Here is a 72089-nt window from a genome sequence, read left to right on the forward strand (position 1 = left end):
TGTAGGATTTGGAGGCTCAAATCACCTTTTTAATTTTGACTCGGGATTTCTTATCCTAAGTCTTTACATCCTGCAGGTCTATATGTACAAGTTATAGCTTGCGTTTTTGTCTCAAAAATATACCCAGTTTTATCACCCTGGGTATAATATTCCTTTCGTTTCCAAGGAATTAATAAAAACTAATCCTGTTTCAAGGACAGAGAAAATGTAGACCGGATGTTTCATTTTTGCTAACTGACGTACAATAATTCAACACAGAGTGATTTTATTTTTGACTCCGGAAATCCGAGTGACGGAATGAATTCGGATTCAAATAAAATCCGTAATCACTCCGAATTCACTCCTAATTGTTTACACTGTACATAGTAAAATTTTATACTATCTTGGTAAAAATGTACAAAGGTCTATATGATTAAAGACGCAGCTCAAGACGTGATGATTAACAGGTACGACTATCGTAACGAAATAGTATGTCAGTAAGTGATCCACTGATGATGGGTTTATCCATTCGCTATCCTACTTTAAATCTTGTATATGGTAGGCAAGATCGCGTGTTACTTACATTAGCTCGGTTATTCATTTACCTGCTCACTTGCTCACTTACTCAGTCACCTTACTCACTTAATATATATGTACATATACTATCTCGGTTATTTATTTAGAGAGAGGGTAGATGAAGCTAAGAGCAACAAGCGCCGAGAGATCAGCTGTGAGCGGCGTGGCGGCGCCGTCGACCGCGGTGACTGTGACCTGCTGTCAGTTGCCCGAGCCCTGTGCCACGGTTAGGACCGTCACATTATCAGTCTAACGAGTGAGACGAAAGGCATCAAGGAGTCTAGGCAATTTAATATTTATTATTACAATTATTATTTAATCTTCATAAATAAATATACGCAAAAATAAAAATCCTCAGTCTAGTCGTGAACTAGAGATTTAAAAAAAATTTTTTTTCTTTTTTGAAAAATATTTATCATTAAATAATAATTTAATAAAATTTTCAAATAGTAAAAAAAAAGATAAATAATTTATTTTGAATGTTTTGTGGTGGTTATTTTATTTGGTGACGATATTAAGTGAAAAAAAAAATATATATATCTAATTAAATAAATAAATAAGAGGGCAGGTCATTGCTCATATCACAGCGTGCTTAAGGATGTCCTGGTAGCGCAGGAGAATCGCATCACTCCCTGGCGAGTCGCGAGAAAGAGATGGCGTGGAGATTATCCTACGAGCACAGCACTCGAACGAGCACGATACTTCTCGTCCTGCTGGTGAGTTTCTGTTATCCTTTATCTTATATATTACATATACATTTCATAAGGTTATTTCACTGTGTTCACCTATGTGTGACGTTATATATATACTCACTCCACTTCTACTCAACTCCAATTATTATCATTATTATTATTACGCCACTTTAATCAATTGTTTCATCAATTATTTCTCTGGCAGTTGTCATTTTTTATTATCACAACCATAAATGTTTAGTGATAAAAAATTTTTGTATTTTTTTTTTTAATAACGTGATTTCGCGGTGATTTATTTTTTTTTCTTAACATACATATTTATTATAAAATTGATTTAATTCACAATTATTTGAATTCTTAACATTCCAACGGTATTGTTTTGTAAGAGTAGTTTAACTCATGAGCCGGTGGATATTTATAGGGCACGAGTAATGTTCCCGTTTCACTTATTGCTATCTCTTTATGCCATACAACTATTACATTACGCTTTCTCACAAAATTACCTAGCACACGTGTTGAGTCAATGCTAAACTTAACACATACGGTAATTTAAACTTCAAGTACACATTGTTCTATATATATAAATGTAAAGTATGTATGGACCATGAATTGAAAACATAATCCTGTCGCTTGATAATTCCTTATGATCATTTCACTCGTGAGATTGTATAATTTGATCGCGATCACAGATCAGAAAATAATACATTTAAGACCCACATGATATAAAGAAAGAATAAAACGCACCTACGCGAACGCGTATGTCGCAGGAGTCAAGGATATTGCAGTACAATTATACCTATTGCAGGACAATATAACTTGCCGCAATTTTAATAATTTCTTTTTTCTTTTTGGAATGATATTTCATTTTTTTTTATATACTTCTGTTTATGATTAGTTTTTTTACCTCTAGTTTTTTAAAAATAAAATTAAATCTCATGACCCATATGAAAAAATGGACTAAAAAAGATTTATTTGAGCGAAAGATATTGTATATATCGATATGGCCACATAAATATTTGATTGTGAGAACGATATGATACACTGAAAAAAATCGGGAGTGAATTCGGAGTGATCTGGATTTTATTTCAATCCGTTTTCACTCCGATTCAGAGTTTTAATATTAAAATAAGATCCTTTTAGGAGTGAATTTCACTCCGAATCGTATTTTCAACATTAAGTTAAACTTCCCTTCGGAGTGATTTTTACTCCGAGGGGATTAAATAAATAAGCAGTCATCCGCTCCGCATTTACTCCGTTAATTTTTTACAGTTTATACTTGAGGAATTTAATTGCGTGAAATAAGTGATTTATTTGTGGTAAAGAAATGATCCAATTACTGCAAATAAAAGTTAATTGGATCATGAGCTTCAAATATATGTTAAGTATCGTCAAATTTTCCGTTATTTGTCACAAATTTAAATTTTTAACAACAAATAAATAATATATTTCAGTAAAATTATTAAATTATTTGAATCAACTGTCATATTTAGTTGTACCAAATATATTTATTTATCATTAAGAAATATTAAAAAAAAAGCCACAAGTAAATTAATTTCTTTAGGACAGATATATCCGGGAATATATACCAGTATAATATACTAAAGATATAAGCCACATATACTATTTTGCCGGGATAAATATTATATTTTTTCGTGCGGAGAATAAAACTTGTTTGCACAAATGGTCAATATTTTTTAATTATTTTAATCTATAATCGATAATTTTTTCTTATGATTTTAGTTAATTACTCGAGTATTAAAAAGCGTTAAAAAAAAAGTTTTTGTGGTATGTAACCTTGCTAAATGACCTTAGATATTATCAGAGAAAGTGATTGATTGACTCTAAACTGTTGACGTGCGTAAATAGTTATATAGCAACGCTGGTAAAAAATAAAGATTAGTCTGTCAACATAAGTGTAACAATTTTGAGGTCATTTGTATTGGAAAGGTTAGTAATTGTTATTAAAAATATATAAATATATATATATAGACATATATTTTATTTTTCGGGAAATGAAATAACGGAAAATTTTTTTTATTAAAATTGAATGGAAATTTTCAAGAGTTGATTTAAAAAAAAAATGATAAACTGGTTTTTTTATCGATTGTCAGTTGACAATGAAGATCAACTTTTACTTTGATTGCAACAATTATATGATTATTTAACTTGTGCATTCCGTGAATCTATTATCCTTTTATGATTTATATTTATCTTATGCTTTTTTTTTAAGCCTTACTTTTTTTTATATAATTGTATTTGAATAAATTGTTATATAAATTATTTCTTATTGACTGACCAGTTGATTGATTGATATCGGGATTCTGATGCGATTATTGTGTATTACGTTCTGCATAAACCAGTAGAAATAATTAAATGTCGTGACAATGAAGTTGTTAACGATCGCGATCTGTATATTTAATTATTGATATGAGAATTAAAAAATAAATAAATATGCTCGCGGACCTTGTAAATGAGATACCCGGTCTTAATTAAAGGTGCGTCGTGCGTTGATTCTCGAGTTATGATATCTATATATTTATATGTATGTATAAAATTTATGCGGAGGCAACGATATTTGATACAAATTAATTTTGCAGAGGTTGAAAAAAAAATAAATTTTTATTTATTTTATTATTACTTTTGTTCGAAAATTCAGAAGTGAAAATGAATAGATATAATGCTTATGATATAGTATAGGATGGGATAGCTTCCGTCATTCATGTGAGTGAGCATGTATGTTGTGTGGCGATGCTCGAATGGAAGATTTAAAGCGGCGCCAGAAAGTTGCTGGACAACGATACTAAATGTGCTGGACTCAATTAAATAATATTGATGTGATCGCTATGATATGATAATATTAATTCCACGTTGTTGGTTTCCCGCAGCGTGAACACGAGTCGACTTTTTTAAAAAAATAAGATTTATCGGATATTTTAGCTTCTGGAATATAAAAAATTTTTTCTTTTCGCTTCTTTATTGTCTTATCGATTCCATTTTATCAGGCTAATAATTTGTAATAGCCACACTTTTAAATGATTATTTTTCTAATTTTCTTTTTCATTTATAAATCATGAATTGTTTAAAAAATCTTGCACCTGAGGACCGGAACGTTTTTCCTAATTATCCCCTAAGTCAACTTTAAGCAGTAAAATTACATAAATTTTTTTTATTTTCGTTGCGTGAAAAACGTTCCAATATTTAGTTACATAAAAAATCTTTAAATTCATAAGTTTTAATAAAAATATGTTTTTAATAATCGAAAAAATATTTCACATAAGAAATATATACAAGTACACGCTGAAAAAAAATGCTAACTATCACCATCTTGTAATAGGGAATGATTACCATCTGTATGTGATAATCATTGTGATGCTTTTCTGTTAACTATTCGTTTCTCATATAGTAATAATTACTATTGCCGATAGTAATAGTTACCATCTCCATAGTAATATTTCTTATGTCTAAAAAATTTTTTAATTTTGCCTTCTAAGATAGTAATGATTATCATCACGGACAAGAATGGTTACGGTCTAGATGAGAATGCTTACCATCTCCGATAGTAATAGTTAACATAAAAGCATGATAATGATTATCACATACAGATGGTAATCATTCCCTATTACAAGATGGTGATAGTTAGCATTTTTTTTCAGCGTGTATATTTTTAGTATTCGCGTCACTAATTCCAAAAGGACATATTTTTATACACCTTTTTGACTTTAGGACACTCCCTAAAACCAAAAGGGTGTGTAATTATTTTTTTTTTTTTTGCTAATCATATTGTAGACTTATTCTAAAGCTGAAAATTGAAAAAGAAATTTTGAATTTTGAATTCAAACTATATATGCCCTTTTGGCTTCCAAAAATTTTTTTTCAATTTTCAGCTATAAAATAAGCTTACAAAACGATTGGCAACAAAAAAAAATTATACGCCCTTTTGATTTTAAACTTATTGACTTAAGCCAAAATGGAGTATAAAAATATAAGTCCTTTTATAATTAGTAACGTGATAGGTTTGTAATTAAATAATCATAAATATATATAAATAACAGATATGTATCCTTATGTACGCACAGACGCGTATGTTCTTCACTTGCAGTAAACTCACTTTACTTTTATTTTATATACATTTATATATAGAAAAATATTCCACTGCTTACTGTTCACAAGCACAGTGGTCGTAATCAGACGGAGGTATCTAACTTTAAGTCGTTTTCTTCTTTTAACATCCCCGCTCACACTTTGCGATACGACTCTACACTTTACAGAAAATATTTTCTCATAGTTCATTCACCATTTGTTCATTTTATTTTATTTTATTTTATTTTATTCTATTCTATTCAATTTGTTTTAAATATATAATACATATGTATGTTTAGTCTTAACTCTTTTCCCTACAAATTACTTCCGTCTTCACTTAATGTCTTTTGCTGCAGACTTTTACGTTCAATTATCAGTATTTAACTATTTCCCGTATGTACATTTGTATCTTCAAATTAATTACCTCGACAATATTATCTTACCTGCTGTAGGGTTAGTTGTGTGTGGAATCAAGAATTTAATGTTTTTTATTTTATTCATCTATAAAAATTTTTTAATTTTTATCATATTCAAAAAAATTAATTATTCCTACAAATAACTACTACGCTGTAAAGGAATTTCAGAGTAAACACAGGTTAAATCCGGAGTTAATTCGGAGTGAATGCGGATCGGATGATTGCGTATTTGGTTAGACCTCTTGGAGTGAACTTCACTCCGAAGGAGAGTTTATTTCAATATTAGAACTCCGGTTTGGAGTGAGATTTACTCCTAAAGGGAGTTTATTTTAAATCAAAACTCCGAATCGGAGTGAATGTGGATTTAAATAAGACCTAGATCACTCCGAAATTACGTCTCTGCACTGTGAAAAATTCCCAACAAAATTTAGAAGTGTCCCATATAGTAAACGTATGCGCAGACTACACGATTGTGGCCTATGCGCATGCGTTTACTATGGGACACTTGTAAATTTTGTATCAGATTTCTTATAGTCCGGTGTTACTATGCACCCATAGTAAAATTTATTGGGAATTTGTCACAGTGTGAAAAACAAACTCCCTATTTACTCCGTATGCTGAGTAGTTTTTTCTAAAACTCCGAAATTCTGAGTGACGGAGTGATTCCGGATTTAAATAAAACTTGTGATCACTCCAAATTAACTCCCGATTTTTTCAGTATAAGACGCAAGCGATGATGTAAGCTGAAACTTATGAAACATCACAATAATAAAAAAAAAGTAATTGAATTTTTATTTACATTAAATTAGAGGATGTTAGCAATTTATGTAGGTCTTATTTTAAATGGGGTACGATACTTCCGTTGGTTGTGACCGTATTAAGTAAAGATATTTGTGTACATATACATATATATTTTTTATATGTGCTAAAAGTAGACATAACGGTGATGCGGAGATAAAATGGGAACGAATTTAAAACCGAAACTCACGTAAGGATAATAAATGTATCACAATTAAAATTTAAATTCGATGAAAAAAAAAAAAAACGTCGGAGCTCAATAAACTATTAATTAAAAATTTTTTTTTTTACTATGTTGATATCAGAGCTTGAGTATCGGAGTTCAGAAGTATCTTTTAATGATATTGAATCAACATACAATGCAAATATAGTGCAGATCTGTTGCGATCAAGCTGATCATACAGTGGTGCACGTGTGCAATAGTATAAATTATCTGTGGTTGCAATCCGGAATTTAAGAATCAGTAAATTTGTAACCTGTAATTATTTAACTTTTCTTTACGGCTGATTGATCATCGATTGTGAATTATGTTATGATGTTATGAATATTCATGCTCGGTAGTGTTTAATATTGATTCAACATTATCATAGGATGCGCAACTTTTTTTATGCAATTTAAGATAATTTTACATTTTTAGTATATGAAATGTATTTTATATGCTTGAATTATTAGGGATTTACTTTGATAGAATAATTATGTTGCGATCAATTTTAAATTATGCATCATGTTTTACTTCAATCATTATTTTGTTTATGGAATAAATTAACATTTATAGGAGACTAGAATAAAACGGGAATTTAAATAATTAAAGAAAATTTGTTTTTGAAGAATTAATTTGATGAACAATTATTATTCGATTTTCCGACAGTACTTTTATATACTATATAAAAAAAAAGTATTCAAATAACAAACGCATTATTTTTATTCACGTGCCAATTTAATACTGGCCTACATTAAAAATTTAAATATCTTGACGGGTTTATTGAACGATATGATGAATATTAAGTATATTTTATATGCAGTCACTTTATAAGATGACATTAATTCTACCTAACACGGATTTCCTGTTGTCTCAACAAGAGATTTCCTCTTTTATTAAATGATCATTTATCTTTTTGTTTCAATTTAAACCACAGATCAGTTACACTTTCTAATATTTTTTAAAACAAATAAAATATTTAAAATTTTTTCTCCGAGGATAAAAAAAAATTCAATTAAGTAATTTGTTGAGAATTGATATGTAATCTGAAATAGTTTAAATAACAATAAATTGTAAAAGATTGCATGTAATGATGGCTTGTAAAAAATCACTGATGATAGGCGTGACTGTCAATTAACATGTCAAAGTTGCAAATCGATGGAATATTATCAATTCACAAGATCGACGATACTTATTACACGAAAGCAAACGTCGAGATCGCGATATTCTCTGTAGCGTATTCCCTCTGCAGAGATCAAGACGCGGATTAACGTGCCCGTAGTCATGGGATTTTAACTCGAAGGTCTGCTCTTTCTCTTGCAAGTTGAAACCCTCGTTTTTCTTTGTTTTATTTTTTATTTATCTCAATACTTTCTCGTCTCGACAGCATTGTGGTTTGTGTGATATCCTCTGACGCTTTGTTCACATCTCTCGGCCACACAACATTGACGTTATTTACTCCAGTTTTTAAAATTCCACAGCAATTTATACACTTCAATATCTTCGCCAATGTTATAAAACAAATTTATTCAAAAAAATTTTCTATCATTTTCACTTACACGGAAAAAAATTACTGTTGCTGCAACAGGAAAGTTTTGTAGCAGCCACAGGACTCACCTTGTTACAGCTACGAAGCCAATCCTGTAGCTGTAACAGAAATGTACTGGAGTGTTTGCAGGACTAGTCCTGTATAGCAGCTACAGTATGATTAAAAGTAAACATTATTATTTTGTCTTTCATCTTCTTGACTTACCAATACATTTGAATAATACTCCTGACACAAACAAATTAGAAATGTGGTGACCAACAGTAGCAAACGATAATTGGTATCGAACCTACTCAAAATAGTAAAAAAATATTTTTTATCGACGTTGATTCTGATCTCCAGTAATTCACATTCTTACACTTATTACGAATTCACGACTATTCCTGTGGCTGCAACAGAAATAAAACTGTAACTGCAACACGACTGATCTTATAAATACTACGCGCAGAGAATTTTACGGTATTTTTTGCATAAAAAATTAATAGAAAAATTACTATGTCATAGTGACATGAGGACAGTATGGAATTATTGAACAAATGATCGATAACGTAGTAATTTTTAAAATACATCGAACAGAATTTACAAGGTGCATTGTAATTTTGACAAAGCAACAGATTAAGAAATTAAAATTTCTTGGTCAAAATTACAATGCACCTTGTAAATTCTGTTCAGTGTATTTTAAAAATTTCTACGTTATCGGTAATTCGTTCAATAATTCCATACTGTCCTCATGTTATTATGACATAGTAATTCTCTGTGTGTACAGGGAAAGTCCTGTAGCTATAATAGAACTAAGTCCTGTAGCTACTACAGGCCCATGTCCTGTTGCAGAAATTTCTTTTTTTTCCGTGCATAAAAAAATTTAAATAATGAATTATTATTTAAATCCATTATAAATTTCCTTCAAATACAGACATTAAATTTTTTACTTGAAAAAAAAAATTTTTTTTCACCATTTTTATATTGAAAATAATTGTATATATTTAAATACCAATTTATCTTTGGTTAAATATTGAAAAAACGTCGGTTGGAAAAAATTCCTTACTCTGAATAAATAAAAAAATTTTTTTTTTACAAAGAACGCATACAAAAGTCAGTAATTGGTGGCTGTCTGCATGAAATCAAGTTCAAATTCTTCTCACTCAATTGGTCTCGCTTGGTATTATATGCAACATGTAGCATGTAGTAGATGGAACAGTACTTCAGCAGGTTACCACCAACCAACCAACCAGACAGACAGATAATTTATATTTAAGTTCCTGTACTGTACAGCTGTGTCTGCGATGAGAAATCCAAACGGAATCCCGTTTTTGATGCTTCCGATTCCACCCGTTCTACATTCTTACCAATTTCCCCGGGAGGTTTACGCATAAAAAAAATTAATAAAAGCAAAAGCGAAACCATAAAAAGGTGTACGCTGTTTCATTTCCTTCTGATCATCGGGTTTTCCAAGGTCTACGTGTTTTTCTTCAGCATCAACGATTGGACTACGTGATAACCTTCAGAGTTGAATTGTTGTAGTCATGTCCACGAGGATGGCTTTTGTTAAAAAAGGGGTGTAGACAAAAAGATAAGATATATGACGAAGGCTGTAACATTATAAAGCTATAAATTTATTAACAATCAAGTTTGAATTTATTTTTTTTGGCTATAAAAATTCACTTTTTAATGCCTCGAACATTGTCGTTGCGTTGAGGGCTTTTGTTGTTATAAGCTAATACTCTCTTGCTCATAAATTTTTCGTACTTTAATGTCCACATTTTTTAATCATGTCAATATATATTTTTATAATTAATTAGTTTTAAACTTTTATGCTTTTGAAAGCCTGAATTATTTTATCGTCTAAATAAAAATTAATTTTATTTATGAAGAAACATTAATAGTTATAGCATGCATCAATAAAAAATATTTTATCTATACACGAAGAAAATTTTATTACATTTTCTACGATACTAAATTTTTAATTTCAAGTATTTTAAATGGTAGGAAAATTTTTCAGTGGTAAAATAATTAGTTTTACCATTGAGAATGATACACGGAAAAGAAATATTAGTAAATAATACTCAGATTCTCATCAATAGCGCACCTAGACCAAATATTAGTAAATATTATGGAGTACAACGTAAGAAATTATTAACAGATGCATTTTTTTGACAAGTGTCTTGTAGTTTTTTAAGGTTTAAGTAGTAATTTTAAATAGTCAAGCAGTATATTTCAATGATTAACTATTAATTGATTTAACTGTTATACTGATTGAAACGACATTAGTTATTGAACATAACATAAATAATTAGAAGTTGAACTACAATTATTGACAATCATTTTTTTCCGTGTAACAGTAACAAGTGATGGTAGTGACGATTACTATCGAAGATGCTAATTGTAACTATCAAAGATTGTAATTGTTATAATCGAAGATGGTAACTGTTACCATTCAAGGTTGTAACAATTCTGATACAAAAAATAGGATAAATTTATATAAATTTAAATCCTTTATTTATATCCATATTTTAGCTGTGTCCATTTTGTCCTTTAAATAATTAAAATAAGTAACTATACAATCGTTCAAGTCCGAGAATAGAATCGAAATTTCCAAATATTGGAGCTGTTATTGATAACTTTAAATGATTGGGTATGATCATCAAAATAGCAACCATCCAAGAATTGAGTGATAAGGAAAACTTTATCATCATCAATAATCAGTATTTTTTTTACAACATAAAATAATGGAGCATCGCTTGATCTGTAACGCCGATATATAAAGTCTTTATTAGTTTAAATAGTAATTATTATTTGAGCTGATGGTAACTATTAACATGAGGTTATTAAGAATTACGATGTTAATAATTGTTATAATTAGTTAAGATAATAAAAATTATAATTTCTGTCATAAATAATTGTAGATTTTACCATATAGTTGGTAGATACTACAATTCAGATTGTTTATTTAATAATTTAAATGATATTCACTACTATCGGGTTCCATGACAACTGATCCCAGACAACTAATCCCCGACAAGTAATCACATGATAATTGATCCCACAGACAACTGATCCCACTGACAAATTCATAAAATAATTAATTATTAATTAATTACTATGACATGAGTAATAAAAATTCACTGTTATAAATATGAAAAGTTAAATTATGTACATTAGTTGTTGATAAAAATCAATTGACGATCAATTTTTGATGGGATCAGATGTCGGTGGGATCAATTTGTAGGGATCACTTGTCCTGGTATAAAACTGTTGGGATCAGTTGATGGTACACTCTACTATCGAATTCAGTTTAAAAATTTTACTATAATTAGATGATAACTTTTATTATAAAATTATCTCCGTGTACTAATAGAAAATTAATAATGAATTGTTGAAAAACTCGCGACCACCTTGTGAGACTTTACATCGTCATAGTCTTGTTACTGTCACTGTCACTGTTACTTAATTTTTTGTCTACATTTATTGCCACTTAAACTACCCAGTGTGTATTTATTCCACCCCCGCAGACTCGCGGCAGCTTGACGTCCTACGTCAACTAATATATATATATATTTTGTGTTATAATATATGCATTGCTGTAGAACATAGAGACCACTTGTTGCATGTCACGTGTCTATCGATTTATGAAGTGTATGTCCGGTTATGTATGACTTATTATAGTATAGTATATTTGAATAGATAGTCATATGGCACGTAAATAATGATCGGATAATCGTGCGATTAAATTTCTGTCATCCATTTGCTACACAGAAAAAAAGAATTTCTTGGCGCAAGAAATATTTTGTATTATGAATTGAAAACAAAAATTTTTCTTGGCTCAAGAATTTTTTTCTCGCCTAAAAAATTTTTTTCTTGTTCCAAGAAACTTTTTTCTTACCCCAAGAAAAGTTTTGTTTTCACTTTATAATACAAAAAATTTCTTGGGTCAAGTAAAAATTTTCTTAGAACAAGAAAAAATTTTTCGCGCCAAGAAATCCTTTTTTTCTGTGTACTATACACAATAATCTTTATTCCTTTATTCTTCGTTGACTATTATTAATATTAAAATGTCATGTATTATATACTTTCAGTGAGTACTTTTGTTGTACATTAATCATTTAGTTTATATGTTATGCACAAGATGGACATTCTTTGAGTTTTATTTATGTATATATTTTTTTTTTATTATTAATATTAATATCATATTGCAGTGTGTGGTAATTTTATCGATAAAGATGGGTTTTAATACTCGTTGTGTAAGCTGTCCATATTTAATACCGGATATGGTTAATATTAATCGAAGGTAGTCTACTTGTCAATTCATCATAATTAATTTAATTTACGCTTCTAAGGGTTAAATAAATCTGTATTATTCTCATACTTTTTAATCGTTAGTAAATCTATTTTCTCGAAGATCGAAATAAAAAAATCATCATTTATAAAATTGCTGATAAATATGATTAACTATAAACCTTTTTACGCTTCTGAAAAAAATATTTATGCATTTATAACTTTAAAATCTATTTATAAAAAAATTTTCGAATATCTGGTAAAAAAATAAAACTTTAGTAGCAGCTTATTTTTACTGGTTTTGGGTGGAATGCCATCATTGGAATGTGAATCCTAAAAAAATTAAAAAAAAAAATGGAAAACACTAACCTAATATAGTTTTACCACGGGCAATAACCCCAGCAGATTAACGACCCTTTTTTTTCTTCATATCATTAAATTGCCCATGATATTACACTTGTATTATATCTTAAAAAATAAAAAAAATTGCATGCATAAAAAAAAGTTAAACCGGAAATATTTGATTTCACCATAAAATATAAAACCTGACTTGTGTCAATGATAATGAGATCAAAAAATTTTATTTAAAACGATCTAACTTTTCTTATGCATAAAAAAAAAAATTTTGATTTTGATCATTATTATATCGCGTCTTATCTTACCGCATGTATATATAACTTGCGTCATATATTATTTGGGGCATTGACGCGGCGTTAGGTGTGAGACCTCGACAAGGACGAAGACGAGAAACTGAGAGAAGTGAAACCAAAGATTTGAGTCCAACGACTCGGGAATAAATACATCTACATAATTTTATTTTTATTATTATTATTATTATTATTATTATTATTATTATTATCATTTTTATTAAAACTTTTATATTCTCATCCCTTGAACAAGTAGAAGTAGATTCTTACATCAAGGTTATTTTTGAATTTTTTGCCACCTTTCTCTCGGTCAATACAACGCATAGTCTTTTTTTTATGTGATTATTTTATTTCTTGCACACTCTTCCTTGCGACAGTATCATCTCTACCTGTGATACGATACGGCTACTTTTATTATTGGTTTTATAGCCTTTCTTTTTATGACCAGGACTAGAAGACCCTGCTGTGAAAGAAGAACATAGCATTGGAATTCACTTACTTTTTTTTATTATTTCGTATGGATTATTTTCTCTTCTCAGTGGCTTTATTTTTATCGCAAACTTATCTTATATATTTATTTATTCTCGTTTGTATTTCACTTGATTGTAAGGCAATAATTCATGTGGCAACACTTGCTTTAACGCAATTGCTTCACGGAGCGAATTTTTTGATAAAATTAACCCTACAATTTAAAGTAAACCTGAGCCAAAAACAAAATGAATACGAAAAGAATAAAAACTGATTCCTTTTATTTGATTTTTTACTCTTCTTTATGTTAAAATTATTCGAAATTGGGTTTTGTTTTCAACCCATAATTGAACACTGTCTTGAAACGTAAAAGTAATTAGTCATTTAGGTTCAGTTTTCATCACAATTAACAAGTAATATTTATTTATTGGATTTATTTATTAGATAATTCTCCCGATATTCAACACTAACAGAAAAATTCGTGTTAATTATTATCTTTTGCATTCATATTTGCACATCCGGCTAGTTTAATACTTTTTTATGTTTAACAACTTTATACTAAAGTGGCACGTGGCCTTCCCGGGGCGATAGCCAAGAAGGAAAAACTTTATACTAAACAGAGCAAATGACATTTTTAAATATTATTATTTGTTTGTTTAAATGCTCATACCCATGTCAAAAAATTTCAAGTAAGAAAAATGAAAAAATTTTTTTCGGTCGATAAAAGGCCCAGGTAATGAACACAAGTTCGAAAACTATCTAGGCCGGAATTTGGCCGATAACTAGGTCTAAAAATGACCGAAAATTCTAAAATTTTCAGTTACATCATTTTATTAAAAATAAAAAAATTCTATGGTCAAAAATAGGCCGGCTTGATTTATCGGAAAATTTTCAACCTCTTTTTTAGGAATAATAAAATTTCAATGTATTTTCGGCCAAACTTAGGCCTCTTTGAATAAAATAGTCGGATTTCGGCCGAATTTAGTGTTTTCGGCCCTTTTTTGGCCAAATATTTTTACCCGGGTATGCCCCTACCCCTAGAGAGGGTTTTACATTTTTATAAAATATTCCAGATTCCAGACAATTTTAATATATTTTCAATATTTCCAACATTTTTATTCTTTTCTGAAATATTGCTGCTTGTTGACAGATTTCAAATATTTAATTTCCAAACTCAGCTTAAATTACACTGCATAAAAATCACTATTATTTTTTAGATAATTAATAATATTGGATAATCACGAAAATTTTAATTATTATAAACTCATTTCTCCAATAAATAAATAAATATTATTATTAAATTATAAATTATCACTAAGCAATAAAAAAACAATTTGTCTCTAGAGTACGAAAATAATATGATTTTAATTACACACGTAACATAAAATACTAATGATTGGTTTGTTTGGTATTTGTAAAAGTTAATTTCACAACAAAGCTAACAATAGAGTGTATATAGCCGCGTAAATAACACAATACATTTAAAAAAAAAAGTTAATAATAATAATAATAATGATAAGAATAAAAGTAAAAAAAAAAGCTTGTGTGCAATAAAAAGGATGCCGACCACAGAGTGAGAGAGATCTATTAATAAGTATTGGTGAATACTTTTGCTGAGAGCTAAAAAGGAAAAAGGAAGAGTGTAATTGAATTCTATGTACTGTATGTATAACAAATACATATATATCAAAGTGAAGGAGTATAGTGAAGGGTTAGTTGGATAGGTGGCATTGAACGACCTTCGGAAATCGGGTCTTGTCTCTCCCTTCTACGGATTTATTTACGTACAAACGTCGTCTTTGTGGTCATCGTCGTTGTCCTCTCGTATTGCTACTGATGGTCCTTATCGGAATAGTAATTCAATCTTCTTGCTTTATGCATCCTGTACATCCTGTTGTCTCTTTATACTCTTCATACATTGTACATTAAATGATTTAAAAATCTGATTGACATGTTTCGACCATTAAATTCAAATTAATCTTCCTACTTAATAATTTTTTTTATCTTCGATAAATCAAGTGTTAGTTCATGGAACAAATGTGTACGTTGACAAGTTGTTAATTAATTTATTTATTTGGTCACGGTTGTCATGTTTAGTTGCTTTTATTGCTTATTAATGGTTTGATATATAAATATAAACTCAATTAATCAATTAATTAATAAAGAAGGTTGTTAATGTGATTTAGCGACATCTTAGAGTTTATGTTTTATTTAAATCTAGACAAATAAAGAGTTAATGGGCTCGTGAATATTATTTAGGCGCCAGGAGCTCTTAGTTAATATATGTATAAGTTTTAAATTCGGATAGAGATAAATACTATATAAGATTTCTTATTTGTTTACGCATTTTTGTGTCGGTGAACAAGATAAAAAACTAGTTGTGGCTAGTTAAATACATGGTTTGATGCTTTTTAATTTTTATTACTAAATTATCATTTATTTATTTTTCGCTGTTAATTTTCAAGTATTTTATTTGATTGCATTTAAATATTTGGCATTGCTCATAAATTTTAAATTTATTGACATTATGAATGTGTGTTAATTAACTTATAATTTGTATAATCGCCTTTTGACACTTTTCGTTAAATATTTTAATTGATTATGGTGATTAATTTGTTATTCATTTTGAATGATTATTTTAATTTAAATTTAAGGATTTAGATTAATAAAATAAGCGACTTTTTAATCAAAATTTTTTTTTATCATTATGATTATGATATATTAAAATAGTTGTATGTTAATTAATTAAATTTAAATAAAGTCTTTCAACGAAGTTTGCAAAAGTTTCCTGGTATATTTTTTAAATCATTTGGCTAAATAGTTCCAGCAAAAATACGAATATCAAAAAAAAAAAAAATTTCGTTTACTAACGAAAAAATTCTACACGACAGCTTGTAACCGCATTGAAAGCGAATGTATTGGAAATAAAAAAAAAAAAAACGTCAAACAAAGGATCATCCTTTTTCGAGGCCATCCAAAGATTCTCATTCATAATTAAGTAAAAAAAAAAAAAAAAATGTTTCCAATTTTTTAATGCAGTCTGAGAACCAATTAACGATGTACAAAGCTGTATTTTATTTGTTACCCTAGTCCACAAAAAAAATTTTCTCTAAAGTCGGTCATTTTTTTTATTTCGAGGTATCCCTTCAATGAATTTCGACTAAATTAAAACAGTTAAAATTATTTTTATATAAAAAAAAAAAAATTATTATTATTTTTGTGTTGTATAAATTTTGCAACAATATTTATTTTTTTTTAATCGTGAATAATAATTAAGTAAATAGAGAAGATGAATCTAAAACAGCTGGTGAAAGATTTTACAAAAATTAATAAATTGCAGTAAAATATGTTCCATAAAACGTATGAAATATGAGCATTAATAAAGCGACTAAATTCAATGTCTCTAAAAACAAAAAAAATTTTAAAAAAAATTTTTTATCACTTAAAAGTCACACCGTTGGTCAATAAAACGACATGAAACATCGCGAAAGAATTTTGCCGAAAGTCATTTCTAATTTTACTTCAGTCCGTGATAATACGATTATTTTAATTCCTTAGTTCATTTACATTCGAAAGAAAAAAAATTCTGACGATAATTTAATTGGTAAAAAAAATGTTGGTAATCTCAAATAAAAAGGACTTGGTAAGTGCACATTAAATAAAAGAAATTACCGGTCGTGACAATTAGCCTATCAGCGAAATCGTTAATACACTGAAATTTCTGTCTCACAACAATAATTCAGAATAAAGTGGGAATTAATGTTAAACATATTCACCATTACGTTTGTTTGTGGTTATATATGCCTATCAAACAAGTTATCGTACAAGAATTATCAATCACTTCACTTTTTTTATGCATATTTTATTTACTCACTACTGCACTGATTAAAAAATAAAAAAAAATTTAATCATGTACTTTTGTAGATTTTTTGCTACCAAGTTCTATTTTATTTCCTTTTTAATGGCCGTGACAAAACGCTTATTAAATCACTCCATTCTAACTTTTAATTTTTTAAATAGAAGTATTGGCTTTTTTGTATTATAGTATCTCTGGATTAAAGTAAATGCGGACTAAAATAATATCCACATATCACTTGGAAATCACTCCGCTAAAAAGACAACCCGCATGTGGAGTGATTTTTTTGTAAACTCCGGACCTTCGATAACGGAGCGGATTTGGATTTAAATAAAATTAATATTCACTCCCGATTTTTAACAATGTAGGATAATTTTTTTTTACTATTACTGTGAATGGTTAAAAAAATTCTAGTAAAATTAATAAATTTTATTATATATGCGTAACAATTCTCCATGAAATTGTATTGAATTCTACTGGGATGATGGTTATTTCCTATTTGGGATTCTTTTCTAGTGGAAATGTACAGTCAGCAAATTTTTTTTATAGAAAAAATTCATAATCAATAATATTAAGTTTAAAAAATTTTGATTTTTGACAATGCTTAAATTTATAAATTTTTATATTCTGGATTGTCGTCATACATATATATGTTCAAGTATTTTAGTGCGCATACAAGACAGAGACCTACTGATGAAAACCTGGTGAGTTGTACAGGAATGTGACGATAGATGGAGTATATAATTTTATTTAGTTCCGTTCTGAAGACTTGGGTTAGAGTTTTTATAAGCCATATTGTGAGCGATTTTAAATACTCTGGTTTCCCTTCAACAATCGCATAAATCTTTCGCCTTTTACTAAAGATTTCCGTGGAGGGGAACAATTGATGAGTCTTGTACAAATTTTTTGTGTGCCCGGCGGAAGCTGGGCCAATAATAAACCCAAAAATAATTTTTGAGATATCTCATTATTCCCGAAATTCTTTGGGAAATTGTAAATTCATTACAAAGAAATAAAAGAAACAATTAATAGTAATTACAATAAAAAATATTTTTTTTTTATAATTGATTTTTTAGTTTTAGGTTTTGAACTTTCGTATGAATGTGAATCTAGCTGACAATTGTCATTTTCCTTAATTTTTGAATAAATAAAACGTGTATATAAATAAATAAATTATTTTTCTGTTTTCTTTTGTTTTGGATTCATCATCGTTATTGTTTGATGTTCATTTCGTGCTTCTGTTTGTTATGTGTTCGTCATCTATCTGCTCTTCATCGCCCTTTTCGTTATTTTCCTGTTTGTCATCTAATGTAGACACGTCTGGTCAAGTATTTATATCATCTTCAGTTGCTATTTCTAGGCCGTTAACTGGCATCTACAATTGTTGAAGATGTATGTTAACGTTATTAAACGGTGGCTGTTCGTTAGCCGATCCGCACGGCAACGGCTGGTCTGAGGGCGACGGGATCTGTACAGTTCTTTTCTTTTCATACCATTCAAAGAATTCCTCAACACCTTCCCCTATAGGGACTGAGAAAGTTGACCTGTATGCCATCTGCCGAGAAAAACTACAAGCGAACTGATGATAAACAGTATTAGTTTAGCGTTATCACTGTCTTTAATTATTTATTTTTTTTTAAATAAAATAAATTTTCGAGATGTCTTCATCGAGAGTATCGTGTTGTATTCGCGGCTGTTCAAATATGCCGTATAAAAATGATACACTGGTGAAATTTTATCGTTTCCCCGAAAGTTCACTTAAAATATTTCAATCAGATTCAATCAGAAAATAAAAAATTTTTTTTTTCCGATTGAATCCGATTGAAAGTCAATCGGAGACCCCGAAAGCTCCCGAACATTTCTGATTGAAAATTTGTTTCCAATTGAAACTGATAGAATTCTGATTGAGTTTCAATCAGATTCAATCGGAGTTTTCAATCAGGGCATACATGAGTAAAATAGATAGATAGTATATGTATAGAAAACAGAGCGAGATGTATACGAATGTAAATAATGTGGAAAAAAAGACAGAAAGACCTATGGTCGATATATTTAAAGCAAAAATTCCAGAAAATCTATCGATTTTTTCTGATATCTTTTAAATGAGAAAGAGTTGGTTGCTAATATTCAATAGGGTTTATCCCAAGGATGAATAGCAACTTCTACAACAAGAATTAAGTTGATTCATTCCTCGTGATGGCTTAAATTCAGGCGACCCACAGACATACATTCTAAAGGACGTTACTAAAATAAACTTTTGAACTGAATTTTTCTTTAATTATAAACAATTACATTTAATAAAAAAATTGACTATCGCATTAATCAGACTTTAAAGTTTACAAAAATCATTAATAAATACATAATCAATTAATCCTTTGAGTTATTGAAAAATGACTTTGTGCAAGCATTTTGCGAAACGGTGGCTATTTGACAGTAGATATAACCTAATATGCTTCGCATTTGAGACGTGCAAAACTTCCTATTCTTTCCAGTTGAAATTTACATTTATTCAAAATATAGTAAATAAGGAAGTATAGGAAAACTTGACTATATACTTTGTTTATAAAAGTATATGGAGAGTAAATAATATTATAAATTTTGAAAACCGATTTCCAAAATTATACATGGCAAATAAAATTGTATTGATCTATAGATAAATATAAATATTAAATAATTAATCATCAACTATAATTAGTAACAAAAAGGTCAAGCGTATACACTATAGTGTACAAATAGTTTAAGACGACATATATTTAGCATTTAATGCGGATTTACTTGGATTGTATCTTTTTTCATTTGACGACATTTTTATGACTTACTTTTGAATTTTACTCAACTTATAAACTTTAAATATCTTTATTTATTGGTGTATTATCGGATAAAGTGAGTGCTAAATAAAATACAGTTTAATAGCCGCATCTGTAGTGTGGTCGGCATTTAATTTTTCAAAAATTATAAATAATTACTGACCTCGCCGACTAGAGAACTAACCGCAAGTTCTCTTATTATTTATTATATACATTATATAGACATAAATTGACGATCTCGACCTTCCACGCTAATTCAATTGCCGCGGCAATCAATTTATTTAAAACACGATATCCCTTATATATATTAATTGTATTGTATACAGAGATAAATAGTTAAGTTTTCTGGTTTAAATATGAGCACAACATATATATATTTATTTCACTTTCTTTAATGTATCCCGGATCTAATTAATAATTGCATTAATCAACGGAAGGAATTTTTATATTAATATTCATGCTCATTGATTTTTTATAATTTTATATATCCGATTAATTTAAAAGTATTTTTGTTTACATAATAATTTACCCATAAATTTTAATAATGATTAGTAAAATGATTGCTATTGTATGTTTAAATAATTTGTTACATTGTTAGAAATATCGTTTTGAACTTTTGTTAAATGTTGAAATAAAGTTGGTCGTGATAAAATAGTATAAAGAGCCATCTTCTTAAGTGGATATATAAGCATTACTTGTGGCTACAATGTCTCGGGATCTTGACCCGTCGCCGTGGGCACTAAATCACTATTCACTATTTCTTTATACCATCTCTTGTCTCAATGCAACACTTAAGAGCCTTGGAATCATTTGTATATACAAATATGTATTTTCCATCTTAATAATATTTATATCAAACGAAATCTAATTAATTTTTTTCTAAATTTGTCTATCAAAATTTCAAATTCCCATGAATAAAATTATAAATATTTTGGTTGACGAATTGATGATTTAAAAAAAAGGAGTTGGTTGAATTTGAGTTATGAAAAATATTTTAATTTAATCGGAATGACAAGAATTTATTATACATACATATACATTTTTTTTAAGTGAAGTGAATGAAGATATTAGGAATGTAGACAAGTGCAATGAGATCAAGCAATAAGCAGGCAAGCTGAAGAGTCTTTCTCTCAAGTGTGCGTGTTTTGACGTGGTACATTACATAGAATAGTACCTTGATCGAACCTGACTCCGATACTACACCTTTCACATTGCTAAGAGAGTAAATGCCAGGCACTCGACGTAGTCATACGTACCATACCCATACATACGTTTAGTTATATATTATATACACTAACAATCTACCTCTACACTAAACTAGCGACTAGACCTGCAATCTCATCGTCTTTATCTTATATTATAAAATAAGACTTAGACCAGATGGATAATAATTGAGCCAGTGCCGAGGGTCATCGAAAACCGGCAGGTTATATACGTCTGTTATTATTGAGTAATACTTCAGTAAAAGATTATTAACAATTGACGCATATATTTATGTAGACAATATGTGTTAGTAAGAAGACTTTAAAAGGGCGTTTTTGCGAAATCCCTTCAATTGTGTTGATTATTTTATTTATATATAATATTTTATTTTTATTTCAGTTATTAAACAATATTTCGTAATTTAAAAGAATAAACGTTACAAAAATATTACCTCAGATTATTTAAACAAACATGAGAATAAAGTTGTCAAATTAAGAAATTTATCCACTTGATCAAGCATGAGAACCTTGATGACTTGATTTTATTTAATTACCAATCATTCAAGAGAATAATTATTTGATTTTTTATAAGTCAATAATTATATTAATTATGGTACAATAGACACGACCTCAGTTTAATTTAATTGATTATAAATATGATTATAATGTTTTTTTTAATTTAATAAAATTAATTAAATTTTTATCAATTTGTATATTTATACTTCCGGTTTGAAGAAAAAAATCTAGATAAAAATTTTTATTATGATTTATATAAGATTAATTTGCATTTTACAACTTACTGCATGGTATCAAGGTCGACTTTAAATTTTTATTATCAAAGAACAGCTTTGAGTGCTGCTATAAATTAATTTTACATTTTTAAGTTTATTGTTTATACACTGTAAAAAATCGGGAGTGATTACGGATTTTATTTAAATCCGAATCCACTCCGATACTTGGACTTCCAGAGGTTTGGAAAAAATCACTCCGCATCCGGAGTAAATACGGAGTTCCTTTCTCCAGCGGAGTGATTTGAATTTTTTTTAAACCCGGATTCACTCCGATTTAGTGTTTTAATATTTTATTTATTTATTTATTTATTTTATTTTCAATCGTAAGGTTTGACCTCTTTCGATCATATACAAATTAATACATGTAGTGAAAATGCTTAAATTTATAATTTATGACTCAAAACTTACAACTTACAACTCAGACTCAACTCAAATCAGGCCAACAGACTTTTAACAGTTTCATATTTATAATTCATACTTATGAATACACAACATTAATACTATAATACTATAAACATAAGGAATTCTAAAGCATTAAAAAAATTATTATCTGAGGTTCATTCAATTCTTCCAAATGAATTAAATATTTAAAGCACCTTTGACGATAATATAAAAATGAACTCCCCTTTGGAGTAAATTTGACTCCAAAGGGATTAAATAAATACGCAGTCATTTGCTCCGTATTCACTCCGGATTAAATCTGCTATCACTCCGCAAATTTTTTACAGTGTACACTCTTAAAAATCAGGAGCGAATCCGGAGTGATTACGGATTTTATTTGAATGCGAATTCACTCCGACACTCGGAATTCCGGACTTTGAGAAAAAATGGAATAAATGGGGACTTTGTTTTTTCAGGAAAGTGATTTTGGAGTGAACTGGATTTTATTTAAATCCGCATTTACCTCCGATTCAGAGTTTGTTTAGAAGTGAATTTTACTCCGAACCGGAGTTTCAATGTTGAAGCAAACTCTCATACACAGTAAAAAATATTGTGTAAAATCAACGCAGTTTGTGTGTTAAAAACGGTTGACACAAAATTTGTGTTGAAATTTCGACACAAACTTTGCGTTCCCATTTTTAACACAAAGATTATGTTGAAATATCGCCACAAGAGGGCGCAAAGAATCCACAGTAACACACAAAATCTGTTAATAAAGAGTGTATAACACATTTTTATGTTACAAAATAAAGTGACACAAACTTTGTGTTAGTTTAACACACTACAATTTTTAACGCAAACCGTTTTCGACACAAATGCACAATATTTTTTACTGTGTACGGAGTGAATTTTTACTCCAAGGAGATTAAATAAATACACAGACATCCACTTCGTATTCACTCCAGATTTAATCTGCCTTCGCTGCGCAAATTTTTTACAGTATATACCGGGTTAATAAAACATTCAAATTGATCCGCGAGTATTTTTAAAATTATTTTTATAAAAAAAATTCCTTAATGTCGTGACAAAAAAAATCTTAAAGTTTATTTTGCTAGCGAGATGCTATGGAATTAAATGACCGTGTAATTGGAATATAATTGAGTAATGGCGGTATCAACGATATGTTAATGAGAAATTCGTGCGTCGTGCGGGATAATCGTGAAGAATAATTTAACATGATTTATATATTATTATTATATATGTCCGGGTGAATTTTTGATGATTGTTTTAATATGTCCGTGACCATGCATATTATGTATTAATATTTTTTTTTAATTATTTTTCTTTTAAATATATAACTAGATCTAAATCAGTAAAAAAAAGTATCGAGATATTAAAATAAAAAATATATATATGACCTTGATCAAAATTAAGCTGAAATTTTTTTTTTATTTCTTTGGGTTGAAATTTTTATTGTTCTGGTAAATCATTTTTTTTTCTTACGAAATTATTGGTACTCAGGCTTTTATGTTTTATCTTTTCTTATATTTATTTTTATACTTTTTTTTCAAGTTATTAGTTTGAATGACCTTGCGGATTATTGCAATTAATATAATTGCGCTACTGGTATAAAAAATAATAACAGTAAGTAACAAAGTAGTGGCAAAGATAAAACGCCGCTCATTCAATTCAACTGTTGTTCAAAGTTTAAATTAGGTGTAGCCGACCATCAATATATATTTCATCACTTTATACAATCGATCATATATAAAACAATATGATTAATATAATATAGATAATTATTTGTATATATATATTTTTTTTTTAAATTTATTATTAAGTGAAATTAATTACTTCCTCCTTTAAATTTTCAAGAATTAAGAGACGTTTAGTTAATAATTTACAATAATTACAAATTATTAATTAACAATGATTGATAATATTTTCTCAAATCTGACATGTATTTTGAAATGATCAATATTTTTTTGAGAATCAGATTTTTAAAAGCTAAAAGTACTTTTTTGAATAAAGGAACGATCAATTTCCTGAGTTCGTTACAACAATAAAAATTTGACCCACTTCACACTTGAAATCATCTGTCACTCAAAAATAGTCTAAATACCTGTGGAATTTCATTACGTAATTTGAAAATATTCTTGAGACAAATTGGCAATAATTACTGCACTTATAAATATTTATTTTTAAATCTATCGCAGATAAATTATTAGCCGAAAAAAATAAGTTTTATTTATTATCATAAATAAAGTAGCGGGAAAAAGGTAATATGAAAAGTATAATTACAGTATTTTTGACAGATATAAAAAGCATGTAAAATATTATGTATATACATATATATATTGTTCAAGTATTTTATTTAATTTAAAAAAATATGCATATACCTTGGGGCAAATTAACTAAATAATACGCCTGCTACGACCTAATTTCCTTTTATTTTCTCTAGTGTAATATATAAATGTATATATATATATAAATATATATACGTCTATAGGAGTCTTGGTCTCTTTTTCTTCGTGTAATTGCACAAGGCCGCGTGAACTCGGACATCGTATCGATCAATATAACAAATATAGATAGATATGTATATATATATTTGTTATACTGCACTAATGTAAGCTACACAATACACTAGAGTCTACTAAAGTAGACTAGATTACACTAATGTAATGCAATGTATATTAGTTTAATGTAACACATTTATATATAGGATAAATAATTCCTTCGATACGATTGTTATCACTGACGGTGATCTCAGCAGCTACGCACATCGACTTGAATTTCTACAGATTGATATATATGTATAGTTATATATACTTTATATATTAGGTGATCAATTTAATTATAGACAGAGTTGATTGCAACGAAATCAGAAACTACAAGTTCCGGAATGACTTTTAGAAATATTACTTTTGAAGTATATTTCACTATTAATTTATATAATATATTTATGAACTACGTAAGTATGATTTCATTCTGAGAATAAAAAAAATTTGATAGCGTAATTTCAAGTAGAGTGGAAAAAATTACGTAGGGCTTTATCAATTTATTTGTTTTGCATCAATTTGGAAATATAGCGAATAAAAATTTTTAAAGCATGAGTTTATTCGATAAAAAAAGGCAAGTAAATAATTAGTTGAGTGCTTCAAAGTGGGTCATGATGAAAAAATTCAATTGTATGACAAAATAACGCTGCCGAAAACCACAACTGGTCACAAATCGTAAATAGGTGGTTAAGGTATATTTTGTGTTTCTTTTTATGGTCGCGGCTTAAAAGATCATAAGGGCGCGTTATATTTTTTCGAGAAAGAACTCTGTGTATGTCTGGACCGCAGCGGGTGTTCACTTCTCGGCGCCTGCAATCGCTGAATTTAGTCACAAAAAACCAATGCCAAACCATTAAAATAACAAACCTTTTAATCTTTTTTTTTGTCATTTCTCATTTTATGCTTATAATATACATCTTTTAATACATATTAAAGTTTCTGTACAGATTTGGTACTCATATTGTCAACGTTTTAAATTTATACATTGTAGCAATACTAAATTTAATCATTCGATTAAAATGTCGTTCAAAGTTTTGTAATTTTGTTTCTTTCGTTCGTGTTTTATATTGCCGCAATATTTTTTTATTTAAATAATAAATAACAATGATGGTAACATCATTAATGAGAATTGATTCAACTTGGATTTTCCAAGCCTTCCACAATTCGGGTTTTATTAAAAAATCACTATACCAAACTAGGCATGTGACGTTTCGATTAGGATCACCTAAATCTTGATCCTATCATGCTTAGGAAATTTATACATAATTTTATGACGAGTGTAATTGGGTAGAATTCATCTATCCAGTAAAAAATAATTTAAATATAACGAGATCTGATTAGATGAACGTAGATCTGAATTGTCCCAAATATTTGACACCTATAATAGATGTCAACAGCTACTCAGATTCATGTACATCTCTATAGATCTAAAATTCCCTTGAAATTTTTTTTTAGAAGCTCCTGAAAATTCTGTTGCAGCCGAAATTTTGAATTTTTACCCTTGTAAATTTGAAATAGTGAAAATAGTGACTATTAACTGTTTACTAGTGGAAAGTATGTCACTAATTAAAATAGTGGTATACTTTTCACTGGCAATAAGTGAATATTCACTGTCAAATAATGATTGCTACATGATGTTCACTAATTTATTTCAGAGAGTATAGTTTGATAATTTGCTTTTTTTAGCTTTGGTCTACGTAGATCCACATAAATCTGAATAATGATAAAAGTGGATTACTATGAATCTATAGTAGAAACAAGGACTAAGAACTTAAACAAATGTTCAGTTAAAAATTAAAAATAAGTAATTTAGCTTTAAATATATGCCCAATAGAGTAAAGTTGATACACGAATATTCTAATTGAGACCACGTTTTCAATTATCGTTTATGTAACTATGGTGCAAAAAAACTAAATGAATTATGTATACCCCAGCTATATACTCGTTCATTCATTGAATTTGAATTGTCTCGTTTCTCAAATTTAATCTGGTAGACTTGTAACAATTCTTACATTAAATTTATAAAATTAGTCATCGGAGGTCTACACGGAAAAATTATTCTCGTTTGAAATGTTATGATGTCATAGCAAAGCCGGACCATGTTGACCATCTGACGGAATTTGAAATAAACACATGCTAAAATTACTATGCCTAAAGTAAAATTGACGACAATTATATCACAAATTACAGTAACCATTGTAAATTTTGCTATGATAGTTATTGTGTAGGGCCTTATCGATAGATCAAAACACGGCCTCAAAACTTTTTTTTTTCCTCCTTATTGGCTATCGTCCCAGTTGGGCCATGTGCCAGCCTCAAAACTTCTAATATAGATGTCACAAAGTCAAGTGTGCTACTTAGGTATACGGAAAAATTATTCTCGTTTAAAATATTACACGGAAAGATTGGAACCCGACTGGTTGCTGTGCTGCACCCGACTCAGTACGGTGCAGAACAGTAACCAGTCGGGTTCCAATCTTTCCGTGTATGGTGTCATATAGTAAAGTCGGACCATGTTCTTTCTAAACATGAATTAGGGAAAATAAGTTAATATTCACTAATTCCAAGTGCAAACCGAACCACTAATTTCAAGAGGTGGTTCGGTTGGCTCTCAGAATTAGTGAATATTCCCTTATTTCACTTATTTATGTTTAGAGAATTGGCCACCTGACGGAAATTGAAATGAACATATGCAAAAACTACTATGACTATAGTAAAACTTACGATGGTTACAGTAATCTGTGGCCATAGTAATTTTTGCATGCAATGTGTTTATGTCAATTTCGTCAGGTGGCCAACATAATCCGTGTATGATATGTTTTTTTTTAATAAAATAATAATAATAGTAAAATTATTAAGTAATAAAAATCTAATGTATCGAAAGTAACATCTAATAAATCCATTATATAAGAGTAATTAAACATTAAACATTTTAATTAATCTAGTAGATGAAATGAGTTAGCAGACATATAGAATGTCCTTGACACATGAAAGCTTAAACACTCACCAATGGAGATTGAAATGACGTGTATTAGCCACTGGTTTTGCTAAGGCTCTATTTATGGTACTAATTAACTTCGTTATCCAATAGCAAATAATAATATTTGAACAAAAAATACACTGACAATTAGAAAAAAAAAAATGAATAATAAATAATAATAACTACATTTCTATCTAACATTAATATTTACAATATTTATAAATGCATAATTTTAGTTGCGTGTAGCTTATTATTCTTCGTTACTCAATAAATATACCTATAAATATATATATAAACATTTTTATTATAATCATCATGTGTACTTAACTATACATAAATTTTTTTTCTAAAACTAGATCATTATTTATTTGTACCGTGGTAATAAAAGCCTTTATATTAGATTTTAAATTGAATATATTTATATAGGGACCCCGAGAAAAGTCGGGGCATACGTTCGATGAACTTTACATATTAATTACAATGTACTTACTCGACGTAAACTCGTACTACTACTTTTTAAAGATCTCTCTCATTCTATATTCCCATACTACTCTTTACTATCTTACTGTGAAATTAATTATTACTGTTGTCATTATTATTATTATTTATTATTATTATTTTTATCATCATTATAAGTACAAGTACTTATACTTTATAAGTTTTTCAACTTTTACTAATCATCTAATTAATATTATCTTATTTGTTAATATTCATTATTACATAAAAATCATTCAAATCATTAATTGTCATATTTTTATGCATTAACTATAATTTCTAAGTATTATAGTGGGAAAATTTTTTATTATTTTTTTCTTGATGGAATTTATGTAATGATATTAATAATAATTTTTTTTTTCTACTCAAGAAAAAAAAAATGCATAAAACATTTAGAATAGAAGTGTACGTGAACAAATACACAGTTAGAAATTTTGTGCTAAATTAAACACAAATCGTGTGTTGCAAACGATCTACACAAATTTTTGTGTTAATTCAACACATTGCGTTGGTATTGATCTTTAACACAAATTTTATGTTAAATAATTGAACACATAAAATCTGTTATTTTGACAGAAAATTTTTGTAAATTTAAGACTTTTCGTGTTAAAATTAACTAATAAATATAAGCACACAATCTAACCAACTCAAGTATACTGATCTACCCTTAGTACAACTTGTGTCAATTTAGCAAACAATTAGTTCGATTTTCGGTGATTTTTCTAAAAAATGGAGCTATGAATTATCCTTCTGTAAAATAAGAATAAAAAAATTATTGAACCTGATCATAAAAATATGAAAGTTATCTATGATTATATTTAATTGTAAATCAATTATAATCCAAGTTTCCTTGCAGACAATGCTGCTGCAATGCTTTGCTTGGTTATAGTAATGAAGAAACGCGCGGGAGTGTTTAGCTAAACAACACAAATTTTGTGTTAATTTTCGAATAACACAAGAAATGTGTTACACTTCACCCGAGTCAAAAAACAAATTCTAGTTTAGTCCTCAATGCCTCGATTCCTTTGATGTTCTATATGGCGCCCAGAAAGTAACTACATACTTCAGTACTCAAAATCCTCAATATGAACTATGAGGTCTAAATGCGAACAATTTATCGATTTTAAATTATAACTAAGACCTCAAAATCCTCAACGAATGAAAAGTTATATTTCGGACTTTGAAAAATTTTAGATAGAAAAAGGAGGGGAGAGAATATGTCGAATGAGACTTTTGAGGTTTAAATGTGGATAAAATTATGTCTGTACGTTTTGAGTATTTTGAGGCTCTAATCCAAATTTTGTTATTCCAGCATAGTCCTCAAAGTGGTAAAATTGGTCGTAACTACTACTTTGAGGACTAAACTACACGGAAAAAATAAACTTTAAAAATTAGTATTTGAAGTTATAATTCGGAACCCGGGTGTCAACATGGGGAATTTTAACATTTCAAATAATAAATTTTATAATACGTGTCGTCAATTTTCTAAATATCAGTTACGATTATTAAAGTTCAAATAGTAATTTTTCTTGCATAGACAATAAATTTTCATACTTGTCCTGTAATTATTCACGTCTTAATCATAAATGAAAAAATTACTATTTAGAATGATAGTATTTAGTGATCACTTTATCATTATACTACTTGTCGTTCTCAATTTATATAGTTCATTTTTTCTGTGTAGAATAACTTTCTATACTGTTGTAAATCTTCAAATTCTAAATTGATCCTCAAACACCTCGTTGAGAACTTTGAGACTTAAATCCGAATTTGTTTTTGTCTCGTACAAATTTTCTAATCATTTAACATAAAAAATCTGTTAAAGTAAAATAACCCAAACGATTTCTGTCGAATTAACGGATTTCTGTGTTGAAAGTCAACACAAAAAACTTAACCAAATAATTTATTAACACAAATACACAAAATTTCTAACTGTGAAGCATAAAATAATTGAAAAAAACAAAAAATATTAGAAAAAGTTTAAAAAAAAATATTAATCATGATAAAAAAATTCCACTACAAAAAATAAAAAAAAATATCCACGTATGCATATAAAGTGAAATTATATTTTAACAGCCACATTAAGTAACGTTAGCGCCGCGAATCAGATGTCAAAAGGCGCCACAAAAATACACGCGTAACAGTGGGTGATGAAATTCCATTGGTTACATGTTACAAAAATCTGAATACACATGTACAAGTTATCGAGATATGCAGAAATTTAAAAAAAGTCCCACACAACCTCTTCCCCTTCCGTAATGTCCTCTGCGATACCGTTCTACTGCATTTATTTCTTTTTTATCTCAATGTTATTTTTAATTATATTACTTAATTTTTTTTTAATTTCAAATGCCCATTAAACTGAGAAGGATTATTTATAAAAAAATTCATGATCACAGAGGGCAAAATTGAAAGTGAAACTTCTTTAGGATTATTCATATACATAATACACAAGTATGTACATCTGTATGACGTATAAAATGAGAATCTCTTATTATTTCTTTCTTTCTTTCCTTCTTTCTTTCTCTGGCTTTAATATCAATAAGTAGTTTAGCTCCACTCGTTTTACCTTGATGCAGTAACTTTAAATTCCAATGCATAAACGAATAACAAAATGACTTATACAGCACCCACGCACTTGAACATAAAATGCAAGGATGATTGATAATCGATACGGAAGGCCATGTTATTTATTTTTGACCTAAATTTCTTATTATCATTTAATTACGAACAATTATTATTTAACTCCACACTTAATTACTTCTTAAAACCGCGAGTGAGTAAATAAATAAATGAATTTATTAATTATAATTAGTTTTAATAACCATCTCATGTTCATTACGCGAAAAATCCATTTCGGTTTGAGCATAAACGTTTAAGAAATAATTATATTTAATTAAAATAATAATTGATAATTATTGAAATATTTCAATTTGCTGGAAAAAATACTGATAAAAATTATTTTTTTATTTTTTTATCATGTAACCAGTTGTTACTTCATGAAAATTACACAATCCTCGAGAGAAAGAGAGCATTACATACCATATATCCGGATGGCGTAGTCCTCCACTTTAACAAGGACAAAAAAAAAGATTTAAGTTCACGAGGACGATTGGCGTCCTCGTCGGGTCGAAGATTGTATATAGCGACGACAAATGTGTCTTTATATATGTTATTTATATATAAATATATATGCATGTAAGATATAAACATTTTTCACACAACATGTTATGTGTTTATGTATTACACACTTTTGCCAGTCGATCGAGTGAATCAGCCGATCACGCCCCCGTCCATTTAACATTACATTACATAGTGTCCTATGGTATATAAATATATGTATGTATGTATGTATTTGTGTATGTAGAGTATAGAATATTGTGACCCATACAGTATAAAACGCATAACATAACTCGCTGTCACGTTGGCAGTTTGCGAGCACTTGAACGTTATTAATATCGGCTACTTCATGGGTAAATTTATCGACGTCGTCCTGACAGAATTTTTTATTATTTTTTTATTTTTAGCTTTTTTTTTACGAAATAATTGTTTTAAAAGTACTGGCCGACATCTCCCGAAATGGAAAGGGATATTTATTAGTTATATGTCAAAATAATAAAAAAATATATAAATATACGTATTTGGAAAGCAAATGAAAATCCATGCATGCTTATTTTCTATGAGTAATGCTTGGCAGATTGCCATGTCTACTCAGAACCTGACTATCTCGTACCAAATTTATTCAAAAATCGTTAGCACTAATAAGCTCAGCTCAAAAATTTTTTGATTCCAAGATTTCTTTACTCTCTAATATAATTATTTCAAGCCAACTCTACGCAAATTTTTGACAAAAATTAACAGCTCAGTAACCAACAAAATGTTGAAAAAGACACGACTCAAAAATTCACATGGCTGGAAAATAATCTAAATTTTTTTTTTTTTTAATTTAATGATATTGAATAGCTCTAAACTTTTTTGTAAAAAACCAGTATATGTCAAAAAAAAAAAAAATTTACTAATACTTGACCAATTAAAATACATGTAAAATTTTTCTAAAAGTTGCGTCATTAGGAAATATTGCAATAGTTATTTGTCTATAATAACACTAAAATTTTTTTCCACTATATAGTTTAATGTTAAAAAAATATTAATAGGGCAATTACTATGAAAATGTTTTATAATTTAGACAAAATTATTTGTTATTTTTAAAATAATGAATAAATAATCCAGGCTATAAAATGGTGGTTATAATTAATAGTACATAAAAGTAGAAAGCAGATAATGAGCATTTTGAATTGGACAAGGTCGTGTTGACGTTACATATGACGTTATATATATGAAACTAGCGATATATATTACTAGTATGAAAAAATAATACATAAGAGTGTCAGTTAAATAAAAGGAATGATATAAATGGATGATATGATGAGCACGATTATTAACTTGACCAAGACCTTAAATATCGAGTTTAATTAACACACGCACAACTGAGACTATCAACTAGCATATGTATATAACAGTAATTATATCATATGAATATAAATATAAGTAATAAGAAACAAGTAACGCTTGATCAGTTAGAAAATATATTTCATGAATAACAGTCAAAAGCGTATTTTTCTTATTGTAAATACAGTAATTAATTTCATTTTTGACTTTTCATAAACGATTCAGGAAGTTTTCGAATATAATTAATATTAATTCAACCTTTTTTTTGCTCCGCAAGATATTTATCAAAATGATCGCTACGTTAATAGCACATGTGCCGTTGCATATATTAATAATTTTTAATATTTATGTAAAGACCCATTACTCGCTCACTTTTCATTGGAGTGAGATTAAACCACTTAATATAAATTGGTCAATGAAATGAAAAATCTTTTTTTTTTTATAATTATTTGCTGTAGTTCTACATTTTAGAATAAAATTTCCATTTCAAGAATAATGTTGATAAATAATTATTATTAATTTTTTAAATAAGGACGTTAAGTATACCCATAAGTGGTTCATTCAAAGTTTTGAACGGCTGCCCGATTTCAAAACACAGTAAGAGATAAATTTTTCAAAATCGATCCGAAATCACTCCGTTGAAAAAGCAAACTCCTAATTTAGTTCGTATGCACACTGTGAAAAATTCCCAATAAATTTTACTATGGGTGCATAGTAACACCGGACTATAAGAAAACTGATTCAAAATTTACAAGTAAACGTATGCGCAGACTACACGATTGTGGCCTATGCGCATACGTTTACTATGGGACACTTGTAAATTTTGAATCAGTTTTCTTATAGTCCGGTGTTACTATGCACCCATAGTAAAATTTGTTGGGAATTTTTCACAGTGCAGTTATTTTTTTTTTGACTCCGGAACTCCGAGTGACGGAAGGAATTTGGATTTAAATATAATCCGTAATCACTCTCGATTTTTGACAGTGTATTAAGGATTCAATTATTTTGGTGACACACTGAGAGAACAATTTATTTGAGCCAAATAAGATTTGTTTCAGGCAAATAAATCCCATATTTAAATGAACCCACTTAATATTTATTGGAGACAAACATATTCATTCATTTGAGACCAATAAATTCATTTTTTTGAGACAAACATATAGTCTATTTGAATGAAATAAAGATTTGTTTATACACGGAAAAAAAATTTTTGTGACCAGCACGATACGATTTTTTGAATGTCACAATACTCATTCACCCATTAGGAGGTTAGTTAGGTTAGCGTTACGTATAGTGGTAGCAGCGATCTGTATAGCTTTAGTAGTAATCTGGATCACTATAGTAGCTATCCATATTACTACTGTAACTATACAGATCGCTCCCTTCACTAAATCTGCATAACGATACTTTAGATGCTTCCAATATCACGATTTTGTTTTTTCGAAGTAGTTAACAAATCTGTATTTGGGTAGTGGCGACTGTAGCGCCACCAGCCGTAGTGTAATTTTGTTCAACCAAGATTTATTAACTATAAAAAAATATATATTAGAATGACATAAACGATTTTATTCATTCAAATTGACGAAAGCATTTGATTCAATTAAAAATTTATTTCAATCAAATAAATACTTCTTAATAGTTTCAAATAAATCTATTTTTTTGGCTCAAATAAATTGTTCTCTCAGTGCAGTGATTTAAAAAAGATAAATAATACTACTATTTTTTGTTGAATTTAAACGAAACGACCAGAGTTTATTTTATTTAATTGAAGGAATCACGGCTTTACTGGTCTGATTTATTGACTTTTCAGATTATATTCATCGTATTAATAATTACATGTGGACTAAAAATATTAGTACGCACTGTACTACTATTATACTACTAGTATTTAAAATATTTAATTAAATTTTTTAATGCCTCATAATTAATTAATCAATTAATTATATTTTTAAAAAAATTTAAATCAAGTTTATATATAAGAAGGATCAATTTATAAATTGAGTATTCGCAAAAGATAAAAAAATGTTGATACAAATATTAAGTAGTAAGTAGGATGGTAATTAAGAGAATCTTCTCAGTAATCTCGAACAGTGTTTAACCAAGGTCAACAAAACCCAGCAACTGAGAGTAGCGTATATACATTCAAGTACTAAGATAATTAGTTTGATTGGGTGGGAGAGCGAGATTTGCTGTTGCCAGTGGTATATATAGACGATATGTATATATGTAAAGAGCGAATGGATTAAAGAACAGTGTGACTTGTATGCATGTATATATCATGAGTGCAATATACACGCGACAAGTAATGCAATGCATGTAGTTACACTTATTTTATCCATACATTGTTAGCAGCCCAATGTACGTGTACAAAAAAAAAAAAAAATTAAAAAAACACGATATACATATGTCGCTGGCCAATCAATCGTAACCTTGATCAGCTCTTTCTTGAGATTCCTCGGAAACACAGTGCATCGACTTTAACCATTTATATATTCACTATATGCACTCTCTTACTCTCTTACTCACTCACTTACTTACTTACTTACTTACTTACTTACTTACTCACGGCTTAAGACGATCAATTCCGTATGCTAAATTAGCTCTAGAAGCTATAGTCTAACGTGGGATTAACAGGATGTATGTTTATTGGTATGATGTTTCAGTACATATATAATATTAAGGCGATACGATTGTACATATAAAGTTGAATGATCAGTTTCTCAAGGTAACTTATTCTTAGATACATATATATTATTTTCTTTATTATTACAATTATGTGTTTAATCTTATATCAGAAGTGTTGTCTTAAAAGTTAAGACATTAACAGTAATGAAATTTTTAAATTCAATTACTTTACACAATTTAATTTTTTAGATAAATTTTAATGGAATAATTAGTTACTGACTTTTAGATAGAGGATTTGCATCCATACAAAAATACTATTTTTTATTGGTATGGAAATAAAAAGTTAAAACACTTAATTAAGTTTAAAAAATTTTGATAAATCATAATAAATACACACGGTAAAAAAAACGGGGTAAGTCCAGACGGTGTACTAGGTGTTAAAATTTTCGGTATTAAATTTCAACACCGAAAGTGGTGTTAAATTAACACCGCCACCGGTGTAAATATTCTTTACCGGTATTAAAATATTTTTCGGTGTTGAAAATATTTAACTTTATAAATATTTTTACTTACTAGATCACTGCAGTTAAACAGTATTTTTATTAATTAATTCAATTATTGGTGATTGAAATTGTGGGCATAAAATTGTGTAATTTTTAAATAAATTACGTATAAAATAAACAATTATATGAATAACTACATAGCAAAATTGAAATTTCCCCCAAATAATATTCATCAAATTTTTATATTTTTTTACATGTAATACATTTTATTTTTCTAATTTCTATACGTGCACGGAAAAAAGAGCAGTTGAAAAATTACAGTTTCTACAGTAAAAATAGGCCTTCCGGGAAAAAATCTTTAAACATTAAAGCTTAAACTGTAATTTTAGAAATTTGTTATAGTAATAAAATTATTACTATTTTAAGCAGCAAATTTTACAGTTTAAATCGATAATATCGAGTTCGAAACTGTAATATTTGTTATTTTTTGATAACAAATGTAATTTTTACAGTTTCAGACTCGGAGCGCTTTACTACTATACGAAACTGTAATTTTTCAACTGCTCTTTTTTCCGTGTGGAATTTTTTCTACACCGATATTTTAACACCGCCAAATTACACAGCCTACGACGGTGTTATTTCATTTTAACACCGCAAAGTGTTAAATAGAGTCCATTTTTAACACCGCTCTTTTTACAGTATATGAATGAATAATTAAATAATTTTTTTAAAACGTAATCCCGTTTATAATAGACAGTGGCATATTAGAGTTGGCCTTTCAACATTCAACAGGAAACCAATCTAGTTTCACTGGTCACTCTGTAACAGCAAGAACAAGGAGACATAAAGGCGTACGAAGAAACGCCTACATTTAAATTTGTTTTTGTCCTTTTATTACTACCATTGTAACTACACACTATATACATATGTATGTATGTATACTTGTTATATGTACTATGTAGAGAAACATATATCTCTGTATGTATGCATGGAAAGTGTTTGCTACGAGACTTATGTTCTAAGGATCGTGAACTAAAGTCATAGCAAATTGCAAGTTATTCTAAATGTTATTTTGATGTCAAGTATCGTCAAAGCACATAAGCCGCGAGAATAAATAAATATTTGCATTGTTTATTTTGATTAGTATTTAAAATAATAAAACTTAAATAAAAGCGTTGTGTAGATTGTTTATAAAAAAAAAAATTCCTTTTGCATAATTATTTTTTTGCGGGATCACATATATAAATATATATAAGTGTGCATGATACACGTGTGCGTAAAAGATAGAAAAAATAAATAAGACAGAGATGGGGAATCAAGGTCAGGTGAGATATCTTTGAGTTGCATGCGGGTCGAAAGCGAAGAGATCGGATGTCCCTGAGGTGGTGAGTTCGACTTAACTATGTGCAAATGTCACACTTTATTATTGTTATAGTCTGCGAAATGTAGTTAAGCGTGCATGTAGAGATTAACTAAAGATGAGAAAAAATAATTATGTATATATGAATGGATATTATCGTGACTTTTAGATGCTTATCAGTCACCATCCCTCTAAGAAATTTTTAACGGTCTTTATAAAGCTAATTTATTATTTTATTTAAATATATACAATATACTTTAGCTTATAGAAAAATTTTTACATTATTTTTTTTTAAGTACAAATAATTGATCTCATGATAATAATTTTAAATCACTGCAATTAAGATTTAATTAAATTTTTTTTTTAAAACATTGTAAATTTAAGTATTTACTTAATTTCTTAAATTACTGATCATATCTGATAATGGATTTAGATCGTTGAAATTATAGACATGAATCAACATTTTTGTTGTTAAACGTGAAATTAAATTCTCGGAAATAAGTCTGATGAGATTTTGTTATATTATGAGATACAACAGTATAAATCCGGTTATTATTTTTTTCTTTTCGATAACAAGCATAAACATTTTGAAATTATTGTACCTAAGAAAACTTAAAATTTTAACCTGAGCAAAAAAAAACGAACATGGAATAATGATTCTAATAAATGTCACACCTTGGAATGCTGAAAACTAATTATTTGCCAATTTAATTAAAATCTTCTAATTTACAATACATATATATGGACTATTATACTATAAAAGCATAAATATTTTTATATTTAATGATAAAGAAATCATTTCTGATCATGATTTATATTGATAGTTGGACAAAGCCTGGGTTTTTATTTTTTTGATCAAAGACTTCTGTTTATTCACGAATGTTAACCACTGTTTATGGTTTGTCTCTGGACAGTAATAAAACCTAACAACTGTATCTTCAGCTTTGGTCACTGATGATAAAAAAAAAATTTGTATCTGTTTTAAAATCCGACAAATAGTAGAGGATATTTTTAACTAAAAACATCAAGTTAAGAATTAAATAACGATAATAAATAAATTTGAAAATATTAATGATATAAATTTAAACAGTTTAAAATAAAACACTGTATAAAATTGAGTGTTTATGGATTTTATTTCATAAAAATTCACTCCGTCACTCGGAGTCCCGGAGTTAAAAAAAAAACACCATTCATACGGAGTAAATAAAAAGTTTGTTTTTTCAACAGAGTGATTTTGGACTGATGTGGATTTTATTTAAACCCTCGTTCACTTCGATTCGGACTTTTAATATTAAAGTAAACTCCTTTTAAGATAGAATTTCACTCTAACCCGGAATTCTAATATTAAATTAAATTTTCCTTCGAAGTGAATTTCACTCCGAGGAAATTAAAAAAATAGTCATCCGCTCTGCATTCACTCCGAAATTACTCCTTGTTTACTCATATTTTAATGTAATGGTGTTTATTTTTTTTTCTAAAATTGACTCTGGCGGGGCTTTGCGGAGGCGTAAGAAATGTAACTTACGTTTTTCAACCAAAAGCTCTACACGGAAAAAAATAATCGGTAGCTGTTACCGGAAATTAATCGGTAGCGGCTACCGAAAAATAATCAGTAACTGCTACCGATTTTTTTTTTCGTGTACAGACTGTAGTTTAAAACATATATTGCTTACGATATGAAAAAATCGATAGTGTAAATATTTTTTAAAAAATGTTCTCCTGTGAGGCTTTGGGGCTTGGGGCGTAAGAAATGAATAATTCTACGGTTTTCCGCCAAAAGACTTACAGACTTGAAATTTTGCATGAACATTATCTATAATACGAGAAAATAAGTAGCGTAAATTTTTTTTCGAAAATCGACTTCTAGAACTGTTTGCGAGGGCGTAATTCAATTTATTTTATTCTTAAATGAACTTATAAATTTACGCTCGCAAGTTTCTTTCCACGTTACACATTTTGAGTACAGTAAATATACAAACGTCCATCGGAATAATTTACAACAACAGTATCTCTGACAGTTTTCAATTAAATTCGAGCAAACATACATATATATATATATATATATAATATACACTCATACATATAATACGCAATTGTTATTTGAAACTGCGAAAACAGTTAGTCTTCCTTCTGTATCAGTGTCACGGATTTTTGCTCGTTCAACATATATGATTTACGAGGTATGCAATGAAGTTGACTGCCGGCAGCTCGTGAACGAGCTCTCTATACCCATACACTAAATTTTATTTTTTCTCTTTTAATTCTATAACAAGCTGCAAAGTCGTGAATTATTTTTTTTAACAACCAAGGACTTTGTTCAACACCCTATTTCACTTGTCATTGCTTGTAAAGACAAATATTGAATGAATTTTTAATTAGATTATTTAAAACCAACTGCAAGTTAATTTATAATGTCGATAAAAATTTATATGAAACAATTAAAAAAAAATAAATAAATTAACGTTGCATTAAATGTAATTAATCATTTCACATAAAAAGATGTAATGATATGATATTAATTATATTATGTTTTTTTATTTTTTCAGATACTGTTCGATGCAACATTCGTATGGGAGCAGGTACATGCAGCTCCGGCAAAACGCAACGACGTTGTAGCGGGGACGGAATTCTTAAGTGTATTTATAAACGGTGCAATGGCACCAACACCAAGGCGTCGAGGTTTCAGACGTAATCAACAGACGGTACAGGACAATGCAGTAGCTGAATCCCGTCAGAGTGAGGCATCCATTTACCGGATATCACGCGCGCCCTCGAGTCCAAGGCCAACGACATCGCGACCGAGTCACCGGGAAATCGGCGCGAAACTTTATCCAGTTAGTCACAAGTCTTTGGATGATAATCGAGATCATACCCATGCATCTGATGAGTTGGGAACTGAAGATGTTGTGCGATTGAAACCTCTTATTTCGGTGACGCATCAACCGACTATTTTACGTGTCATTAATGGAACAAAATCAAAAAATATCAGTAGAAAAGTTATTGGGGTTAGCGTGACATCTACAGTTGAGGCAACGCCCTACAAAGTTAGAGTTGAGCATTACGATAATGATCAATTGACAATGATAACCAGACCGCCAATTAGCGGCTCATCTTTGTCGTCAGTCAGTAGTAATTTAGCAGCAACTGGTACCGCTAAATCGGTATCCATGATTACGACTGCTGAAACTTCAACAATTTCGACGCCCACAAAAACGTCAACAGTTAAAACGACTTCGACCCTAATTCCAGCAAAATTAGTTACTGAAGAACTCAGCAATATTGTGTCGGAATCGAATCGCAGCGAGTTTTCGGTAGACGAAGGCCTTCCGCGAACCAGTTGGCGAGCAAGATCATCTGTAACACCAGAATCAATTATCGCTCACTCAGTGCCATTTTCAACGTCATCGAGTTTCCCGAAATCTCAAGATCACAAAGACTCGCTGGAAATGGCAACGAGTTCAGAGCCTGTTGAACAGAGTTACGAATTATCTGAAGAGAATGAGGAAATTCATGAGGTTCAAAATGTCGGTCATTTACAAGGCCGTAAAGCTGGCAGACATTATGACAGTCCTCTGTTCAACCAACCACCGAAAGTTTATCCACAACCGTCGAAAATTTACGGAAAACCTTCACGTATGTACGGAGAGCCTTCAAAAATTTACAGCGAACCAGCTAAAATTTACAGTGAGCCTGAAAAAGTTTACAGTGAACCATCAAAAATTTATTCGGAACCTTCGAAAATCTATAGCGAGCCTTCGAAAATTTACAGCGAACCTTCAAAAGTTTATAGTGAACCTTCTAAGGTTTATGGGGAACCTGAAAAAGTGTATGGAGAACCATCAAAAATTTATTCAAAACCTGCGAGAGTTTACAGTGAACCAGCTAAAGTCTACGGCGAACCCGCCAAGGTGTACAGCGAGCCAAGTAAAATTTATGGACTAGACGGTCAGCCAATTAACCATGAGCCCGAGGAGGAAAACTATGAAGTTGATGAAGCTGTAAGTGTTGGCAGCAATGGAAACGTTCACGGTCCTCAAGGAGTAACAGAAGCGCCGAATTCATCGTCGGCAGTTGATGCCGGATCAGAAGATGGCCACAACAAAGTTGGTTACGTTGTTGAGGGCAGAAATTATCGCAAGTATCGCGTTGAAGAACGGACACCTGATGGATTCATTGTCGGTGAATATGGTGTCGTTAGTCATGATGATGGTTCATTACGCGGTGTTCGCTACACTGCCGATGGAACCATAAATCCACGGCTAATATACGATGCATTGATGAAATTTCTTGCTCTTTAATAAAAACACACGTTCATAATAATAATAACGTTTTATAGCATAATATGATGAAGGGAAGTTTAAATGCCGTTTACATATAGGCAATAACGAACACGACTGATTATTATTTTCTTCGCTCTTGCCAACTCAACTGCCTCAACTTGTAATATTAAATAAGTATATATATATACTATATATATATATCTATACATGAATATAGATTGTAAGAGTTTTTCCCTTTCACCCTTGACAATATGACCTTTTTCATTTTGATATAATTCTCAATTGCTAGTTAATTCCTATTTTATTATTATTTTTTTTATTGGTATCAAAGGAATCATTAATGATTCTTATAAATAAAAATGAAAAAAATGCATCTATCAATAACGGTCAATTTTCCTACGGTTTCATTATTATACAGAAACACGAGATTAAGTTTTCTCGATAATGCCAGATTGAAGGCTTCGTTTTTATTATCGTTTAATATAGTGAGAAATGATGTTCAATCTACCCTTTCGCACGGTAGAGTTACGTCGTGACTTAGCTTACGGTTAAAATTATCCTACCTTATATTATTATCAGGTTTCGTTATTGTGGAATTATTAAAAATTTATCGATGCTAATGATCATCATCAACAAGATGCATACAAGTCAAGAGTGTATGCGTCTTGTTGTTTTTTTTATGTAGAAACGCTTCTGTGACGAAGAGGACACCGAAAAAAATAAAAAAAATTATATCTCGGGTCAAAAAAATAACTTGATTTTGACGTAATTTTAAAAATTGAAAATAAAGCAATTCTAGCAAGACAAAAGCAAGTCAAGTTTAAGTTCTTTTTTTAATGAATGAAAAACATATTTTTAAGACATGAAAACACATTTGGTTTTGACTTGCTTTTGACTACATCGTCTTACTTAGTTGACTTAAATTTAAGTCATTGAAATCTAATCCGAATCAACGTGACTTTAATTTGACGTAAATTTAAAATTATTGAAGTCAAATTCAAATCAATGTGACTTTAATTTGACTTAGTTGACTTAAATTTTCAAGTTAAAAAAGTCATATTGGAATTAAAAAAAATTATAGCCCACTCAGAAAATTAAGTGATTATGTTTATTATGCTAAATTTTTAATTCCAATCATCTAGAATGATTAGAACGTTTTTCAATGCAAAAATAGTTAGTGTTATAAAGTTAGTAACTAGTACTAACAAATATAGTTAGTGTTAATTTTTTTTAATAGAATTAATAATTATTGGATGATAACTTCTGCAATAAATTCCGTAATAGTTACTATCAGGATGGTAACAATTATAATTTCTGATGGTAACTGTTACCATCTGGATTATATATATAACTATTGAGGGGATTCTACGGTTTCCGTGGCGCCGCTAAATGACCAAAAATTCTTGTAGAACTCGACGAAATAAGACTTTCTTAACGAATAAAATTTTTCGATATCTTGCTTAGTTTTTGAGAAAAATGTATTTCGAAAAAAAAGCGAATTTTTTCAAAAAAGTAAAATATTTCATAGATCTAATATCTTCAATTTTTTTTCCGAAAAGTACGTTTAAAGATGAAAATTTCAAAAAAAAAAAAAAACGTCTGAATTAGTCCATTTTTGAAGAAGTTATGGCTATTTGAAAAAAAGTCTTATTTCCTCGAGTTCCACAAGAATTCGCGATCATTTGGTGGCGCCACGGAAACCGTAGACTTCCCTTACAATCTAGATGATTTATACAATCATCTAGATAATATTCACTTCTATCGTACTGATGGTCAAAAATTTTACCATAACTAACTAGTAATTCCTATTATTTAATTTTCTGAGTTCAGTCAAAAGCAAGCCAAATAAGTCAAAATCGAGTTATTTTTTTGACCCACGATTATACATAAGCCAACTTGTCGCGGCAGCGTTTCCGCTGTTATGTGCATGCATATTAGAACAAAATAAATATGTATAATGTAAGTTTTATTAAATAAACCCCTAGTCAAAAGTCTCAATTAGTGAGAAATTTTGTGGGGTCCGTAATTGTTATTTTATTTTAATTAATTATTAATTATTACGATTATTATTTTATTTTAGACTCCTCTCATTACCTCAATTATTGAGATAGTTTTATTTGCTTTTTATCTAGCAATTGAAGTTGTGATTATCGTGGTATGGATAATGTCTTTTTAAAATGAAAAAAAAATTTTTTTTAAATTTGTCGTAATTTTTTTTTTCATAATTATTAATGAGGAATATAAAATTTATGTTTAAAAATTGTAAATTAAATTTTTGATGTGAATGTTTAAGCGGTGCTTGAAATGCAATTATCGGCAATTGCAATTGATATTTTTATTTATATTTAACATTAATATGATGAATGTAATTTTATTTATATATATTTTTAATGTCGGAAGTAATTATAAGAACGATTAAATGTGCTATTGTAAAATTTAAAAAATGTGATGGTAAACTTCGAAATACAAGTGTTCTTAAAAATATTTATTTATTAATTTAATGAAACAAAAATTTTTTATTTAATTATTGTAATAAATTTAAATTAATTTATTGTATTACATTTAAATAAAATTGGAAGAATGTTAATTGTAATTATGATAAATATGAATGGAAGGTATGTAGAATAAATAATTTTAAAAATACTTGTATGTACGATGTACGTATATAGCCATTGGCGACTGATACTCGATTGTAATTTTGTATAAATAATCTGTAATTGTACACAGTCAAGAATGCTCAAGCGTAATTATTAATATAATAATTAAGCTTACTCATTTATTTTATAAATCATTATTCAAATATTTAAATAATTCGTTAAAAAAAAAAAAATTATCATTCGTATTTTCTGCTATTGCTCATACTTAATAATCAGCAAAAAAAAATTTTAAATCATAATACGTTTGTAATTTTAGTCAATAAAATTATCAAAAATGAGTGTAGGTATTATAATTATTATTCATGAAATAATGTGCCACCATTAGAAAAAAAAACGTTTTGTAATAAATTTGTCATTTGTAAAAAATAATTTTATCGATTTTATTTATTTACTATATAAGTTTATAATTATACACTGAGAGAACAATTTATTTGAACCCAATAAATAGATTTCTTTGAAACCACCCGTGTGAAAAAATTTGTTGAAAAAGGGTTAAAAAGTGACTATTTTAAACTTCAAAACGTGACACAATGACAAACTTTTTTTAAACGATTTTCAAACTTCTGAAAATACACAGAAAAAAACGATTGACTTAATACTACAAATTAACATTTTTCAGAGCAAAATACGTTCAGAAAAAACTCATTTCGAACTATTTCTAAACGTTTTTCGTTTTAGCATATCTTAATAATATAAGGATATTTATTGATTTTTCTCTTGATGTTTTAAAAGTTTAAAAAACGTTCAAAAAAAGTTCGTCGTTGTGTCACGTTTTGAAGTTTAGAATAGTCAACACTTTTTTAACCTTTTTTTAACAATTTTTTTTACACGGGTATTGAGAAGTATATATTTGATTGAAATAAATATTTAATTGAATCAAATACTTTCGTCAATTTTACTGAACAAAATCATTTAATTTATTCCATTCAAACATATATTTGTTTATAGTAAACAAATCTTGGTTGAAAAAAATTACAGTATGGCTGATGGCGCTACCTTCCAAATATAGATTTCCTAACTGCAAACAAATATTTATTTCATTTAAAGAAACCATATCTTTGTCTCAAAAAAATGAATTTATTTGTCTCAAATGAATGAATATCCTGATTAAGAAAAATGATTTACTCCATGCTAAGTGTATATCTATATATTAGTCAATTCAAATTGTTTTAAATCATTTCAAATAATTTTTCTTAATCAGGGATATTTGTCTCAAAAAAATATTGATTGGGTCCATTCAAATATGGGATTTATTTGCCTGAAACAAATTTTATTTGGCTCAAATAAACTGTTGTCTCAGTGTACTGATGTATAAAGAAAACTTTTCTATGAGCAATCAATATAATTATTCATTATAAAAAATACTGTATGTAATTAATGCCGAAGAATACGCCGCTAACTGGCCAAAGTCAGCCTCATAAAATTTTAGATTAAAGTACAATCCTTTTCGATTGGTCAGACGAGTGGTTTAATATATATTAAAACACTCATTTTCATATTAAACCACTGAATTTGAGTGAAATGGGCTGAGTATATCCCTACTCAATAATTTAAGCCAAAAACATCTATCACTTTTCTCTCTTATGACCGACGTCAATTTGAATTGAGCTACATGACCAAAATCTCTAGACTGCGCATGCGGATTTAATTAATCAGCTTAAGCATGTGTAGACCAACGCAACTCAGCTGAATTTTATAACCTTACATGTTTTTTTTATTAATTGATACGACTCAACACCAAAGATGACTTTTTTAATATTGAGTTAAGTTTTTTTAAGTGAATAGTAATAAACAAAGTATTCAATTTTATGAAGTATAAATCTTTTTTGACAATAATTAAGTAAATTATTTTTACAACTGACTGTATGACGTTGACTTTAAACATTTAACGGCGTTTCTTCGTGCATTCATTATACATAATCGATTGTATACATCCAGTGACATAATGGAGTGTAATACCGATTCCACATGATGTATAAGATACTATTAATTAAGGTGTTTCTGCTAGTTAAAAAAAAAAGCTCTTCTTTTTCTCAAACCTAAGATTTTAATCGTATCACAAAAGAAATGGAAGATATCGAAACCTGCGTAATATTGTCACACAAAAGTTCAGGTCAGTATGACATCACTTTTTGTTATTCTAAAAAGCTTTTTATTAATTGTTTTTCTCCTACTACCCTCAGGTTCAAGACTAAAGTTATTAAATAAAATATAAAATAGAGTATATATTATTTTAAAACACTTGAAACCAAAAGTGATCATTTCGAGTATCGCGGCAATAAAATAACGTGTAATTTAGTTTGATCGATGAATTAAAGGATAAATCGAGACTCCTTATTGCAAATTTAATTTGCATAAATATATCTGTCATTAATTCCCGGTTAGGGGACCTTGATCACCGCCATGTGGCCCAAGGTATGGGCGTTCTCCAGGGAAATTCTCGTGATTTAATGTACTTGAGTATCACTATCTTATGATGACGCAGACGATAGACCTCCCAATAATAATTGTCCTCTAAAACTTGACACTGATCATACGTTATCGATCGGCTCAATTTAATATAATATATTGTAATATTCAGTAACTTATAATTAATAAGTCACTTATAATAAAATAACAACACACTTCAACTAGAAGTAACAACACCACAATTTACGGCGGTAAAGAAAAGGTAAGGAAAAGAATGTTCATTTAGACAAAGATGATCGCTGTATTGATGTCAATATCTGACTGACTGACTCTAGTCGCGTTTCTATTCAATAAGAAGAGGTCATTTGTTTCCGAGACATTCAAATGTTTGAAATAAGTTTCACTTTCGTTACAATATTGTTTAATGACAAAACATAAATACTTCGACGCTTTCGAAATTTCTCATATTTATATTATTTTAATTGAAATATCAATGGTTTAAATATAGGGGTAAGCTAATATATAAATATATATATAAATGCATAATTATTACAATTATTCTCGCCTGAAATGCAATGATGTCATAGTAAAGCCGGACCATGTTGACCACCTGCAGAAATTTAAATAAACACATGAAAAAATTACTACAGCCATAGTAAAATTGACAATGATTATATCACAAATGATTGTAACCATTGGACGTTTTACTTCGGCCATATTAATTTTGTCATACGTTTATTTAAATTCTCGCCAAATGGCCACCATAGTCCGGCTTGACTATGACACCGTAGCATTTCAAATGAGTATAATTTCTCCGTGTAAATCAAACGGCATGAGAAGAAAGAGGGTTATATGGGGCTCAAAATTTCGGCCTCAATTCATCCTCACCATGATATTTTATCCGATAACTACTGGGTTAAGGGGTTAGGGGTACTCAGAGGCCTGAAAAAATGATGATTTTCAATAATTTTTTTTTTGTAGTTAATTACTTTATTTGACAAAAATAAAAACATAGCTTTATTAGAACACGTTTCGATTTGACTTCACGAAAATTTCAAAAAAAAAAATTAATAATTCAAAAAGTTATCGCTGTTTTTGTAGAGCCCGTTCCTCCCGAAGTCCTTTGCGGTGATCATCATAAGTCCTTGGAGATTCATCTAAAATCAATCGGACAAGAAAAATTAGTTTTATTAATAGATAATCTTGTGCCTGATCGAAGCTTTTTTTTTTTTTTTCGAAATTAACAAAATGGCGGCCTCAGGAAATTTTTTTCAAATTTTCGAGAAAAAAACCGACAGTTTATTGTTAAAAAAAAATCGAAATTTTTGAAAAAAAAAAAAATCCTTCGATCAGGCACGAGTTTTTAATGTATTTCAAAAGTACAATAAATTTTATTGAAATCTACCGAGCAGTTTTTAAGTTACAGTGATCACCAGTTCAGAAAACATAGTTTTGAGAAAAACGCATTTAAAGTTTTGCTATGGATTTATGTCGAATTATAAGAATTATTTAATAACTTACACTGAGTCATCTATTCCTGGACCATATAATAGCTCTTCAGCCGTCATAGCAGCTTCCAAAATATCGATTTGCTGGTGCCTACGTTGCAATCGACCTTCTCGGGTGTTATCATTAGCGCGCTTATCTGCTACTTTGATACGTGCAGCATCCATTCTTTCTGCATACCGATGAGAATTAGGCCCACAATTAAGTCCTAGTGTATTCATCAAGACTAATAATGAATTTATACCCTCATTAAATATACACATAGCAACGTATGCAGCTATTTGTACGACAGTAAAACTAGTATTTACCGTTTTTGGGCATATTTTCCATACTAGTTGGTTAAAGCTTTCATTATTATTCTGATTGAATCCACCTACACATCTTGAAAGTAAATTTTCATTACTAAGATCTTCGTATATAGGCTTGATAGCTTTTAAAACATCAGAAGGTAAGAGAGAATAATCGTGAGAATAGGTATCAAGCTCTCCTCTTGCTTCAGCGCGCTGGTAAGAGCACCAAGATTCTTCGCCTTTTGGACACATATCATGATTCGGTTTTTCATCACTCGAATTTCATCAAATTTATTATTCGAAATTCAGTACTGCTGTCTTCAGGTACATCATCTTCAGTGTTTTGTTTTAATTTTTTAGAAGATGTACTCTGAATACTTTCATCACGTTCGGCTGTTTTCGGATTAAAAACATTCTTTTTTTTGACTGAACGCGACTTATAAATTTTTTCAGAACTCCGAAGTTCTCTTGAAACCTTTCTAGAATCACGTCCCATGGTTAATAATTTAATTCACTTGAGAAATAATTTATCACAAAACTATCGACTGATCAGTGCAACGACTACAGGTATACTGGCAACCAAAAATTATTTTTCAGTTCTTGTACTACCTACAAATTGTGAATATATGTAGAAGGATTTATATATATATATATATATATATATATATATATATATATATATATATATATATATATATAATTATACATACATTAAAATGGGGAGATATTCATGACAATGAAACCCGAAAGGTCGGTTGCTTGCAGCTGTTTCTAGCTACCTGCTCTCGAATGCCACGTAGCACCCGAGCGTCCTTTGGTCATTGTTAAATAACTCGAAAAGAATTTGTCGGATTCACTTCAAATTTTCACACAATATTTTTAAAATATTATACTTTAAGAAAATCCAAAAAAAAAAAAATCGATTTTTTGAAAATTCTGACTACCCCTAACCCCTTAATGGTTCAATTGGTCCTGTACCCTAGTAGCTATCTTAGTCAAGACCTTGAAGTCACAGTATATATAGATATAATATTTCGCTGTATTCTCCTTGACTTGCTCAAGATTTGCTCCAGAATTGATCAATATTGCCACTAGGATATAACCTTACCAAAGTTAATTATTTGAGATCGAGGTAAGGGCCAAATTTCGATTCGGGGATCTCCTTAGTCAATTTCAAAATTACTTTCCCTGATTAAACAACTGAATTCCATCGAATTAAACAGAATTAAATTTTTAATTCTATTTAATTCAGATAAATTCTGTTAATTCGGTGCCTAACTTAGAAATGAATTCTGTCTAATTCGGCAGGAAAACCAGAATTTGTCCAAATTCAAACGAATTTAAATAATTCTATTCGGTTTAATTCTGATTAATTCGAAAATAATTCTCCAATTTCTGGTTCTGAATCCGAATTTAACTAAATTAAAACGAATTTGAAATTTTTAAATCGGTTTTATTCTGTTTAATTTAAATTCAAATTTTCAATTCAGTTGAATTCTGTTTTGCGGAATTCGACAGAATATAACAGAATTAAAATTTTTAATTCGGTCGAATTCAGTTGTTTAATCAGGGTTACCCTTATTAGTTTTGACTAAAAAATTATCTAATCTATTATTAATACTATTGAAGTATACTTGTGGTGTTTAATTATTTAACAAGTAGGTTATTGAAAAAAAAATAATTATTATTATTACTTCGCATAACTTGAATTTTTCTCAGCATCCTTAAATACATTCACATTTGCACGTGTTCATTTAAATTTTGCTTTATATATTTATTCGATTGAATTTCATTATTATATCTCATACTTGTTTACTCTCGAGTTACTTGTTGTCGTTGTTGCTGTTGTTATTGCACAAGTAATATCACAGTGGGCCCAACTAACATAATGTAATAAAAGGGAAGAATCGCAATACAGAATAGGAATACAGCTAAAAGTGTTATGTATGGAACTTTAACTTAAGTGAGTGTTTATAAAGTAAAAAGTCCTACAAGGATTATAAGAAAACAAAAAGAAGGATCGTATTGTCCTGTGTTATTTGAGAATGTTATGTAATCTTGATAATCCTGGCACTTTGACCACGCACTCATGTAGTCGTAAACAACCCTTATTGTGCAACGTTATCTATATATAAATATATATAATTAAATAACTAAATTGACAAATTAAATTGAGTGAAATATAAAATGTAATCAATCATCTAGTTTTATTATTAATTTAATTTAAATCAATACTAATAATAACAATTTTCTTTACTCTATTTCTAATTTAATATTGCGAAATTTTCTTGTTCAATAATTCATGGGATAAAAAATAAAAGCAATGATCAATTCCTGTGAAAAATTATCCCGCGCCAAGCTAAAGACTTTAGTCACGCAATGTCAAAGTGCACTTTGATTAAATTATTATTATATTTTTTTTTTACTCTTATCATTATTTAAGCTCTATATTAATAAGACAGTATTACTTTGTGAATATTAAAGAAAAAATTGTTGAATAAAAATAAATTAATTTAATATTTAAGACATTTGAAGCTTGGATTGATGTAATTTCAATTTTTGAATTTAAAAATTCATAAAAAACTTTTTTTTTTAAATATAATTTTTATCGAGACAATAAATTATTCATTGCGATTACATAAATAAAATTATTCATTATTCCTTCTTACAAAAATAACATTAAATAAATATGTATGTATATATGTACATAAAAATATGTAAAAGATTTTAATGATTACAACTTAAGAAGTCAAATATAAAAAATTAAATACTGCCTGAGGGCTGACAGCTTCAGACAACAGAACTGTCATGATTTTTGATCAACTACAAAACGATGTAGGCGATAAAAAAAACATGTATACATATATGTTTACATGTATGTGTATTAATAAAATACACATTTACGAATAAAAATAAGTAAAAAATAATGTGGATAAAATAAAATATCGTAAAAAGAATAAAATATAAAAGAAAATAAATTAGGAGTACGTGTGGCGCCATGGAAGACAAAGTATCCAGGCGTGTACCCATTGCAATAAAATAAAAATAAATAAAAGGTAAAAATAAAGTGGGAGAACACGAAAAGCCCGTTAGGTATGCACATGTATTTTTGGCCGATGAGGGCACTGAACGTCCTTGGTCCTGCGTATGGTTCCGTTTCATATGCACTCAGGGTGCTTGACAATCTCTTTTTATTCCAATAATTACTCTGTGCTTTCTTGATAAAATGAACATATACATATATTATATCAATAAATACTTACCCTTTTTTTTATTGTAATCAACAAAAGTCTTAATTTTTATTTTTCACAAGCACAATGCACTTCGTTACTTAAAGATCTTGATAAATTTATAATTAATCATTTCTCATCAATTGTTATTGCGACAAAGATTTTATCATTCTTAGAAATTTAAATCCGATAACTTTCTTTTTTATAAAATTAATTATTTGTTTAATTTTTATTTTTTTAATAATAAATTCAAATTTTTCAATGCCTTAGAAATTTTCTGATGTTATACATTTTTTTTCTTTTTATAAACAAATTACACATTTGAAAAAAAAATTATTTAAAAAATTTACATGGATATTTTAAGGGCGATCTCAGTCAGTGCCTCCCACTTCTTAAAAATATTCAATGACCTTGAACTGTTATAGAAATGATAAAATTTGATTAATTAATTAATTTCAAAAAAATTAAAGCATTAATTTAAAAAAAGGACAACGCGGTTACAATTTCGCCGAGGTATAGATTTTTAAAAAACTTCTCACAGTTGTTATCAATTAGGAGTTAAACTAAATTAGGTAAATAAATTTCAGCCTAAAAAATTTGACATTCTAAATTATAATTTTGACATGAAAATTGTACTGAAATTTATTTTTCAAATTTCGTTTAACTCTTATTTGATATTAACTGTACTCTCTTAAAACGAATCAGTGAAAAGTACATACTTCAATCAGTCAATATTTACTGCATAAATAGTCCCAAGTATATCACTGATTGAATTAGTGATATACTTGGGACTGATTTGCAGTGAATATTCACTGATTTGTGGTATTTTTCACTGATTCATTTTAAGAGAGTAAATAATTTTTTTTTTAAATCTTTGTCTCGTTGAAATTGTAACTGTGCTGCCTTTTTTTCAATTGATGCTTTAACTTTTTTTTAATTAATTATAAAAATTTTAATACGGATCACAATTGAAAGTCATTGAATAATTTAAAAACGTGGGGGGCATTGTCTGAGAATGGCCTTAAAAGGTTGCCTGCATTTTATTTTTTCTAAACAGTAAATTAAAATTTTCCAATTCCTTGAAAATTTTCTGATCTCAAAAATAGCAAACGTCCAGCAATTTTTTTTTCTTTTTATAAACAAATTACACATTCAAAAAAAAAAAAATTCATGGATATTTTAAAAATTTTTCTAAATATATGAATGTTGATATACATTCGTTTTTTTCTATTTAAATCGAAGATTTCATTAGAATCGTAAGAAAATTGTTAGCACGCTACTGTCAAAATAATCAGTTTAATAAAAAATAATTTTGTAAAAAAATCGTAACTTAATTTTCAATCAATAATTCACCCAAAAATATTTTTCCTCACAAAATAAAAATAAATAAATTATTTAATTCGTTTTCCATTTTCTTAAATGTAAACTCACTTGTTTTTTTACTCACCCCAGGTCTTCATCTCATCACCACTTGGCATCCATTAAATTTAAAAATAATAAACTCATTAAAATGAATGTCTTGATTTCACCACAATTACTTCAAATAACAATAATAACCAGTAATGAAGAATTTAAAAAAAAATTCAATATAAAACTATAATTTAATCTACAAAGTTACACCCTGTAATTTTAAATCCCGGAACATCGCGTGCGAATTTGTAAAAAAAAATTCAAATTATAAAAAAAAACTCATTAAACTTATTTTCATAATAACATACATTGTAAAGAAACTTCACTTTCAAAACATTTTATTAAATATCTCATATTTAATTCACCAAACACTTCATAACCCTAACAATTTTATGTACAATATCGATAATTAAATTAAAAAAACAACAAAAATTAATAATACTGAAGTTAGCCGACGTCTAATAATTTTTGGATTTTTTTCAAAACGATAAACTATAAAAAAATAATATTTTCAAAAATTGCACTTGTAGTTTTTTAAATTTTCTACATGTGCATATTTTTAATTTTTTTTTTCTAATCGATTTATTAATAAAAAAAAAAAACCGAAAATTCAAATTGTCTGTTAACTTCAGGATCGTAAAAATTAATTAATTATAAAAATATAGATTTATTCAAATCGATAGATCGATCGTACGTACTATCGATAAAGTAAACAACAAAACTACCGATAGTTGATAATCGATGTTAACTACAGTCGATACATTTCGAAATCTTAACCGCAGGAAACCGCGCGCGCGATCGAACGAACTCAGTTCCGCCATCTTGTTAGTGCAGATGACACTAGCCTGCGGTAAAACGTACGTAGTTTTTTTTTAAAAGTTTAAATCGTACACTACCCGGTATGTAATGCAAACACTGACACGCGACTACACTCGATATTACAGCCACTGTCATTAGATTTAAAGAAAAAAGAGCAGATAATAATAATAAAGATGAGAGTTTATAAATAAGGGAGAGTTAAAGCTTTGACACTCTCATTGTACAAATAATTGAAATACTAATCCCAATGCACTACTCCATTGAATATAGACAGACATAGACATAGACTTAGAGCTTGATCTAGGCCTAAAGTACATAACGCAACCCCCTAATGTAATGTATAATAGTGAATAGTAGTATGAAGTTCGCGGAATGACAGTCGCGATAATCGAATCAGACAATAGGGCGTTTAGAAGTGGCCAAGCCGAAAATGTTAAAAGGGGCGCGACCCTGGAATAAGAGTGAGTTTAATGGATATAACAGATTCTCTTGAAGTTGTAGTTGTAGTTGATGATGATGTTGACAAGAACGAGAATGATGATGATGAGTTAAAAGTAAACGGACAACGTATGCACTGAACTTATCCGTTATCCGCAGACCCCAAAGGGCCACACGTGACTTTATCCACGTATATTTCTACTGTTCATATCACGTATGTATGTACATGTATATGTAATATGTACTGAGATTAATTCTACTTAGTACCAAAATCTTTATATTTTTTTAACTGCCAGATTTAATTCATAAACTTTTAAATAAATAAGAAAAATTTAATCTTTGTAAATAATTCAATACTTTGGTTTAAGAATTGCTAATATATTCTATTGTTGAAAATGTTGAATCGTGTTCATGATATGTAATAGATAATTATTAATTTTAGAAATTTGGGCGAGGTTAGGTGGAAGAATTGAATCATTAATTATTTGGACGTTTCATCAATTATATTTCGACTTTATCAGCAAAACTATAAATACATAATTTTATAGTTAAAAACAAAGTATAAGAAAACATTCATTATAAAACGTCCAAATAAGTAATGATTTATTTTTTTTACCTAACCTCGTTTAAATTTCTAACTTCAATAATTGTTAAAAAAAAATTTTTATAATTTAAGGAAATTATCAGACAGTGTCCCCTTTTTAAAAATATTCAATCAATTGAATATCAATGAGTTAAATGAAATTTGGAAAATAAATTTCAGTAACATCTTCATGTCAACATTATAGTTTGGAATATCAAATTTTTTAGTGATTATATTATTTTTATAACGAAAAAATAAATATTAAAAAAAATATCTTGAAAAATTGCACGTAAAGTTTATGAAATTTCCGACATGTGCACTTTTTTAGTAATTTGTTTTTTTTTCATTATTTATCTGTTGAAAAAAATTTTTTTTAATTTCAAATGTCTGCTAACTTTACTATCATAATTTTTTAGGCTAAAATTTTTTTACTAAATTTCGTTCAACTCCTAATTGATAACAACGTTGAGTAATTTATTTAAAAATCTTTATCTCGGCGACATTGTAACTGCGTTGTCCTTTTCATGATTAATACTTTAGTTTATTTGAAATTAATTAATAAAATTTTAATAATCTTATGTAGAGTCATTGAATATTTTTGAAAAGTGAAAGGCACTGACTGAAAATCCCCTTAAAAAAAATTTCATGAAGTTAATCACGAGTTTTAATCAGTGAGAATTGTGAAATATACACAGAAAAAAAGGATTTCTAGGCCCAAGAAAATTTTTTCTCGCCCCAAGGAAATTTTAGTTTTCAATTTATATTGCAGGAAATTTCTTAGAGCAAGTAAAAATTTTCTTGGGGTGAGTGAAAATTTTTCGCGCCAATAAATCCTTTTTTTCTGTGTATATTTCATTTCTACATTACTATATATTTTAGTCATGAATTAATAAAAATTATATCACGTCTGTTTCTTTTTAGTTTCAATTTAAGTTCTCTTTACCATCAATATTAATTGAAATTTTCTTTTTTTTATTATTTTTTAAATACTTGAAATTTTATCGAATAAGCTTACAACTATCAAAAACTAATGGATGTTTAAAAAAAAAAGTTAGTGATGGACTTTGAAAAATTTTCTAATTTAAATTAATTGAGTATTTTTATTCCAAGTTGTCCTTTAATTTTTTTAATTATCTGAAAAATTTATGCTCATGTGAAATCCACAAATTTCATTGCCGCAAAATTTTTTTAAAAGTGTGATTTCAACATTAAAAGCTAATTTGATTTTATTTGCAGGCAATGTTAGTTCTAAAGAAGTTCAATTGGCACAAAGACGTATCGGTTTACTCAAATGTAGATGAACGCATCAATTGATGAGTTGATAAGTTGTCAAGAATCCAGTATCCACTCGAGATTCCGGAGTATGGATTCGTCTGCTTCTAAAGCTTGTACGCGGTAAGGAATCAGTTGGATGTGTACACAAAACATACGAGCAACAATCAGCGGAGTAAAACAGGTAAGTGGTAGTTGTAGTTTCCAGACAAAAGAGAGTACGGTAAACAGTGAAGGAGTTTTGTCCTTGAATGATTCTTAAAAGGATAATGAGTAAAAATTAGTGGTGCGTAAAGGTACAAAAAATAAAATAAAATAAAAAAGCGGTAGACGAAATAAAAGCCTAAAGTATATAGATTACTTGCACAAGTATGTTCACCTGTGTTACCCTTACGATTCTTATGCCCCCTGTAGAAAATATATCCATCACTTGATCACTTGTTCAACTTCTATTGCTGGTGTACTCTTTACTTGCTACGTACCATATTACCTCTCATCGTCTCGATCATCATCATAATCTCCTTTACGTCTCTCCATCTCGCGTTTCATAAGTACACCCGCTGGTATTTAGTAAAGAGTACACGGTAGTATCCAGCGACAGGCGATGAGAGATGAGAACGCCTCCAAAAGGACAAAAAGATTTTTACACAGTACTGGATATAGCATATTCAAGCCAACATTGAGATCTCAACTTGATAAAACATTGAATAGTTCGCCATTCAACATCCATCTTTCTTGTCCATTCATCCCCTCTTCATTACTCGTCATCCTCTCGTCAGCTTCTTTTTTTATATACTTATTATGTGTATATATACATGTACTAGTGTATATGTACATATGTACTACTGAAGAGTCTTTTACATTCAAATAACACAAAATAAACTGGAAATGTCATCGCTTAGGTAGACTCGTAGACGTTTTAATCTTCATCATCTCGCGTCAGCACATCAACCTCTACACTTTTTTCTTCAATTGAATTTTAAAAATGAGAATTTTATATTTGTAAAAAATAGTAGTACAAAGATTTGGCTTAACTGATTTTAAAATTTATCTTTGTATTAGGATACTTCTTTTTGTGTACACACATTACGACTTGTTACTTTTTAGTTTAAATAATATTTAAATACGTAGGATATGAAAATCTACACTGGGATTATTTTATTTTATTGTTAGGAAAATATTTTTTATTTATAATCTTTTAGTAAATTTCTTTATTTGAGAATACATATATGTATATATGGAGGAGGTTATTTTAAAATATATTTAATGATACTGAATTGTTAAATCAATTTATTATAGAGTTGTCTCCGTATATATTAAAAAATTATTAAAATATCGTAGAATGACAGATGATTTGTCATTCTCACCTGGTTAAGTGAATCCTAAGTGCTCTGCTATCCAATACAATTTTATTTATACAAAAAATGTCCTGTGGTATTCACGCATATGAATATTTTAAATAATTTTTCACGTCAAAAGACATTTTGCTTTTTTGATAAATAAATCTATATTACATTTAATAAATTTAAATAAAAGATAAATATTAGCTACTCTGAGAAAATTGTATATCTATGATACTAAATTTTCAATTTCAAATATTTGAAAAGGTAGGAAAATTTTTCAGTGGTAAAATAATTATTTTTATCATTGAGAATGATAGCAGTGATAATTGATGGTGGTGACGATTACCATCAAAGATGCTACACGGAAAAAAAATAGGTGCTGCAACAGGATGCAGTCCTGTGGGAGCAACAGTATAAAATCCTGTTGCAGCAACAGGATTTTTATGTGACAGAGCAATAGGATAAATCCTATGAGAGCAACAGGACAAAATCCATAAGGAACAAGTTTCATGTACTAATTTTTTTGTCCGTATAATGAAATTTCAAAATTTGAAAAAAATTTCAATTTAAAAAAAAATCAACTTCGAAAACAAATTTTTATTTTTTCCAAATTTTGAATTTTTTTTCAAATATAGAAATTTCATTATACGGACAAAAAAATTAGTACATGAAACTTGTTCCTTATCCTATTTATTCCACAGGACAAAATCCTGTTGCTGCAACAGGATTTTATCCTGTTGCTCCCACAGGATTGCGTCCTGTTGCAGCGCCTATTTTTTTTTGTGTAATTGCAACTATTAAAGATTATAATTGTTACAATCGAAGATGCACTGTAAAAAATTTCGGTGTGAAAATGGACCCGGAGAACTTTATACGGCCGTGTAGTGTGAAATTCTCTCGGTGTAAATTTTCAATCCGTGTAATTTTAACACGGTGTTATCTACTATTTTTACACCACTCCGTGTTACTCGTAATTTTGATTAATGAGCAACAAACGATCATTGAATATTTTTAACTACTTAATCAATAACTGTTTATCGGTGTAAAAATTTTAAATTCACACTACCTAAATTTAACACCGAATTTGATGTAATTTTCACACTAAAATTTTTACACTGGAGACATTTACACAACAACGGGTCCAAAAAATTTTTTACAGTGTGCACTGTTAGAAGTATTTATTTGAGCCAAATAAATATTTGTTAATAGTTAATAAATGATTTATTAAATGAGATTTATTTGGGCCAAATAAGCCATTTCTTAATAGTTAATAAATGGCTTATTTGAATAGAAAGAAATGACACGTGATGTTAATTAAGTAAGGTTATGACAGATATTTTATAGGACTGTTTAATTTTATTTTTTTAAAGAAAATAATACACACAATTAATGTTAATTGAAGATAAAAATTATTATACAAAAGATATAAAAAAAATGAAATTTTATAATAAATTTTTACTAACAATCACACTCATTCCATTCAAAGTTATAACCTGAACTTCATGTGTCATTTCTTTCTATTCAAATAAGCCATTTATTAACTATTAAGAAATGGCTTATTTGGCTCAAATAAATCTCATTTAATAAATCATTTATTAACTATTAATAAATCTTATTTGGCTCAAATAAATACTTCTAACAGTGTGGTAACTGTTACCATTCAAGGTTGTAAAAATTCTGAAACAAAAAATAGGATAAATTTATATAAATTTTAATCCTTTATTTATATCCATATTTTAGCTATGTCCATTTTGTCCTTTAAATGATTAAAATAAGTAACAATACAACCGTTCAAATCCGAATATAATAAAAATTTCTAAATATTGGAGCTGTTATTGATAACTTTAAATAATTGGGTATGATCATCAAAATAACAACCATCCAAGTATTGAGTGATAAGGAAAACTTTATCATCGTCAATAATCAGTATTTTTTTTACAACATAAAATAATGGAGCATCATTTGATCTGTAACGGCCGATATTTAAATTCTTTATTAGTTTAGATAGTAATTATTATTTGGGCTGATGGTAACTATTACCATCGGGTTATTAAGAATTACGATGTTGATAAGAGTTATAATTAGTTAAGATTATAAAACTTATAATTCCTGATTATCATCAATAATTATAGATTTCACCGTACAGTTGGTAAATACTACAATTCAGATTGTTTATCTAATAATTTAAATGATATTCACTACTATCGAATTCAGTTTAAAAATTTTACTATAACTCGATGATAACTTTTACGACAAAATTTTCTCCGTATGGCAACTTATAAAAAATTGATAAATATAAAAATAGAACGTATGATTGAATAATTCATAATGTTGATATGACATATTTTAACCCGTACAAAATACATAGTATATATATAATTCGTAGAGTATATTTTATAAAGACGATGCGGGTCGATATATGTTACCAAAGCTATAAGAGAAAGAAATAATAATAATAAAAAAATCGAAAAAAAACGGCCTCCCTCGAGTTCACCAAGTACTGGTACTTGATGTACTGGAGCACATTTGTGTGTACATACGTGTTATGGAGTAAGATAGAGGAATAGCTACTAGCAGTTTATAACAGGGTAGTTTTAAAAGAAAACCGGTACACCAACTCTCTTGCATTTAGTTGAAAAAAAAAAAAAATACACTACACATATATAACATCAGGCACACCCGGATGACAGAAGGAACTGAGTAGAGAGTAAAGTAGAGAATATATAAACCAAGAGTGCCTTCCGCCACGAGCATTATATTTACGACCCTCGACACCTCTCTACTTTGCCTCCTCAATCAAGAAATAATACACTTTTTCTCCCTTTTTACTTTTCGGTCCTTTTTACGTGTATACACTCGAAAATAATAAATATTTACGTCATAAATGTCTGTCATAAATCTTGAAAATTTTTCTTGTTAAGTAAATTTACAAAGTAGTTCAGCTAATAAATTTTCATTTCATTTTATTTTTTTTTTTCTTAAAAAATTGATTTTTGAACGCTATTACTATTATAAATTAAATTTGAAGAATCAAAAAAATCATTAATATCTTGTCTGATATTGAAAAATAAACAGGTAACATCTGATAGATATTTTAGATGATCCCCTTGTGACTAATGATCACCATCTGATGATTGATTCCCTCGTTGTATTTTCCCATGGGATCGGATGTCACGTGTGGAAATTGTTCATCACTTGTATACATCATGTGTAGTATAGAAGACAGTGTAAAAGTAGATGTTATGTTCGTGTCATTCTGCGTGGCGGTAGAGTTAAGAGATGGAGTTACAAGTTTAAGAGAGACGGGAAGTGCATGCTAAACACGCATGCGGGGGTGTTTTAAGTGGGCGTGGCAAACGAGAACGCGACCCTCGGATGCTCACCCTCTGATCGTAATATCAACGCCTGGAACCTTTTTACTTCATGTATATGTTATACACGCTATGTGTTTACTGCAGATATCGCCCTCTATACTCCGTGATCGTCATGCTACTGCCCTTAGACCCTTACACGAGTCATCGACTATGTGATTTTCACAACTTAAAATTATCTTGCAAACTATCATTTAACTAGATATGTCATTATGTACTTGAATCATCTACAAGCTTTTAAATTTTTAATATTTAATGCACTGAGAGATTGTTTTGGTTTTTGTAATAGGGGTGTGCGAATAGTTTGAACCGACGAATTATTGCTATCGAACCAAATCAAACTATACGCACATATTTATTTAGTAGTTCTTAAAAGTAGACTATTTTTTACATTTGTATGAAACATTTCTTTATCTTCCCGCTAAAAAAATTGGAAATTTTCAAAAATTCGGGAAGTTATTGGTTTCGGTTCGATTTTCGAAAATAGAATTTCTAAGAGATCTTGACGTTTTAAGGTTCTGGAAAGCTATTTTGACTAATTTCAAGATGATGTCCGAATATTTATGTACGTATATACGTATGTAAATATCTGTAACTTTTGAACAGATGAACCGATTTTGATTGTCAAGGTGGCATTCGACGCGGTTCGTCAATATCTAAAAACTGAGAAAAAATTGAGCTTGACCGGTAGAGCTCGTTCAGAGATATTCCAAAAACAAAATTTTATCAAAAACGTTTTTTTTTGGATAACTTGTAATGTGCTCCATGGATTGATTCCAAAATCAACTGGGCTCTAAAATTTCATAAGCTGCGTCGAATGCCACCTCAACTATCAAAATCGGTTCATTCGTTCAAGAGAAATCGTTGTCGAAAGAAATAGAAAAAATTTTAGCCATCTTATGATAATTGATGAGCTTTGAAATCGCGGTACTAACCTAATTATTTTTTAAGGATATTCTTTTATCATTCATTATTAAAAGCCGAAATTCCATAAAATTTGTTAGGTTTTTCAAATGCTTTATATTTCTTTAATAATATATATTTAGGTAAAGAAAAAAATAACTATTTTTTGTTATAGTGAATAAGGATAAAAGACCTATGGATTTTAGCTGTATATACTAAATTTGAACAGTCATAAATAGATATGTATTTGATAACAAGTTTTTGTAATAAATATAATAAATATTTTACTAGAAAAATTAATTCTACAGAAATAATAAAATCAATACAATACTTAGTATATGCACATTACTGAAATTGAATCGAAAATTGTATCACGATAATAGAAACTCTATGGGGATTCTCCGATCGGTTTCCCGAGGATGTTATGATACTATAGTGAGAAAAATAAATTGAAATGGATAAACGACGTTCGAACACAAAGGATGATAGGTGTCGAGAATAGATTAGATTGGCGTTTATAAAAATGGTTTTCCTGTGTGAACACATTTATTGAAAGAACATATGTGATTCATCGTGAATCACATCTTATAGTTGTCTAGATCATTGTTTACTTATTTTTTTTTCAACGATATTTCTATATCTATACTTCAATACCAAAATTCTCAAATTATTTTTTTACAATATCATCGTCGTCATATTTATTATGACATTCTATCAGATCCAAGCTAACTTTTATTCCATCAAGGAAATATAGTGATGCTAAATGACCGTCATTTTTTTATGTTCAGTCAGATCACGAGAAATTGACTGACAATGACGTCAAAAATAATTAAGTAAACTTTCCGGTGAATTTTTTATAAAATAATTTTCTGGGCAGTATTAAAGATAGTGTGGAAATCGGCAGTAAGGTAAGTGACCCCTCTATCGGCCAGGCCCCCTTTATCGGCCACTTAGTCGAAAAATCGATATATTTCCATCATAAGTACGTATTCATGCATAAATAGTTAAAAAAAAAAAAGTAAAATTAATCTAGTTTAGATTCAACATACTCTGATTATTGTAAAAATTCATTTTGTAATTAGAAAAAAAAAGTAGTGCATCAGATGCGATTTCTGGTAATTTCTTATCAGATTGGTTAAGGTTTCTTATTTTTTCAATGACCTATTACTAATTAAAAATAACAATAAAAGTCCGATTTTTTTTGTAATCTCATTAGTTCGTTTCATAGGTATCAGGCGTTTTGAGCACCTGACAAAATATCCCCGACAAAATATCTCCGGACAAAATATCCCCATGAAAAGAAAGCAAAAATAGTGAAAAAAGCCAAAAAAACTGACACAAAACTGGGGATATTTTGTCTACCACAAAATATCCCCATGAAAAGAAAGCAAAAATAGTTAAAAAAAGCCAAAAAAACTGAAACAAAACTGGGGATATTTTGTCCAGAGATATTTTGTCGGGGATATTTTGTCAGGTGCTCAAAACGCATGGAACCGTTTCATAGTAATTTAAGGAGTTAAAAATTTAATAATTTTTGCCTAATTTATATTAAAAATAGGGTGGCCGAATATAGATACAAGAAAATTACCTCTGTATGCATTATCGGCCACCTTAGTTTTATTCTTTTTGAGGTTATCAGCGTTTATATGCAAAATAGTCAATTTAATTTGTTAATGTCAAAATAAATCAACAAAATGACTAAGTTATATTTCAAAATAAATATAAATATTTAGAATGGATGTAAATAAATTATATACATCCGATGAGCTAAAATTTTATCTATAAGGTGGCCGATAAAGGGGGTCTAGGCAGGCCAATAGAGGGGACAGCTAGGTTGATAGAGGGGACATCAGGAATTAAAGTTATTTTCATTTATTATTTAATTTCTAATAAATATTTTTACATGTATTTCTTTTTAATTTGAAGTTAAATGTACAAGCTTCAAGGTTCTGTCACTATTTTATACATGAATCGGTTTTTTATATTTTAATTCTCAATTCGAAAAAAAAATACACTTAACTGGCCGATAGAGGGGTCACTTACCTTAAATTAAAAAATTTAAAAAACGGTTGATCCTGTGGGACAATTCCAAAACTTTTCACTGTTTTTTAGCTCAGAAAGCTCGAAAACGTTATTATTTGAAAATTTTTTAACTCTTCAAAGTCGAAAAATGTTTATTTTGTTGTTAAACCTGTTCAACCAAAAAAAATTAATTTTTGTACTACGATATCTTCGGAACGAATCAACCGATTTGGACGTGCTTGGCAGTAACCGAAAGGGATTTTAAAAACTTAGATCTTTATAGATTTTCAAGTTGATTGGTCGAAAATTTTATGAGTTATATGAAAAAAACTGAAAAAAATAATTTTTTTAATTTTTATCTTTCGTATAACTCGTAAACTACATGATCGATCATCTTCAAAGTCTATACAAATCTAAATTTTGATGAACTCTTTCGACTCCTGACAAACACGTCCAAATTTGTTGATTCGTTTCAAAGATATCGTAAGACAAAAATTAGGTTACACACACACGCGTGGACGTCCATCCGAAATAGTAAGAATAGCTTCCTATATAGGAACTTAAAACGTCTAGTCTGATGGAATCTCGATTTTCGAAAACCGAGCCGGAACCAATAACTTCCCTTTTTTTGAAAATTATCAATTTTTATAGCGGAAAGTTACAAATGACCTTTGGTCATTTTTTTGCTCGTCAGTTGACGTCGACTGTCTGACGATTGTCCCGACATTTTTTTTGCCTTTGACATCATTACCATAGACACTGAAGTCCACATACGTCGTCATAAATAATATTCTGTTTTCTAATCTTCTTACAATTGTTACCATTACCTCCGATTACTGAAAATTATTATCGTAACCCGCTTATTATCTTGGCACAACATTGTAAATCTAAATGAACGAAAAATTTTTTTTTTCTAGAACCGAAAAAACCTTTTACTTTGTTATTTTTTTTTTGGTTATATGCTTGTAGTAGTACTTATTTTGCCTTTAGAGCTGTTTTATAATTTATAACTTTTAGGTTTATTAGGTCTTTAGGTTTATATTTGGTTACGGATTATAAACTTGACTATAATAGTTAGTTCCTAAAAGATCCTGTGGATCTTTAAAAATGAACCTTTAACGAAAATGAACCTTTAACGAAAATGAACCTTTAACGAAAATGAACCTTTAACGAAAATGAACCTTTAACAAATGTTGTTGTCTTGTCCCAAAATTTTTGAGCAGGATTTAAAAGATAAATTCTGTAGAGTGCACATATCAACAATATTAATTATTATTTGTATTGTACTATATCTTTGCATATTATCGATAGAGTCAAAAGAGTTTGGATCATTTTTTTATGTTAGTTTAATAATTTTGAAATAAATTTTTCTAGGTAACACCTGATGGCTGACATTGCAGTCAAATAATAATGATGGAAGAATTTTAGCTTTCCATTACACAATTACTTTTAAAAGTGTTTGGTTTACTTCTTAACGATGACCTTCAGTCTAATGTCAAGAAGAAGGTACAGGATTTAGAGATAGAAAAAAATGGGATTAGTTTAGAAATATTGCATCTAATAAAATTTTTACGTTAAAAGGTTGTATCTTCAAAACAGACCTGCACTAGAAGCTTATACTCGTTTTCTATCACTTTCTTATTTAAAGAAACTCTGAACTGAACTAAGTTTAAAGTAGTTTGTTTAAAGTCTTAAAAGATGTGTAAAAATTATTGGAAATTTCGTAAAACTTGAATTTTTCAATGTACACAAATAGCTTATGTAGATAAATTGTAAAATATGGGAGTAGAACATTTTAGTGCGCTTAATGTGTAAATGACAATAAATATTAACACAATCATTCATACATGTGAAGTATGTTATATTTCATCTAGCATATATTTTGTCAAAATTAGCTTAAAGAGGATCTAGTATTTTTTGTCCAAGCTTAATTTACTCCTACGCAAATCCTCTAAATGCAAAATTGAAAACGAGGTTCGATGCATACTCTATAATCTGGCAATCTCCGTTTCCATTTTTCATGAATATTATTTTGGTTAAGAGAAAAACGTGGACAAATTTTCCATTTACTGCGCAAGCGCAACAGGAATGATACCATTCGTCGACTTAAGTGTGAGAGAAAAAGTTCAGACTCCTCCTAATAGCTTTTAACTGCTTTCTACGGAGAGAAGCGAATGGTATATTCTTTAATGTAACATAGTAATCATTAGCATGTAGCATGGTGACGCAGATTTTTTAGCCGCATTGTTTATTTGACATCTTACTTTGTCTAATTTTGAATGGTAACGCTAGCCATGCTAGCATTGAAATCATTCCTATGCACGTTGAAATCATAACAATTTCAATGGGGTTATGCGTTCAATCCAAGGTAGTGAGAAATTATTATTAAAATAAAGATTTGTAATTAAAAAGTTAGGTTACTTAATTAATAATAAATAAATTTTTAACTGATTTAAAATACATCGAACAGAATTTACAAGGTGCATTGTAATTTTGAAAAAGTAACAGATAAAATTTATACTGTATAGTAAAATGCATAGTAAAATTTACTAGGTTAAATCAGAATATTTAGTATGCAGGTGGGCCACATTTTATCTGTTGCTTTGTCAAAATTACAATGCACCTTGTAAATTCTGTTCGATGTAGGGGAGGATGGGGCAGAACAGCCCCCATGAAATTGAGATCAAAAAAAAATATTTTTTTTTTTGCCTAATTACTATAAATCCGATATGTTTGCGCATTTTTAGCCCTACGCATGACATCTGGAGCAAAATGGACAAGCCCAAAATTTTAAAAAAGTGATTTTTTCATATTTTTATCGTCAAATTAAAAAAAAATTATTATAATTCCACATTTCTAGCCCTATGCATAACACCTGGGGCAAAATAGACCAGCCGAAACTTCCGAAAAAATTATTTTTTCATATTTTTCGGCCGTTTTTCTATGTAAGAGACAAATTTGGTCACTAAAAATATATAAAGAAAAAAATTTTTTTTTTTAGTTGATAAATTTTTGAAATAAAGTAAAACTATCGATTTGTTTTTTTTTTTTATTAAATAACAATTAGTAATTAAGGTAATCGAGAGTGAACGATTTATAACACCTTAAAAAATTTTTTTCGAGTAATATAGAACCAAAAATAGTTGTCAAGAGAAAGAAATACATCCTTAATGATGAAAACAATTTAAAAAAAAAAAAAAAAACGAAAAAAAAAATTTTTTATCATTTTTTGGCGGGGGGCCGCTCTGCCCCACAAAAAAAAAAATTTGTTTTCAGAATTTTGGCAAAATGTCCATAAATTTGTTCGAAATAGGACAAAAGTAAAGTGATCTGATGGTTGAAAGACACAAAAAGTAATAATTGGCTTAGGGGGCCGCTCTGCCCCACCTTCCCCTATTTTAAAAATTTCTACAGTATCGGTAATTTGTACAATAATTCCATACTGTCCTCATGTTACTATGACTATAGTTATTTTTCTATAAATTTTTGATGCCAAAAATTCCGTAAAATTCTCTGCATGTATACCGAGTAAATAGAGAGTTTGTTTTTTCAGTGAAGTGATTTCGAAGTGATCTAGATTTTATTTCAATTCGCATTCACTCCGATTCAGAGTTTTTATATCAAAATAAACTCCTTTTAGGAATGAATTTTACTCCGAACTGGAGTTTTAATATTACAATAAACTCCTCTTCGAAGTACACTTTACTCCGAGAGGATTAAATAAATAAACCGTCATCTACTTTGCACTCACTCCAGATTTAATCTGCGTTCACTCCGAAAATTTTTCATAGTCTATTTACATACTTGGATTGAAGTAGTTCATTTAACGTCTAAATTATGTTTTTTCTTCAAGCGAACGCATTTGCTATTTTTTTTTTTTTTTTTTTTTTATCAATTAAACATTTTGTTTTTCTTCAAGAGCAGTACACAAAATATAATTAATATAGTAACAACAACCCGTTTCACAGGACAATACATGGCAGTAAATTTATTCTAACCCATTGAAAAGGATTATTATTAGAAGATGTCAAAATATTTTCAGTGATTATATTGAAGAACTAAAAGAGACTATCACAATATTTAAAATCATTTAAGATTACATTTTCCTAATAGATGCCTATAAATAACAGTCTTTGCATGCATATTCTGAAAATTCTATAGAAAGGCTTTCAACGAGGAATTTTTATCAAAAGGATCGAAGTACCTAAAAAAATTTGACCCTAATAGGAAATTCCCAACTTCGGCGCGACAGAACGACCCAGAGATATCTAAAGCTGGCTTTTGACTTTATAGCTTGGCCCAACCGCTTGAATTGTACAGTTAAAGCCTTATATTACTTTTCACTCAAAACATCAATTTTTACTTTTGTAAGTACAGTGGTTTGCAGTCCTACTGGGCAATAAATTTTGAGAAGAACAAAAGATTTGTAACGATCATTACAGAGAAAGTAAATGTAGTGGCCCATAATCAGACCAATAAGGTCAAACCAACAAGTGTTAATACTCGAAGTGAATCGTTTAACGACTGTAAATCAATTCGAAACAATACTAAATTTTATCTTCATAATGTACTTCCGAAATATCATAACAACTGTTTAAGTTCAACATAAAAACATGACGCAGTGTTTAATCCGATTTAAACAACGAAGGTCAATTGTATGGTTATCGTCTATTCTTTTGCCCCAAGTTTTAAGCTTTAGAGATAAAAGATTTATTTACTGTTAATGTTTTCTTCGCCTATGTCACGCCAGTAGGATTTAACTTCTAAATTTTTCAAACCGCATATGGATTTTAAAATCTTCAGCGAATTCGTTCAAAATTTTTTTATTATCTATGAATATTTATCAGTTCATTTTATTTTTTATCACCAAATATTCATTTTTAAAATTATCAATTTTTATTCATTCTTATTATGTACAAAAAAATCATAATTAAAATTAAGTTTAAAATTTTATTATGATTTTGAAAAAAATGGAGAATTTTTTTCTTTAATGATTTAAAAAATGTTTTAAGGTTATTCACCTCAAGAAGGTTTTTTAAATTAGCTGTACGTTGGAATACAAAGTATTAAGAAAGCAAAAATGTCTATTTACCTTTAGCATTATCTTTTTTTTTCATCTCTCACCCTTAGAATAAAGTATATTATTTAGGCATGAAAAAAAAAAGACAAAAAGAAAAAAAATGTTAAAAATCGCTTAAATTCTACGTATATATATAGATATATATAGTAAACTCTTCGAAGACTGGTAAAGTCTCATCTCGGAGCCAGAAGAGACGTAAGAGAAAATAGAAAAAAATAAGTGAGTGGTACCTGCCCTTAAATCTCATATGCTTCCGGAAGCTCTTTGTTGTCGAATGTATTGAATAACGCGGGTTTTAAACTAAAGAAGCACTTCGTCAAAAGGCGAATCGTCTAAAGATGCAAGTGGGAGGGCTCTGAAGTCGGTATGTTGTAGAAGAAAATAAATTTTTAGTATACATACATATATATGGAGGTACATACATGAGTGTGGATAAGTTTTATGTATATACTCTTATGGGGTACAGTAATTTGAGATGTGGAGGAGGCAAAAATGGGAACACTGCGGGCTTTCGTTTAACAGAAACGAGTGGGTGAGGCCGAATAGGATAAGGCACTATTGAGAGACTGACAGCATCACAGTGACGGTGGGCTCGAGTTACGTCACTGGCTGTATGCCAGTACAATGTGCGCTGTTGTGCTTTTTCAGGGTCCATTCACCAATCGGTTGCTGGTGCGGGTGAGATTTCAAATCACGAGGGATCCTCAAATGCGTCGGGAAGCCAACATTATATACTTTTAGCTATGGACGACTTTACTTGACGCCATTTTCAAGATACCAACATCTTTCTGTGCATTTTTTTTTTTTTTAATATTTTTTATCACATTTTGTACGATAGATATTTATCCTATTGATAAAAAATCAAAATAGCTTTGTTTATAAGTACAAATTTACGTTGAAAACACATTACGTTTTTGCTGTAATTTACTTAATCGTCATCGGAAATCAAAGTCAGTAACTCAACTTATATTTTGTTTGAAATATGAATTTTTCCTTTTGTTACTTTTTCAATCATCGAATTAATGAAACTTCAATTATGAATTTAATTAATGACTCGATTAACAATTAGTAGAAAGAAGTTTTTTTTTAATTTTGCTCAAAAATCTGTATGTATGTACTATTTAAAGTCAATAGAACATTAAATTGGAAACAATTTATGTTAAATTCGCTGGTAGAGCACTCGGCGCGATACCGAATTGGTCTGGGTTCGATTCCCAGTTCGGGCTATCTATATTTTTCTCAATTTATATATCATTTGTCTTATTGAGAAGGTTTGCATGTTTAGGTTCCAACATATAAAATTGGTGCACGTAATACCGAAATGAACTTTTTCAATTGAAAGAAATAAAAAACAGATTTGATGATCCACTGTAAAAAAAGCGGTGTTAAAAATGGACTCAATTCAACACCGCGCGGTGTTTAAATGAAATAACATCGATGTACGCTGCAATATTTGGCGGTGTAAAATGACCAGTGTTCAATCGGTGTAAAAAAAAAATTCCACGTATAGAAATTAGAAAAAAAAAATGAATTACATATAATAATTTAATGAATATTATCTGATGGAAGTTTTAATTTTGCTAAGTACTTATTTGAATAATTACATAATTAACAAAAGCACTGTTCAATTGTGGTGATCGAGTTAGTAAAAATATTCACAAAGTAAAATATTTCAATACCGGGAAATTTTTTAACACCGGTCTAGAATATTCACACCGGCGATGGTGTTATTTTAACACTGCTTCAGGTGTTAAAATTAAAACCGAAAATTTTAACACCCATACAGCCTGGACTTACCCCGTTTTTTTTATAATGTCGTCATTATTTTTAAATACGATGTTTTTTTATAACTTTAACTAGTGATTTTTTTTTAAATTGTCTCGTTAAAAATCGAATCCGTGAGTAAAAAGATTTAAAGAAATTCCCACCAGTTGACATACTCCAAGTCGTTATGTACCAAAAAAAAAAAAATTGTACATGTGGATAGGTGAATGAATACGTAATAGGAAGCCGGATGTTGACGCCCAGGATGGGTTTGTGTATGTCTTGCAAGGTCTTCTTGAAGATGTCTTCGTCTTGTTCACTCTATAGCTCTTCTATTGAATTCAAGCATTGTTAAGATAGTTCTCTGATTTCTGATCTACCAGCCAGTGCAACTTGTCATAAATGTGACGCGTTACGCCCACTTAGCTGAGCAAAAAACGTTCGTTATGTCAACCAAGACTGGTATCCCAAGTTGCTTACTTTAGCATATTTTTTAACATTGCGATGTTTTGTTAATTTAAAGTTTTAACCGACTTCCAGCTCCTTTAAATTCTCTCAAGTCTCGTGTCTTCGTGTCAATCTCCACGCACTGATTTTCATAACATTGAACTTCCTGCCGACTAACGGACATTAACCGGTCGCCGTTAATGTGTATCTTCTTGCCGGTCGCGAGCCAAAAACATATATACATATACTCATACCTAAATACATATAAATGTATACGAGTCTTTTTTATATAAGAAAAGAAATATTTCAAAAGAATTTTTTAAACATTCTCGGGGCAAAAAAACTTGTGATATTTAAATTTTATAAAAAAATTCAACCGTCAACTATTTTATTTAACTTTGATGCTTTTCGAATTTACTTTTCATTTTAATATAATTATTCAAATAAAACTATCGATTATCGATTATATAATTTATAAAAGTGTACATAAATTAAATACACGATGCGTGTTCTCTTTATCTTGAAATTTTTTATAGTTACTATTTAGTTGGATGATATAGTACTTGTATGTATAAGACTATA

The 72089-nt window shown here is 29.0% G+C and overlaps 2 protein-coding genes and 1 non-coding gene across 4 annotated transcripts; 2 read left to right on the forward strand and 1 right to left on the reverse strand.

Moving 5' to 3' along the window:
• The first annotated feature begins 770 nt into the window (after positions 1–770).
• On the forward strand, positions 771–45353 carry LOC130668238 (uncharacterized). 2 transcript variants are annotated; one of them, XM_057470419.1, is made up of 2 exons: positions 771–1271; positions 40230–45353. In XM_057470419.1, exons 1-2 carry the CDS (start codon positions 1209–1211, stop codon positions 41979–41981), a joined length of 1815 nt encoding a protein of 604 aa, XP_057326402.1. In that variant the 5' UTR covers positions 771–1208; the 3' UTR covers positions 41982–45353. The 2 variants fall into 2 exon arrangements, with proteins under 2 accessions (XP_057326402.1, XP_057326403.1); XM_057470420.1 differs by lacking the exon at positions 771–1271 and adding an exon at positions 12553–12571.
• Positions 18341–18460, forward strand: LOC130669200 (U5 spliceosomal RNA). The gene has a single exon (XR_008990133.1). It is a non-coding gene; the product is annotated as a U5 spliceosomal RNA (small nuclear RNA).
• A 2605-nt stretch (positions 45354–47958) lies between the features above and the next one.
• Positions 47959–49469, reverse strand: LOC130668026 (uncharacterized). Its single transcript, XM_057470011.1, has 2 exons — positions 48551–49469; positions 47959–48186 (listed from the first exon to the last, which is right to left on the reverse strand). Exons 1-2 carry the CDS (start codon positions 49075–49077, stop codon positions 48183–48185), a joined length of 531 nt encoding a protein of 176 aa, XP_057325994.1. The 5' UTR covers positions 49078–49469; the 3' UTR covers positions 47959–48182.
• Positions 49470–72089: the final 22620 nt, after the last annotated feature.

This window comes from Microplitis mediator, chromosome 5, assembly GCF_029852145.1.
Source record: "Microplitis mediator isolate UGA2020A chromosome 5, iyMicMedi2.1, whole genome shotgun sequence".
In the NCBI taxonomy this organism is placed as follows: Eukaryota; Metazoa; Arthropoda; class Insecta; order Hymenoptera; family Braconidae; genus Microplitis; species Microplitis mediator.

Bases quoted from the DNA above. Each gene is read 5' to 3' on its own strand.
- LOC130668026 (XM_057470011.1), bottom strand. From the start codon at position 49,077: ATGTGTCCAAAAGGCGAAGAATCTTGGTGCTCTTACCAGCGCGCTGAA.
- LOC130668238 (XM_057470419.1), top strand. From the start codon at position 1,209: ATGGCGTGGAGATTATCCTACGAGCACAGCACTCGAACGAGCACGATA. The intron at 1,272-40,229 runs GTGAGTTTCTGT...TTATTTTTTCAG, and splicing joins CGATACTTCTCGTCCTGCTG to ATACTGTTCGATGCAACATT.